Source organism: Anomaloglossus baeobatrachus, chromosome 3 (genome assembly GCF_048569485.1).
Source record: "Anomaloglossus baeobatrachus isolate aAnoBae1 chromosome 3, aAnoBae1.hap1, whole genome shotgun sequence".
NCBI classification, from domain to species: Eukaryota; Metazoa; Chordata; class Amphibia; order Anura; family Aromobatidae; genus Anomaloglossus; species Anomaloglossus baeobatrachus.
This window is the reverse complement of record NC_134355.1, coordinates 125669092-125741180: the sequence shown is the minus strand read 5'-3', so window position 1 is coordinate 125741180 and position 72089 is coordinate 125669092. Positions and strand designations below refer to the sequence as shown.

At 42.3% G+C, this 72089-nt stretch overlaps 1 protein-coding gene across 1 annotated transcript; it reads right to left on the bottom strand.

Annotated features, from left to right (window-relative positions):
* Window positions 1-15657: 15657 nt before the first annotated feature.
* Window positions 15658-48959, bottom strand: MALL (mal, T cell differentiation protein like). The gene is made up of 4 exons (XM_075339429.1): window positions 48766-48959; window positions 22129-22299; window positions 20218-20376; window positions 15658-16439 (listed from the first exon to the last, which is right to left on the bottom strand). The coding sequence occupies exons 1-4, from the start codon at window positions 48871-48873 to the stop codon at window positions 16377-16379; spliced, it is 501 nt and encodes a 166-aa protein (XP_075195544.1). The 5' UTR covers window positions 48874-48959; the 3' UTR covers window positions 15658-16376.
* Window positions 48960-72089: the final 23130 nt, after the last annotated feature.

Here is a 72089-nt window from a genome sequence, read left to right as displayed (position 1 = left end):
TTTCACCCGGCATTCTTTACTGCACACCCCAAAAAAGTCGCAATCACAGGAAGTGCTGAGATTTGTGACCAATTACCATGGACAATTTTCAGCTATGCGCTCCTGTTTACAAAAATTCTGGCCAGTCCTGCAGGCTGATCCTGTTTTGGCCCGCATAATTCCTAATAGACTCATGCTGAGTATCCGCAGGTCCAAAAATCTTCGTGACCACCTTGTCACTAGTCACTATGAATCTGTTGTCCAGCCCTCTCCTTTTGGATCTTTAAATCCGCGGGTTGGATGTACACCCTGCGGACATTGTGTGGCCTGTCCAAATGTGGATAGGGCCAATTCTTTCACAGATTCTGCAGCAACCCACATCTTCCATATCAACAAATTTATTACTTGTACCACAACAGCTGTCATTTACTATGCCACATGCCCCTGTCCCAAAATATACATTGGTTTGACAACAAGACAATTTAAGGTGCGTATTAGAGAGCATGTGAATGGGATAGTGGCTGCTGCTGATTGTCTTGACATCACATCTCTTAAGACCATTCCCCGCCATTTCAAGCAACATCATGGATCCAATGCAGCATTGTTAAGAGTCAGGGGCATTGATCACCTTGATTCTAATATCCGTGGTGGCAAGATTAGCCAGAAATTGGCGCGTATGGAAACAAAGTGGATTTGGACCCTGAAAACCCTTCACCCTATGGGCCTCAATGAAAATATATCATATGCCTCATTTTTGTGATGGCCGTGGTTTTGGGGTGCTTGGTAATTGTTTATTTTATTGCTATTGTTTTTAATTTTATATTTATATCTTATCTAGACATCAACCTCTCATCCGGTGCACTGCATTCTAACAATCGTTATTCTATTGCACGTCGAATTTTTTCTGGACATCCATAGAATCGATCTTTTTTTTTTTTTTAAATCAGATACTTTTTTATTAAAACAGAATACATACAACAGAATAACAAATCGGCATCCAAATTAAATTTATCACATCTATTACCCCTTTAACTCCCCCTCCCGCCCCCTCCCCCACCCCGGCAGCAACACTTCTCCCCGATACTACATCCCATTTAGTACACACTTATAATACCCTCCAACTGTAGTATAGCAACCATCCCGTTGTGCAGGAGGAACAACTAGTAACACAAATAAAACAAAACATACACGTCAGAGGTCTCAGACGGCTATCCCGGTCCCAGACAAGTTTATTGGTCCATCACTCGTCTTATTCGCATTGCAGCCAAGGAGACCATAGCTTCTTAAACATTTTAACATTCCCCCTTCTTTCATACACTCCCCGTTCCAGCTGAAGAATACATTTCACCCTTTTAATGTACTCTCCCCTGGTCGGGGGGTCTTTTTTAATCCAGGACCTGGCGATTAGCTTTCTTGCCGCATACAGCAGCCTAGCAATGACAATTTTCATAGTAATTTCCACCCCAAGCTCCTCAACATATCCCAATAGGCATATCACTGGTTCCCTGGGGAGGACACACCCATATGTTCTTCCTATCTTGTGGATAACCTTAGTCCAAAAGGAGACCAGTCTCGGACAAGACCACATCATGTGAAAAATACCTGCGTCAGATCCCTGACACCTTGGACACTCCGAATTCCTTTTCAACCCCATTTTAAACATCAGTAAAGGAGACCTATATACCCGGTGAATCACATATAGGTGAGACAGTCTGGCTGGTTCGCTCATGGAAAGTTTAGGGATATACTCTAAGATACTCTCCCACACCTCCTCCGTTATCGGCCCAACTTCCTCCTCCCATTTAGATTTAGTTTTAATTGGGTAGTCTAAAAGAAAGGTATGTAGTATATCTTTATACGTGCCAGAAATGATCCCTTTAGTGCTTCCTCCGCCCTTACACACATACTCCAGTACCAAGTCAGTCTGTATGGCCACACTTTGTTTAGCCGCTTGGGCTGCAATCGCATGTTTTAATTGACTGTAGTGGAGCCAGCCGGACGCCGGTAACTGAAACTCACTCTGTAACTGCGGGAACGATTTCACAATTCCTCCGTCCAATATCTGATGCATGTATATCACACCCTTGCGTCTCCACTCCTCAATATTCCCCATTTTCTGAATCTCCGGGAGATTACTGTTATCCCAGATAGGTGTAAACTTAGTTAACCGGGTCACCCCTCTCACCCTTTTCAGCCTATCCCAGGTCTTATTTATAAGTGCCATTGTAGGAGATGTTCTACCCAGGAGCCCCACCGCACCATCCTCTAGTCCCATTACCAATGGACTTCTACCCACTATGTATTCCAGTACTTCTTTAATGCCCCCATCTTTCTCTCGATCAGACCAACCCCTGAGGTGTTGACATTGCACCGCTATATAATACAATTCCGGATTTGGGATTGCTAGACCTCCCTCATCCTTCGGCCTTTGTAAAGTCTCTAATCGCACCCTAGGCTGCTTTTTACCCCACACCAGGTCCCTAAACAGCGAGTTTATCCCTTTAAATCTTTTCCTTGAAATACAAACAGGGGCATTGTGCAGTATGTATAGGAGTTTAGGCATTACTACCATCTTTAGCAAATTAACCCTTCCAACAACTGACAAATGTAGCTTGTTCCAGGCATCCACCTTGGCTCTCAATTTTTTAAGGAGAGGCCATAAGTTCACCTGTATGTATTTTTCTACTGGCAGAGATATCTGGATACCTAGATATTTAAATTCGTCCACATTCTTCAATTTGTTAGCCCCAGTATCCTCATTTGTCCAGGCTACTTCCCCATCCACTTTAAAGAGGCTCCATTTAGACCAATTAATGGTCAGTCCCGAAACTTCTCCAAATTTCTCTATTATCTGCATGGCATGATCCAATGAGGCTGATGGATCCCCCAAGAAAAGTAATAAATCGTCAGCATAAAGAGCTATTTTCTCCTCTAAATGCCCATACTTAAATCCATGGATCTCCTTTGTTTTCCTAATGGCCGCCGCCAGAGGCTCTATTGCAATAGCAAATAGGAGCGGCGATAGTGGGCAGCCCTGCCTCGTTCCCCGGTGCAACTCAAACGCTGAGGAGGTCATACCGTTAACTCTAACTTTAGCAGTAGGCCTATTATACAACAGCTGCACCCACTTTACAAACCGTGGGCCAAAACCCATATGCTGCAACACTTTCCACAGATACCCCCACTCAACACTATCGAACGCTTTCTGGGCATCTAGCGAAGCGATCACCCTCCGGCCAGGGTTGTCAGGCGGCAACTGTAGATTAAGGTACAATCTCCTGATATTAGCAGCTGTCGACCTATTGGCCATGAACCCTGATTGGTCCATATGGATTAGGTTAGATATAACTCCAGTCAGCCGGTTTGACAACACCTTAGCCAGAAGCTTCACGTCCGCTGTTAATAACGAGATGGGTCTATATGAGTCTGGAAGCCTCGGATTTTTATCCTCCTTAGGAATTACTACTATTATTGCTTCTCTCATAGATTCAGGCAATACACCTTCCCCCTCCGCCACCTCAAAGACTTTCAATAGTTTGGGTAATAGGATTTCTTCTAACTGTTTATAAATTTCAACTGGTAGCCCGTCTGCTCCCGGTGCCTTGTCATTGCTCATGCCATGCAGAGCGCCCTCCAGTTCATCAATAGTAATAGGTGACTCCAGTTTATCTCTATCCGCCACAGACAACACCGGAAGCTCACCTCGCTCAAGAAATGAGTCCACCTCTTCCACCCTCATCTCTCCGCTAGAAGAATATAGCGTGCGATAGAAATCTTTAAAGACCCCAAGGATCTCCTCAACCTCAGTGACCTGTGTCCCCTCCACCGTGTCCATACCATGCACAAATGAACTACTCCTTTGAGCTGCAGCTATGACCGATAATAGATGACCAACTTTTTCCCCCTCCTCATAAAAATGCAATTTTTGGAATGCCTGCTTCCTTACCGCCTTCTCCAAAAGCATCTTATTAACCTGTTCATGCGCCTGCCTAAGATTTTGCTTCGCGTCCGTAGTAGTACTCCGGATTGCTTCCAGCTCTGCCTTATCTAAGGCCTCCAGGCTATCTTTCTCATCCTGCCTCGTCTGTGTTTTACGTTTACAGATATCCCTGAACAGGAGCCCCCTGAGGTATGCCTTCATCGCATCCCATACCACCAGCGGACCAGTGCTACCCTCGTTGTGGATAAAGAAATCCCCAAGATCCCGTTCTATATTCCCCATATTAATATGACGGATCCATGCTGGATGAAGCTTCCACTCTCCCCTCCTTCCCCCTGTCAGGGTCCCCCGTCGTATGGACACTAGAATTGGGCTATGATCTGAAATCACTCTTGTCAGATATTGCACGTCGCTTATCATTGCATCCATCAGATCACTAGCTAGAGCCATGTCAATGCGGGACAGAGTGTTATGTGAAGCCGAATAACAAGAGAAGCAGGATACCCTCCCATTCCTCACTCGCCAGGCATCCACCATTCCAAGTTCCCCAATAAGAGTGCCAAACAAAGTCATACAACTATCCTGGATACCTGGAGGTCTACTACTCCTATCCCAGTACAGATCTATCACATTATTGAAGTCCCCCACCAGTAAAAAAGGGATTACTCCCCCCTTCTCAGAGAACTCCCTTATCTCCCTTAGTTTGGTGCACTTATATGGAGGTGGTATATATATTGCAGCTATACACATGAGTCTGCCAAATATTTTACACTTGACGGCCACACACTGTCCCTCTTTATCCACATACACTTCTATCTCTTCATATTGCACAGAGTTATGGATCAGCAGTGATACACCCCTTGCATAGTTGGAAAAGGTGGAGTGATAGGCCTTCTGCACCCATCTCCTATTTAAAACATGTGTTGTCTCCTTTGTTAGATGCGTTTCTAGTAGACATATTACTGACGGGTTCTGGTCTTGAACATATTTAATTATTGCCGCTCTCCTACACCTATCTGATAACCCTCTAATATTCCAACTCAACACCTTAATTCTATCCCCCATTATCCCACCCAGTAAAACCATCAAACCTTGTAGTATCTCCCCATGCTGCCTCTACCCTACCCCTTTCCCCCCTCCCCCCCTGCTCCCTTCCCCTCCTACTCCCCACCACTTCCTGTTTTCGAGTACTCCCGTGAAGCATCGGGTTTTCCAAACCTGGTCCATAATCCCTACTAAATTCCCCCCTATCTCCCTCGCCTTCCCCTCTTAGATGCATTTTAAAACTCGTCCCTTTTCCAACAATTCTCCACTCCCCCCTTTCTATGTATAATCATATTCCACTCAACCAATATAACAGTAAAATGGCGAACAGTAATTAAACTGGAATCTCAAATTGTAAATACCACCACCGCGCCTAATTAGGCAGTCCCCATGTCCTGCGAAGCTCACATCAAACCCTTCGCATTCCCCCTGCATACTACCTCAATCCCAAAGGGAAGGAGAAAAAAAAAGAAAAAACAAGAAGGGTCCCCTGTAAGCTCCTAAGGATGTCGTAGAGCCTCAGCCGGCCTTCTCCAACACACTGCAGATTCAGACAGTCAGCTCATTCCTTCAAACGGATCCGCTTTTCGTTTGCGTCCAACCACTGCATGGCTTCCGCCGGAGTTGTAAAAAAGTGCACCCGCTCCAACTCCATCACTCTTAGCTTTGCCGGGAACATCATTGAGTATTGCACCCCCATCTCTCGCAGGCGCCTCTTTACTCCTGTAAAAGTCATACGTAACTTTTGAACAGAAATGGAGTAGTCCGGGTATATGGAAATTCTCTGGCCGTCAATCATAAGATCCTCCATGTCTCTTGCCTTTCGCAGTATAGTGTCCCTGTCCCTGTAGTTGAGGAGCTTGGCTAGCATAGTGCGAGGGCCCCTGCCTGCTGGTTGTGGCTGCATCGGGACTCTGTGTGCACGTTCCACGGCATAGAGCTTGGATAAGACATTAGCACCCATTTTCCCCCTGAGCCAGTCTTCTACATATTCAGTGGGGTTTCTTCCTTCCGCTTTCTCAGGGATGCCAACAATTCGGATGTTATTTCTTCTAGAGCGGTTCTCTAAATCATCATTTTTTGCCATGATTTCAGCCATCTGCTGTGCAAATGTTTTTTCAGACTTTTGTAGTTTTGTAATATGATCCTCTGTTATCCCCACTCTCTCCTCTACAGCCGCTGTTCTCAGATCTGCTTTCTTGAGGTCTTTCTTAATGTCAGCAACCTCTGCCTGTAATCCCTTAACTTGCTTTGTCAGGGTAGTCAGAGCCTCTTTACAAAAAGACACCACTGCAAAAACGTCCTTTAAAGTGGGGTTTTCTGGAGCCTCCTGTGCACTATGTGCTTTCTCCACTTCTCCTGTCTTATCTTGCTGCTTTTCACCATCCCCCATCTCATCAGAGCTGGCATTATCGTCTCCCTCCTCTCCTATCTCACCTCTGTTATCTATATGCTGATGTGATTTCTCTGAAGTCCAGGCAAATTTCTCCAGCCTTGCAGCGATCTGCATCCTCTCCTGACAGGCTGTATTAACTTTCTCAGCTTCCTGCCTTATCATGGCACCATCTTGAGAGCTGGGGACTTTCCCGCCTCCATTATCTTTTTGCCTGTGAGGGACCATGGCACTCTGCATCCACCAGACTCACCCCAGATAAGTCCTCACCACCTTATCTTCCTGACAGCCCGCTGAGGCAGTGATAACAGCGGTATTCAGGGATTTATCAAGGGAGTTTGCAGGAGAGCTCCACAAACACGTCTCTTCACATTGCCGTCCAGGCCACGCCCCCCATAGAATCGATCTTTGCAAATGAGTGGATCCTTTTTCTCCAATCAATTTGATATCCGGATTTTGTGCATTTTCACATCTGTTATCATGCATGATTGTCTGCTATCACCTTCTTTATGGTCAATGAATCCCTGCTGCAATTTATTACTATTATTAATTCATATGATATATGCAGTTATTGCTCTTTTAATATCCATGATGTGAATGATGTATTATATCTTGGAGTATTGTATACATATATAGTTCTAGCTACACAAAAGACATCTTAAATGAATATTAGTGCTTACAATGTGCTGGTGACTATCATGTGCCTATGTTATTCCTGTCTTATAGTTATATAAATGCAGCGGTTATGTACCTAAATACTATTATTTTCCTGAAGAATATATTTATATATCTTGGTTACATAATCGCAGCAATTGTATACCTTTTCTATATTGGTATTACAATATGGGTTCAGTTTTTGATTATGGCACATGCCGTATATTATATTTGTACTGACTAAGCTATGGATCCTTTTCCTCCTCTTCTCTTGTTTGCAAAGTTGTCTCCGCTGGGTGAGTACGCATGCGTGCCGCCGGCACCGCGATGCCATCGCGCGGCTGTGTTGATATAACTCTGTGTGTGACGTCCGCTCATGTGACCGCCGTCTGGCTGTCATGTGACCGGAAGTGTCGGACACAGGGGCGACGCGGCCAGCGAGTGGCGTCTCCGGTTGCTGGGATATCGCATGCGTCACCATTTCGCCCACCGGACATGATTGGTTGATGCCTCCTTTTAAACGAGCACTTCCCCTCACATAACCACTCCCCCTGACGAAGGCTTTGACAGCCGAAACAGCCGTCGGGCAGACGCAGGTCCCTGTGTGTTCCAGGATGTTCCCTACCAGGTATGTTATTATCTCAATAATTTGGGCCCTATGGCTTCCTGCATTTACAAATTATGGCGGTTGGTGCGGTCTAAATTGTGTTAATTGTGGTTTCACAGATTCTATGAGCCCCTGACATTTCATAATCAATTATACTGCTCTCTTGGTTATTTGACCGCGTTCCATTCCCGATACATGCAGGACATTTAGTCTTCCCTGGTTGGGATGTTGTGCTGTCCCCTAGACCAACCATGGTTAAGGGTTGATACTATGGCTATGAGTTATATTTTTTTCAGCCTTCCATTGATACTCATTGTGTATTAATAGACCCTGGACTAACTCTGACCTGTTGTCTCACCTGTAATTGTGCCACTCTTCACCTACCCTGTGTTTAATAAAGTTCATCCCTTTCAACTACTGGCGTTGTCGCAATTTTCTTCTTTCTATAATTAAAGTAGTTGTCTCATGTTCTCAATCCGGAGCGCACTGCTCCCCAGCTCCCTGGCGTCCTGATTCATTGGGGACTTGATTAACAATTTGGACCAATAGTCAAAACAGTTTGCTCTCTGATGCTGCAAGCAGACACAGCTCTGCCTCCGCAGAATCAGAGAAGCGGAGGGGCTCTGAATCTACCTGTATCCAGTGCTCCTTCCAGATTCAGAACAGTGCTTACAAGCTCTATTGGAAAGAGTTTGTAAGCACTACTCTCCATTCCTAGGAAACCAGCCAACTGCTGACAGACTGCAGTGGTGGCCTGGAACCTACACAGCGAGCCGTAAACTGTAGAATTAAAAATCCCTTGGTTCTTGTAAATGGAAGAAGTAAATTTCGAATGTTGCCATTTTAGTTATTTATAATGATGAAACTAACCCTTTAAATATCCTAAATCATTTGGCTGAGGAAGATGTGCCAGCACTAGAGGCCCCAACATGGAGAGAATGTCAGCAAACGCGTCACAACACAAGTGAATCAAAGGGAGAGTGCAAAAGTGTAGCCTGCTGATGGCCAGGGAACCACAACCCCACCCATTCTTTCTGTTTTGCCAAAATATTATCGCTAACCTCTTTCATAGTCTGAACCTCCCACTTTTCTCTGCTATACCAGTTTTCTGGAATATACTAGTGTGACGCTCTGGACCCCAGGGGGTCACAGAATAACACCACATACACACACACCCCTCCCCTGGTCAGGAACACCAGTCAAACAAAACCCTTGTTGCCTCCCTCCAGGGTCTGATGTCCACACCAGGTGGGGCAAAGCCAGGCGGTTGGCCTCACCCACCGAGGAGTTCACAGGCCTGGAGGCGGGAAAAGTAGTTAGTTAGTGAGCGTTAGTGAGAGTGAGTAGAGTGGAGTAGAGGAGAGAGGAGTTGGAGTTGAGGAGTTGAAGTGCAGAGGTGGAAGTGAGAGGAGCAGTGACTGTGTGTGTCTGGGACGGAGCCCAGGCACTATCAGCAAGGTCGGCAGACGGTGGTGGCCGTCTGCAGGAGTTGGTGGAGGTCAGCGGAACCGTAGGACCGGGGTCGGGCGGTGGCCCGCCGGTACCGAACCGGGGAGCAGATTGAAGCCAAGCACCAAGGCAGGGTATTCAGACCCCGACCAGGCTCGGAAGCCTCCGTAACGGTCAAATTCCCTGATTGCGGTCTGTACCTCAGGGGTTCATTCCCAACCAAGTCCCGTCAGAAGGCAACAGCCCAACCCGTCCGGATAAGAGCCACCGCCAATGGCCAGAGATCCAAGGGCCAGCGCCTGCGGGCAAAACAGGCTCTCCCGACACATACAAGCCGGGGAGCGGACTACCCATGGGAATCCATAGGAGTCAAACACTTACACATAGGTGCAGGGAACGACAGCCACCATCAACCCGTCCGGGGAAAGTGAAGACGCCGCAGCCAACTGCGGGCCCCGTCCATCCAGCCATTTGGCTTACCAGAGACTCTGTTCTTGTCTACCTGAATGAGTACACCAGTGCCACCCGGCACCGTGCTGCACCGCAACGTTGCCCCCGCGTCCACGCTGCCTCCCCCGCATCGGCACCTGCACCTATCCCTCCTCCCTACTCCCCAACCAGGGCCCCAGGACCAACAGACCCTACCCACGGAGGGGTCAACACCTTAGCTGCTCTCCGACATCGCTCCCGGGATCCCCCGTCACCAGCAGCGGTCGTGCCCACAATCACCACGACCCGTGGGTGGCGTCACAACCGACATCCCACCACAAACCAACTTCCCTCCCTTTTCACTCATGGCCGAGGAGGCGCTGCTCGAGCCCCCAGGTCTGGCCCCGTGCTTGAGCCACCGAGGAGCAGAAGCACCGGACCCGAGCACTAGCGATACCCAGGCGAGCGGTGTTCCCGCCCCCTCCGCCCGCAACAACTTGGCGTCACGAACAGGATCCTACCCATCTACTTACCATATATACAAGAGAACCGAGAGTTTTTCATGTGCAAAAGATAAACAATTTTATTAGATACAGAGGGTGAGTTAACCATAAAATCACATAAAATCCACACTTTACAAAACCCAAGGCTGGGGTGTACACCATATCAGGGCATGGTCTTGGGTGACAGTGATATCACATAGTGATGCACCCAATCCGGTGCATATTATTAGTACAATTCAAATCAATGTCCACCTATCTAAACAGATGCCCCTCAGAACCCCATCACATTAAGGCAAATGTCATGCTGTTTTTGGTATATCTACCGATCAGTGGTGGGGTGGTATAGCCCAGCCTGGTCTCAGAAAGGCCTCACAGATGCGACGTACGTTTCGATAACGATGTGTTTAAAATCTTCATCAGGGTGGAGGTATTCAATGGAGGTATTCTTATAAATAATATATAAATATATAAATAAATAATTCTTATAAATTATAAAATTTGAAAGTCCGCCATCTTGGGTGCGAAAAGTTCACGAGTCGTCTTCCCTGAGCAGGGAAGGTGCGAAAGTGAAGCCCTGCCCCCGGGATAAGGGGGTGCAAGAGAGAACCAAGGGGGGGGGCGGGTGTAAGGCTGCCTGATGTAACCGAAGGGATAAAGGGCAGGGACGCCAGGACTTTGCCATTCATCCAGTTTCTGGAAGCACAAGCGCAAGATGTCTGTCCCGTCCGGCAACCCGGAGGCCGCGCCAGGAACAGCGGCGTGGGTGGAGGCCCGGACAGCGCAGATGTGATGCCGCCTGCAGGCCCAAGTTCGGTTCCTGATGGAGCGATGGGCGGCCGAAATGGAGGAGGTTGCGGCAGCCATGCGGAAACGCTTGGCGGAGGCAGAATTGGAGGAGCGGGTAAGCGACCCACGCCCCCGTGTCCCGGAGGAACCGGTAGCTGCGGCTGAGGGGTCCGGTCTGCGCCCGTTCACCCTGCTGCCTCCCCAGCTATCCGTATCGGTTGTCGCTGCCCTGCCAATTGGTCCAATGCCCCCAGCACCGGCAGCTGAATCCAACTCGCCCGCCCCAGAGGAAAAGGCTGTAGGCGCTGCCCGCGGACGACCCTACGAATCACCCACATCGATCCCGCTACCGTGGAAGGTCCCTAGGGAGATGTCCGTCCGTGAGAAGAAGCCGCCGGTCCCAGAAGTGACCGTGCCCAATAGAGTCCCGGCAACGGCAGTCCGCCCGGCCGCGGAAGTAGTGGAGGCCGCCAGCAGGAAGGCCCAGCAGGTGAGGCCTGCCATCCCTGAAACCCACGCCTCGGCTGAGGCAGCGCCGGGTCGCCGCTGCAAGGCAGCATCCCAGGCCGCGTCACCGCAGGACTTCCCAGCAGTGGTATCGGTCGTAGCCGGTACGGGGGAGATCCGGTGGAGCCCGACCCGTGCGCAGCGGGGGTGTGCAAGTGCCCCCTTTGGGATCGGCAGCCGAGCCAGCTGAGCCGTGAGATTGCCGCCAGGGAGCAGCAGAGATCCGAAGTGCTGGCCCGCACAATCCTGGAGAAAGATAATCTTCGGAACGCCACCTACCAGGTGCGGGGCCCGATCTACGAGGGTCAGGTCAGGCGGTTCGATCCCCAACGTGGGTATGGATTCATATACGAACTGGGCCTGGAGGCCAAAATCTTGGTAGCCCGCAGAGACGTAAATTCTCATCTCCCAACATGCCACCCTGGTCGTGACCTGCAACCGGGTGACCTGGTGACGTACACCCGACACTGCGGGGAGAAGGGCTGGTTCACCCTTGATGTGAAGGAGAGTGAAAGCCGCAGTGTCCCGAGGCGGCCCCAGTCCCCTCCCCACCGACCCGTCCGGATGTAGAGCTGGAGGCATATGAGGAAGGCGACCTCAAGTGATTGGCAGCGGACCCCCGTTGCAGAAGAACCGTTGTCCCCGTTGGGACCATCAGTATGTTGTTGTCCCCGTTTTGCCACGTTACCCCCCTGAAGAAACTTCTCATGAACACCGTCGAGAACTAGCAGGCCACCCACGAACATGTGGGCTTGTAAATAATCCCTGGCTGGAGTTCCGTTAACCGCCTCCGGAGAGGCAGGTTGGAAGAGGGACCTGCAGCAGAGCAGGCTGGGGTCCGGTCATCACCGGGACCGGTGACCATCCTCCGGGGTCAGGGGTCCCCCTAGACGTGGGGCCCCCTGAATGACAGCCGGGTGCGAGACACCATACCCGTTCCCACTTGGGCAACCTGAACCAGGTTCTGTTTCCCGGACTGGGGAAAAGGGGTGCTGCCCGCTTCTTAGGGGCAGCATCAAGGTTTAGGTTGTTTGGGTGGGAAAGCGGAAGAACTGGGACCCGTCAGTTGTTATTAAAAGTGTTTTTATTACCGTTAGTAACGTGTAAGCAACATGCCTCCCGTCAGGGAAGATTTGAAATATGCGTACAGTTGTTTATTTTTATATTTTTCGGAAAAATAAAACCGGTGATGGACGGGCAGCCCGCGGACGGTCTGCGTTTTACCAAGGGGGAGTGTGATGCCCTGGACATCTGATCGATGTGAGATACTTGTATGTAGGGCTCCAATCTTTATATTCATTGACATGATCTACCTAGGATCCTGCAGAGGTAATCATTATTTTGCCTTATATTTGTTGATATGCAAACTGTGAATAGGGTATAAAATGCTGTGTGTTTCTAAGAAATATTATGTATATATAAATATTCATCAGAACTGCACCACAAGTACTATATTATCTATTGAAGCTTCTGCTTGCCTTAGGTTGGTACTGTATAATTTTGTACTTTAGAGACAATATCACAAGTCTACATATAGAAATGCCACCCAGATTATTCCACTATTTCAATTATAGTTTAGAAAATCTTTTTGGAGGGTCTGGCTGGCCTCTGCTCTGTGCCAGTCATTACACTGGCTGCCCATATGTCACAGGATCCAATTCAAACTGCTTGTTCTTACCCACAAAGCTCTCCACAGTGCGGCACCCCCCTACATCTCCACCCTCCTCTCTGTCTATCATCCCACCCGTTCTCTACGCTCTGCAAATGACTTTCGACTAATATCCACACTAATTCGAACCTCCCACTCCCAAATCCAAGACTTCTTCCGAGCTGCACTAAACCTCTGGAACGCTCTACCCCAAGAAGTTAGGACAAATCACAACTTACTCAGCTTGAGACGCTCCCTAAAAACGCATCTTTTTAGGGCGGCCTATCACACTCCCTAGCCAAACTAATTTCACCTAATTCCTCTACAACTTCTCAGAACATAACCCCACGTCAAACTCCATGGCACCCAAATGCATCTCAAGGCTCTGGCCTATTGGTCCAGGAAGCCATTATCTATTCCCCATTTCCTTGAGATGGCCGGATTGTTATTGTAAATAAGCACTTGTACCATGCCCCTCCCCCATCTCATTGTAGATTGTAAGCTCTCACGAGCAGGGTTGCCTTTTTTCCCTTTAAATATTGTATCTTCTATAATTGTTACTTGTTTGTATATGTTTATGTATATGATATGTATATGAGCCTCCTGAATTGTAAAGCGCTGCGGAATATGTTGGCGCTATAGAAATAAAGATTACTATACTATAATATAACATAATTAAATCTATAAATCTCTTAAGCACTGAGCACGCCCTGAAGGAATTAAACTGTGTGTAATAAAAAATTACTCTAATTGCAACTTTATTATATAACCATATTCACTAGATAATTTACTCCTAGAAAATCAAGTGCAGTGCAGCTAAGGATAAGAACCCTGTGACTTAAACTGTAACTGCTTTATAATATTCATTCGATAAATCAATAGACTCGTGAAAAAAAGAAACTGTAATGTATCTTGGCTGAGAAAACTGCTTATTTCTCCTTCTTAACTGATCTTTCATTGTCAAAATTCTCAACTCATGTGTAAAATCTGTGTGAATACAGACTTTCCCATTACTGAAATTGGAGATGACAGGTTCTATAGAGATCTGTAACTGACATCTTAGGAGAACTTGCAGCAATATGTGTGTTTCTGCCTCTTGCTCCTCCCTCCTCCTCCCCCTTCCCTATCCATAAAATCTTCTAAACACCAACTGTCATCTCATATCTAACAAATAGTATTCTCTGGATACTGATTTTACAAATCTTACCCATGAATTGAGAGCGTAAAATCAATCCAGGAGGAGAAAGAAACACATTTCTATGATAAGATCTATTACAAAGTTGCTTATTTTAATGTGGTCTATTGATGTCATGGGTATGACACGGTAACCACGGGTAAGGGCACCTAGACTGACCCTTAGACTAGGGGCCCTAAACTGTGCCTTATTCCAGGGGTAAGCTCAATGGTAGCCAGGCCTGGACTGCCAACATGACCCTAACTCCTAAGCAGCCCTGGTCTAACACCCCCACTCCCACACCATCTGGGGAGGGCTGGGACCGGAGTAAACAAATCCCACAAATACTGACAGACAGGGGAAACCAAAGCTCAAACGCACTGCAAGCACACACAGGGGAAGAGACAATACGTTCTCAGGGAGAAATAAGGTACAGGGAGGAAATAAACAACAAGGATATTTCCACAGCACACCAAATAGAATACAACAGTTCACCAACAACTGGGCATCATGCACAAAGACCGATAACACAGGAGCAGAGCTAGAGCTATCTTCGGCATGTGGGTCTAGCTTCCACCATCTTTTAAATGGCGGAGGTGGCTGTGATTGGACGTCAGCAAGCTGTGACCCTAGCAGCCATTCACAAGACAGCAGGAATTAACTCCTGCTACACTGAAGAGCAGAGAGCACAAAACAGTCAATGCCCGACTCTCGATGAACAACTAAGAGGCATCAGGTTGCCTGCCAGACTCTGCAATGTGAATAGTGTCTGGAGTCAGCATGAGAATTGATTTATTAAATTAATTACACTAACAGTCAGGAGGCACCATGATACTATTTAGCCTCTCAGTACTCAAGGAAGTACTGGGGTAACAAACTTTCTTTACCTGCAGACTTCCAGTAGATTTTCTTCCATTACTTGGACAACTCATTGGACATCTCATTGCCCATGTTGGCTCACATTAAAATAAAAAGCTTATACTCACCTCTGGTACCACCGCTGTTCCAGTGGTGTCAGAACTTTACTGGGGCTCTTGTGAAGTTTTTACATAACGCGAGCCCCATGCCCAATCACCGCCGGCTTCACTACGCCCACTGTAGGGCGTATAAATAATCAACAGGAAGTGAGAGAGCAGCCGCAGTTCTGACTTCCTCTTGATTAGTTATTCATCCGAATGCAGGCACAGTGAAGCCGGCTGATAGGGTGCACGGCTCGTGTGACACAACAACTTTAGCCCCAGGAGAGTGAGTGCCGACACCGCTGGAACAGCAGCGGCACCAGGGGTAAGAATAAGATTTTTTATTTTAACGTCAGCAAACTTGGGGAATGAGAAGGGGTTGTCCAAGTACTGGACAAACCCTTTAATACTACTAAGAATTGTGCAGTGAAGATCATGGTATAATATCTATACTGAATTGTTAGCTGTTCTATTACATGTTCTCAAGGTGGCCATTGACATCATAGTAGTTGCCAGATGTGCTATCACATGAATAACTCAAATCAAATCTTCTAAAATTCACATTACACAGAAACAAAAGAAAACTACAGGCTAAAAATCCTTTTATTGTGTTCATAACCCATCAACAATGTCACACTTCCAATATACCTTCATGTTGCCATGCTGTAACTAGTTACAATGCCATTCTTAGTCATGATTTCTCTATTGCCTGCATACTTGGGCATCATAGTATATGAGTGGAAACAGGGTAAAAAACACATGATAATAATTTGGAAGTCTTCAAAATATATTTCTGCTATTATTACATAAGCTGAAGAAGGAATAGTAAGAGCATTAAGTACGAAAAAAATAAATATAATTATTTCACACAGAGCATAATACAGCAAACAGTGCTCCAACTACAATCTTGTCATAGTAATACTTTTCATGTAATGGTAATGTAATATTATGCAGAATGGCGTTCTAATGGATCTATCATAGCCCGGTCTATGCTATGAATCAACCAAACTCATGGATTAGGAGGTATATACTTTGGCCTGCATGCCTTATAAAACAAAGGATACACCCCAGCTCTGTTAATACCAAAGAGAACAAACTCGTTCTAACGTAATATGAACAGAGATATAATAAAAAATACACATTTTGAATTCTAGACATTTACTCGTCCATGGCAATGTTAAGAATTATTATATATATATACTCTAACGATGATGGGGACGCTTCAAGTTGTCACAATGCGGAACTCTGTAATCCCGTCTAATCTGTACATTCACAAAATAATCTAGGAGTCTTCTTGTAGCCGTTTAGTGAACGTAGGACTGGAAGCTGTGTAGTACGTACATCAGTGTTGTCAGGAAAGCAAAGATCTGGGGAAAAAAACAGTGGAAAATTAGTTCTTATATACAAACTGAGAACATTTTGTTTAAATACTCTAAAAAGAAAGGGATCATATAGCAAGTAAGGGCAAGGAGCAGTACCCATTTCCTGGCAAAACTAGCAGGGTGCTAATTTTAGTAGGACAAATAAGGCCACCATTGATGTTATTGTCCTAACAATCTTAAGGCCCAGTCACACACAACGACTTACCAGCGATCCCGAAAACGGAAAACGATTCTACCTGATAAGGACCGCTAGTAAGTCGCTGGGAGGTCGCTGGTGAGATGTCAAACAGTCAGACCTTACCAATGACGCAGTAACGATACAGGTCGCAGTAGCGACCTGTATAACGATCTCGGCAGTCACTGGGATCCTGTCACACAGTGTCAAACACAGCGATGCATCCTGCCCAGCAGGACATCTACTTTGAAGAATATGATTTGGACCATTCGGCAACGACTAGCGATCTCACAGCAGGGGCCTAATCGCTGGTAGGTGTCACACATATCGAGATCGCTAACGGGATTGTTACTGCGTCACAGAAACTTTGACTCAGCAGCGATCTCGTTAGCGATCTCGTTGTGTGTGACGGGGCCTTAAGGGATAAATTTATCAGTTTCTTTACCCAAGTTTGCTTTAAATAGACACAATCTCCTAAACAGCACAGTCAGCTTTTGAGGCTATAATGATAGTATATTTACTTGGTCCCAGTCATGGAGACTTAAGGCCCAGTCACACTAAACAACTTACCAGCGATCCCAACCACGATACAACCTGATAGGGATCGCTGGTAAGTTGCTAGGAGGTCGCTGATGAGATGTCACACTAAGCGACGCTCCAGGGATCCCACCAGCAACCTGACCTGGCAGGGATCGCTGGAGCGTCGCTACACGTGGAAGCATGCTGCGCTTGGTAACTAAGGTAAATATCGGGTAACCAACCCAATATTTACCTTGGTTACCAGTGCACACCGCTTAGCGCTGGCTCCCTGCACACCTAGCCACAGTACACATCGGGTTAATTACTCGATGTGTACTCTGCTACGTGTGCAGGCAGCAGGGAGCCGGCTTCTGCGGACGCTGGTAACCACGGTAAACATGGGGTAACCAAGAAGCCCTTCCCTTGGTTACCTGATATTTACCTTCGTTACCAGCGTCCGCCGCTCTCACACTGCCACTGCCGGCTCCCTGTTCCCTGCACTCCTAGCCACAGCACACATCGGGTTAATTACCCGATGTGTACTCCGGCTACGTGTGCAGAGAGCAGGGAGCCGGCACTGGCAGCATGAGAGCGGCAGACGCTGGTAACAAAGGTAAATATCGGGTAACCAAAGGAAGGGCTTCTTGGTTACCTGATGTTTACCGTGGTTACCAGCGTCCGCAGAAGCCGGCTTCCTGCTCAGTCGCTGTCACACACAGCAATGTGCGCTTCACAGCGGAAGAGCAACAACTAAAAAATGGTCCAGGACATTCAGCAACAACCAACAACCTCACAGCAGGGGCCAGGTTGTTGCTGGATGTCACACACAGCAACATCCCTATCAAGTTGTGCCTCAGCAGCGATGTTGATAGCGATGTTGCTAGCGATGTTGCTTTGTGTGACGGTACCTTTAATGGTGGTGCTGGCACAGTACAAACTATTGAGACAATATGTCCGAAAGAGGACAATTCACATTAGAATACTAACAGGAGCATTTAGGTGGTGGGTAATATTCTAACTGCTCAAGGGCCTGATCAGATTATAGCCTCTATCCATTATAAATTAGCTTTAGTTAGCTAACAATGCATCCTTTTACTTTATATTTAAGTCCAAGCCAACCAGTGGGATATATGGATATATCCAGTTCCTCCCCAGTTGGTGGTATACATAAAACAGGCTGGTAATAATTAGGGTATGTGCCCACGATCATGGTTCACAGCATTTTGGTTACAGCATGTTCCAGCTCAGTCCAAAATGAGGTGTTGTACAGTACAAGCACATACAAGCACAGGAGATTTATAGAAATGTCCTGCCCAATGTGCGTGTACTGCCCAAAGCGTAAACTGACCTGCGGTGCAGCTTCCCGAGCAGCAGCATGTCAATTCTTTAATGAAGAAAGAAAAACATCCAGCGCAGTCCTCAGTTTGTAGAATAAAATCCAGAAATTTATTTAAAGTAATTCCATTAAAATATAGTAGTCAGCAGAATGAAAAGGTTCATTTAGTACCCCATCGAACTACGCGTTTCAACACATAGTCTTAGTCATGTCATGACTAAGACTATGTGTCGAAATGCGTAGTTCGATGGGGTACTAGATCAACCTTTTCATTATGCTGACTGCTATATTTTAATGGTATTACTTTAAATAAATTTCTGGATTTTATTCTACAAACTGAGGACTGTTCTGGACATTTTTCTTTCTTCATTTCTGAATATTTGCCAGCCAAGCCTTCCATGCGCTGGGTCCGAACACATGCGCTGGGTCCGAACAAAGAGCAGTGAACAGCAGGATCGGTGAGCTGAATTTTTCTTTCTTTTTCATGTCAATTCTTTGTTGCGGAGTCAGAAGCATTCTCCACAGGGAGAACAGAAGAGAGAGACTGCAACTGCCCAAGCCTGGATCATGAGCATGAACATCTGCAGTCTCCTGCGGAGGAGACTCGCGGCCCCGCAGGTCAGGTCCCGCCACGTCCAGGATGCAGCGGGTCCTGATCATGGGCACATACCCTTAGCATCACAAAAAGTGCGGTTGGAAAAAAAGGCACTTGGTCACCTCAAACTATGGGAGTAATTCCAGCCCTATATCCTGATTAGGACCATAGATCTATTTAACTTTAGCATAAAAATGCATTGCTCTTTGCCTTTAGCTGGGATAAACATTATCCTGTAAATTTAGGCTTTAATCTTTATATTGTTTTGAAGACTACATATATTCGCTATTGATTTTGATGGTCTAACAAAAGTTAATTATTAAATACTCTATGTTTTGTGATCCCTTGCTAGAAAAGAGCAGCTTGCAGTGTGCTGTAATACATGCAGGCTGAAGAAAAAAAAAGTTAAAAACTATGGACTCATAAACAACTGCAGAAATTATATATTTTTTAATTAATAATATTTACAAAACCTGTATATTTTATATTTGTCGTACACTCCTTTCTGACTGAGCACTCCTCCCATCAGCCTAGGACATTTTTAATTAGAGCTGGATCCTGCACTTAACAGTGTAGATTATAGGCTTACAGGCACATAAGGTTAGGGTCCCAACAAACGGGTATGCCTTGTTGCTGACTTTTGGGCTGTCTTGAATTGACCAATTTGTGCGCTGAGTACCTCATATTTTAACATAGTTTCTATAGCAGTAAAGCAGTTCCAATTACATATATTCAGTGTTTACATGTTATCACATTTCAGGGTGCAGCAGTGTTTTTTGTTACGTTGACTAGTTGTCTCAGCTTGCATCTGTTCACATTTGTCTTATTCGTGGAGGTGCTGGTCACTTTAATTGTATAATTATGATTAAAGAACATTATTGGAACATGTTCAATATATTTTCTATGTACAATCAATTTCCACAAAACAATAATTATTCCTTTTGTCGTTCTAGTCAAAGCAATTATTGTTTTTACTGCTGAATATCAGTACTGCTAATCATAAGTATCATTGCCTATTCTTGTACGGGTGTCATAAGAAACTGAAGGTGGACTAAAAAAAATTGTGCTTGAGCCATACCACTCTGAAATAGCTGTCTACAAGTAAGATATAGCTAAAGTCATCTTAAAGCATACTTACAGTAGCTGCAGCATTCAAGTGATAGTAGACAACAGTGCACCGTGGGAGTGGTGGAAAGGCTGCAGCTGGTATTGTTGCATCACAATATATTGTAGCATTAGCTTGTAGGACAGCAGCACTGAGATAGAAAATTGCAGTAATTCCATGATAGATAACATCCTATGAAGCAAACAAAAACTGTTTTATTACATGCATAAACTCTAGTAGCATTAGTAATTTAGTTACTTACCAAGCAGGATGTTTACATCCAAAAATACAAAAAAACCATAGTAACTTTTCTAAAGGAATATCGGAGCCCTAAGCAGAGCCATGGGTGCAGTGACCTATGACTCAGCTTTGGAGGACAAGCAGGAGTTAAAGGGAACCTGTAAGGTCCCTTATACATTTTAACCTACAAGCATGGTGATGTGTGGCCTAGTAACCCCTTCCTACCCATCCCTGTGTTGTAATATTGTGTAATATGATGTATAAAAAAAAAAAAAAGTTTTATTACATACATGTTCCCTACATAAATGATCAGAGGCTCTAGTCCCCTGGGCATCGCATCGCCCTGTGGGCGTTTGCATGCTTTCTGTGGTATCATGCCCCTGTGGGCGTGATACCATGGATTTACATAAGCGACGTCACCATCAGCTCCTTGAGATCCCACACGTGCGCGCTTGCTATTCCCGCAGCCTTGTTATCCGGGTGCTTCCTTGTCGGCTTCAAATGCGCACTGCGCATGCTCAGAAGACTCCTGCGGTTTTGCGTCTGAAGCCGAGAGGCAAGCACCCGGAATGGCAAGCGCGCATGCACGGGATCTCAAGGAGCTGACGGTGATGTCAATCAATGGTATCACACCCATGGGGAAATGCGACGCCCAGGGGGCTAGAGTCTTTGATCAATTACATAGGGAACATGTAAGTAATAAAACTTATTTTTGTATATTCATATTACACAATATTACAACACAGGGATGGGTAGGAAGGGGGTTCTAGGCCACACATCACCCTGCTGGTAGGTCAGAACACCTATGGGACCTGACAGGTTCCCTTTGAGTGTAGCAATAAGGGGTTGGTGTGTAGGGTCAAAAGTTTAATGGTTGGTGTTGGGTGGGGTGGTGGTCAGCAGTTAGCAAAGTGAGGTAAAAGGGGGGGGTTTGAATTTGAACATAGGCACCACTGAAGAAGGTCCCAGCCTGGTGAGCGTGGGTATATAAAAATAGAGAGAGATATAAAGTGGTCATCGGGTCATTTCAGCAAGTGGTGGAAAGGAGGTTCTTGGAATTGGTGGCAAAATTGTGATTGGTGGATGGGGGATGGTAACCTCCAATGTTGATTCAGATTTTGGTTAATTGCTTGGCGGATTTCAGGCTCTTCAGTGTGGGGTCCCTGGGAGTGGCTGTTAGTTGGTAATGCTTTTCCGGCAATAGTGATGCCCCCAAGCCTGTAGTTGCGGCTGGGGGTAATGCTTGATGGTTTAATTTATTCAGTAGTTTCCACCAGGTTTTGGAGCTCCAAGAACCTCCTCACCTTTGTGTTAATTTTATTGTATGTTGTGTTATGCTAAAGGTCAATTTGGCCAAATTAATCCAAAATTTGTGTCTTGTTCGTGGAAGGGGGATCTGTAAAAAGAGGAGAGGGTAGGCCTGAAGGGGATGTAGAGTTTTCAGTAAGGATATGTGTCTACAGTACTGCAGTCAAGGCTTATGAACCTAGCTGGACAATCTGTACATTGGATTTTTATGTTGAGCTCATATTGTACAATATATTGCATCAGTGCAGCACAAATCATGCAGAGCTTATACAATATATATTTACTAGTAACTAAGATTTCTGCTTTTTCCCAGGCACAGATTTCTAGAATTCATGAAGCATCACATCTGACTTTGCAACATTTTGTGTTATTACAAAATAGAGAAGACTTTCTTACCACTAATCTCCATGTACCACAGTTATTTCTGTGGAAGCCGAAGAGGTAGACCATCAGGAGCATCAAGGAGAAGAAGAATGAAGATACAGAGACGTACATGACCCATCCCTGGCTCATGTAATACCATACTCTAGTAGCAGCAACCAGGATCCAGACCCATGCTCCAAACATCTGCAAAAAAAAAATTGTACCAGTAAGCCCCTTAGAATATGGTCTACGGTTCATAAGATGGGAACCACCAAAAGAACACCATATTTTTTTCTTATTGAGTAGTGCTATGAAGGCAATCCATTTATGATTGTATTTTAGATCAACAAGTATAGTGTTCATTTCATGATCAGTGTAGTAAAACAGATAACACAGACCAGATAGAGGTGCAGAGCTATATCTAATGTGAGTGATATATGGGGCAAAACAACTGACATGCAGCAAAGAAAAGACAAGGATTGCACTATAGATATGCACACCTAAATATCATTCTATTGAACAATATCATATAAATACTACACCATATAAAAACTTTAAAAGCCTCATGCAACGTGCTGGCCACTGTTAATACTATAGGTATAATACCAATGAATCAAAGTATGTAATATATGATTCTGTAAAAAGAGCTGGTATCCCTGGCAGACTACAAACACCGAAAGGTGAGTGAAATTATGGACTCCAGTAGAGCAAAAGACGCTAAAAATATAATAATCGCAGTAATTGGCATAAAATATGCAGTAGTCACATATAATGCTAGAGATCTAGGAGCCCCTGGTGAAGCTGTAAACCTTACAGCGAAACGCGTGGGAAGGTCTCTCTATAAGACTGCACTGGTATTTTCTGCTATACTCTATTAGTAGGGCTTATTACTATACATGTAATTTATGCTTTATTTTCTTAGATAGCTGTATGTAGGCTTCAAGGCACTTTTTATGTTAACCCTAGGTCTCTAGCATTACATGTGGCTGGCAATTCCATCTGTAGTAAAACAGATGATGTAAGCATGAAAATTTATCACCATACAAGAACTGTCTGACTTTATGTGCGTACTTTAGGGTGTGAGAACTTGGTAAGGTGTGACTATAAATATTTCATTTAGGGTGTGCACCTGCTGAGTTACTAACCAGGGAGAGCAATCAACGCTAACTAGGGCTTATAACAGAATATTCAGCCGTATTGTGCTGCGCTATACGGGGCAAGGAACAAATGACAATTCAACTTACTTATAATACATCACAATACTGTACAAATCAAAATGTCTATCTATTGTCTCCAGAACCTCCAGATCATGGCCTGACGTCATTGGTGCAACATGGGCAGACTCATAGGGGCTGAAGAGGTTAGGGGGCCCATTTCTACCTCCAAAGCAGGTGTAATTGTGCATTATGTGGAGCTATTAGGCTGCAAATGGCCCATTTATTGTTGTTGCCCAGAGGCCCTCTTCTGCCTGTGTCGAATATAGTGCACCAGCTCCATCTAAGACCAGGACTAAGGCGGGCTTTGCACGTTGCGACATCGCAAGCCGATGCTGCGATGTCGAGTGTGATAGTCCCCGCCCCCGTCGCAGGTACAATATCTTGTGATAGCTGGCGTAGCGAAAATTATCGCTACGCCAGCTTCACATGCACTCACCTGCCCTGCGACCGTCACTCTGGCCGGTGACCCGCCTCCTTCCTAAGGGGGTGGGTCATGCGGCATCATAGCGACGTCACACGGCAGGCAGCCAATCAAAGCAGAGGGGCGGAGATGAGCAGGATGTAAACATCCCGCCCACCTCCTTCCTTCCGTATAGCCGCCGGCGGCAGGTAAGGTGATGTTCCTCGCTCCTGCGGCTTCAAACACAGCGATGTGTGCTGCCGCAGGAACGAGGAACAACATCGTACCTGTCACTGCACCGGCATTATGGAAATGTCGTAGCCTACACCGATGATACGATAACAAAGCTTTTGCGCTCGTTCATCGTATCATTTAGGATTTACACACTACGATGTCGAAAGTGACGCCGGATGTGCGTCACTTTCGATTTGACCCCACTGACATTGCACGTGCGATGTTGCAAAGTGCAAAGCCGCTCTAAGAGTATTTTGCTGATCTATTAACTCCATAAAATCTACCTGCCATTTAATGAAAAACTAGAACAAAAGCAAATTTTGCTGCCCTCATTTTCCACCAAAAGTATATGTACAGTTAGGTCCAGAAATATTTGGACAGTGACACAATTTTCGCGAGTTGGCCTCTGCATGCCACCACATTGGATTTGAAATGAAACCTCTACAACAGAATTCAAGTGCAGATTGTAACGTTTAATTTGAAGGTTTGAACAAAAATATCTGATAGAAATTGTAGGAATTGTACACATTTCTTTACAAACACTCCACATTTTAGGAGGTCAAAAGTAATTGGACAAATAAAGCAAACCCAAAAAAAATATTTGTATTTTCAATATTTTGTTGCGAATCCTTTGGAGGCAATCACTGCCTTAAGTCTGGAACCCATGGACATCACCAAACGCTGGGTTTCCTCCTTCTTAATGCTTTGCCAGGCCTTTACAGCCGCAGCCTTCAGGTCTTGCTTGTTTGTGGGTCTTTCCGTCTTAAGTCTGGATTTGAGCAAGTGAAATGCATGCTCAATTGGGTTAAGATCTGGTGATTGACTTGGCCATTGCAGAATGTTCCACTTTTTTGCACTCATGAACTCCTGGGTAGCTTTGGCTATATGCTTGGGGTCATTGTCCATCTGTACTATGAAGCGCCGTCCGAGCAACTTTGCGGCATTTGGCTGAATCTGGGCTGAAAGTATATCCCGGTACACTTCAGAATTCATCCGGCTACTCTTGTCTGCTGTTATGTCATCAATAAACACAAGTGACCCAGTGCCATTGAAAGCCATGCATGCCCATGCCATCACGTTGCCTCCACCATGTTTTACAGAGGATGTGGTGTGCCTTGGATCATGTGCCGTTCCCTTTCTTCTCCAAACTTTTTTCTTCCCATCATTCTGGTACAGGTTGATCTTGGTCTCATCTGTCCATAGAATACTTTTCCAGAACTGAGCTGGCTTCATGAGGTGTTTTTCAGCAAATTTAACTCTGGCCTGTCTATTTTTGGAATTGATTAATTGTTTGCATCTAGATGTGAACCCTTTGTATTTACTTTCATGGAGTCTTTTCTTTACTGTTGACTTAGAGACAGATACACCTACTTCACTGAGAGTGTTCTGGACTTCAGTTGATGTTGTGAACGGGTTCTTCTTCACCAAAGAAAGTATGCGGCGATCATCCACCACTGTTGTCATCCGTGGACGCCCAGGCCTTTTTGAGTTCCCAAGCTCACCAGTCAATTCCTTTTTTCTCAGAATGTACCCGACTGTTGATTTTGCTACTCCAAGCATGTCTGCTATCTCTCTGATGGATGTTTTCTTTTTTTTCAGCCTCAGGATGTTCTGCTTCACCTCAATTGAGAGTTCCTTAGACAGCATGTTGTCTGGTCACAGCAAGAGCTTCCAAATGCAAAACCACACACCTGTAATCAACCCCAGACCTTTTAACTACTTCATTGATTACAGGTTAACGAGGGAGATGCCTTCAGAGTTAATTGCAGCCCTTAGAGTCCCTTGTCCAATTACTTTTGGTCCCTTGAAAAAGAGGAGGCTATGCATTACAGAGCTATGATTCCTAAACCCTTTCTCCGATTTGGATGTGAAAACTCTCATATTGCAGCTGGGAGTGTGCACTTTCAGCCCATATTATATATATAATTGTATTTCTGAACATGTTTTTATAAACAGCTAAAATAACAAAACTTGTGTCACTGTCCAAATATTTCTGGACCTAACTGTATGTTCAGAATCTGACCTGATTCACTAAACTTGTGTGTGCATTTTCTTCCTTTCCATATTCTGCCAGCACTATAGGAGCTGGAATTTCCTTTCTTATACAGCATGTATCTGCCATTGTCAAATGGCTTGACTGCTCTGAACTAAAACCCTGTTTCTCTAAAGACAAATTACACTTTACAACACGCAGAGGACATCACGTTAGAAGGAAGACAAAGGCACTTTTGAGTAATTTTTCACTCATAACATAATTTTTGGTATATAAAGTACTTTGCAATTGTGTTAGTCTTTGCATTGGCAACGTTTATAAAATCACTATGAGCAATTAAAAACACAAAAACTAATAATTTTAGATATTAACAGGTAAATATGACGTCATCAGCTCGGCTGTCCTCTAACTCCCAGCTATGCAGCAATGCCCTTTTTAAATGGCAATTTCACATGTACAGTAGGTGTGTCTGGTATTTTTTACTTAATGGATCATCTATACTTCAGCGGAAAAAAAGAGAACAAACTAAATAAAATATTCTGCTACATACATGGGTAATGAGAGCGGCCGCTTATCTTTATGTGCTCCTTTGTTCCAGTGACATTAATGATATTTTATGGAGAAAAGCAGCACAAGGTGAAGCAGCTGAGAGTCCGCAGCATTCCTGTACTGTTTAGACATGAACACATTTCTCTGAATGTTTCTCCTCATCAAGGGAACATTTAATGCAGTAAGGCCAGGGGTAACACTAAATGCTGCAATCATACGCCATGTCTGAGAAAATCCAAATATAGAGCCTCAGGAACCCGCATAGAGCAGGACAAGAAAAGTAAAGGGACCAAATGCCAATATTAGACACATTCACTTGTGTACGTGCATCTCTAAGGGCTCATGCGCACGTAACTGCTGAACATTCTGCAGCGATTAGACAGCACATGTGTGCTTCAAATCGCTGCAGAAACACTGCATAATGGATGCAGTTTTTTTGTACAAAAAAAGCCGATTTCATGCGCTCGGGATGCTGTCTCTCCCATAGACAAAATTGGGGCTGCATCCAGAACGCACGGAAAAATTGACATGCTCATTTTATGAACGCACGGATTTGGGTCAAAATTTTAGCACATAAAACGCTGCGTTCATAAAAGCAACATGCGCATGTGTCATGCACAATCTTCATACATTGTGCAGGGGATGCAGGACGCATGCATTTATGCTGCAGTGCAATACGCAGCATAAATGCATGTAATTACGCAACGTGCGCATGAGCCCTAAATTGTACTGATCCGCTTCTGCTCTAGATGGCAATCCACCGGATCATCATTAACCCCTTCACAACTGATGACATACTGATGTGTCATAGGTCATGTCTGTCCCTTTAATGCAGGCTCGGGTGATGAGCCCATATGTATCCCCACACATTGGCTGGTCTGATCAGCCAACAGTGCAGCTAAGGCTGGTCACATTTGTGAGTGACTCACGTGGGTCTCGCATCACATCAATCGGCACGGCCGCACACTTTCCTGACAGGAGCACGTCGGCTGCATGTATTTCTCTCGTATCAGGAGAGTGTTCGGTTGCCCTGGGTGATGCGATGCGAGAGTCACTCGCAACTGTGACTCTAGCGTAACAGGCACGGTTAAATCTCCGATTCACCCGCGCCTGTTAACTTGGTAAATCCCGCTGTCAATCACATTTTTTTTTTCTTTTACAAATTTGTGACGTTTTGGTATCTACAAACTCACCTCAACCTCTATTAAAAATACACGTTTTATTAATAATTCATTAAAATCCAAAAAACACACAAACACAAAGTGCCAAGGTCAGGTGACCCCTAAATCAAAAAATGGGATTCGGCCACAGAAAAAAGGTGGATGGGGGTGGGGAAGGGAGACCCTAATGACCCTCGATAAACCAGGTGTCCCTACCTGTCAATGGAGGGTGTGACACCTTAAGTTTTCAGGCGCCCCCGTTCCACGACGGCTATCCCTTTTCCTCACCCTAAAATTAGGGACAATACTACAAGATAAGGTGGAATAAAGGGAAAGGAAGTTGCCGCACCCAAAGAACAATGTAATGGGGTACAGTACACCAATATGTATTTTAAGCCTGACTCTTGGTATTATAATATACAACCATTAATGATAATATAAGATATCTGCAACAATTAGCTCATATAATAATCCTTTGGATCAAAAATCATAAGTATGCCAAAGGGAGCTACCAGGGTCCCCTCTCAATCAGAACAAGACCAGGTATTTAATACCACACGTAACCAATGTCTTATTGGGGTGCAATGAACCTCAGGTAGATATTAAATATAAGACAGAGAAGGGAAATAATGATAGTTTACTTCCCTGAAAAAGCAGGTCCTCATCCCTGCCTTGCCTCTATGCGTTTCTCCTTTCCAATTGAAGCTTCCTCAGGAGGTTTTGGGAGACAGCAGATCCTGTATGTGGTAAATCATGGCTATAGGCCTATATAGGTTATGTGTGGTATTAAATACCTGGTCTTGTTCTGATTGAGAGGGGACCCTGGTAGCTCCCTTTGGCATACTTATGATTTTTGATCCAAAGGATTATTATATGAGCTAATTGTTGCAGATATCTTATATTATCATTAATGGTTGTATATTATAATACCAAGAGTCAGGCTTAAAATACATATTGGTGTACTGTACCCCATTACATTGTTCTTTGGGTGCGGCAACTTCCTTTCCCTTTATTCCACCTTATCTTGTAGTATTGTCCCTGATTTTCGGGTGAGGAAAAGGGATAGCCGTCGTGGAACGGGGGCGCCCGAAAACTTAAGGTGTCACACCCTCCGTTGACAGGTAGGGACACCTGATTTATTGAGGGTCATTAGGGTCTCCCTTCCCCGCCCCCATCCACCTTTTTTCTGTGGCCGAATCCCATTTTTTGATTTAGGGGTCACCTGACCTTGGCACTTTGTGTTTGTGTGTTTTTTGGATTTTAATGAATTATTAATAAAACGTGTATTTTTAATAGAGGTTGAGGTAAATTGTTAACCAGTTTGTAATCTGCCTTACCTAGATTTTAATTTTCTACTGTAAGTCCTAATATCTACGAACTCATACTGAGCTAGGGAATCATAACACCAGGTCAGTTTTACTATATAAGCGGACATGGTAAATAAAAAAACACCAAAACGATTGTTGAATTGTATTTTCTTTGGCAATTTCATCACACATTTAATTTTTTTCCAGTTCCCCAGTACAATATGGGGCAGAATAAATGATGATTTTCAAAGGTACAACTTGTCCCACACAAAACAAGCCCTCATAGGGCTATATTGACGTAAAAATGTATGGTTCTTGGAAGAAGGGGTGAAAAAACAAAAACGGAAAATCACCCGGGGGGGAAGGGGTTAAAAGACTATTGTAAAAGTAGATCTTTAATATTTGAATCCACAACTAGAGGAGAGAATCACATGTTATATGTCTTAGATCCAAAAGAATTCAGATAAGGCCTCAAGCACATTCGCTACCATCCTTCCTCACGCCATTTTACCGTTGCTTACATTGGTTTTGCAGTTTAACCAAGCAGCAGCCATGATAGCTGCGGCACCTTAAAAATTTGCAGTAAAACCTTGTGCAATTTTTTTTTACGTGATTTTTTTGGCCATTCAGCAAATAACTAGGTAAAACTGCACCATGTGAATAAACCAATACGCAGATTTAAACAGAACAAAGTTAAATCACAAGAGAATTATTTATTTCACTACAAATGTAATTTAAGACAAATTTACTTCAGCTTTAAAGAGTAACCGTCGTTATAGTTTTCGTATTATTATTATTATTTTTTTTTCCATAAATTATTAGTACACATTAAAATATATTTATTATCTGAGAAATCAGTTTCTCCTCCTTGACTGATCTTTTAAACTTCTCAGTTCGCAGGTAAAATCGGTCTTTAGTGAGTACAGATTTTCTCATTACTGAGATAGGAGATGATGGTTGGTGCTCATAAAGTTCTATGCAAAACTGTAAGTGTTTCAGGAGAGCTTGCAGAAGAAAGTCTGTATATGCCTCCATCTCTTCCCTTCTCCATAGAATTTTAATAGCACTAACTGTCATCTCTTGTCTTAGTAATGGGGAAAACTGTCTTCACTAAACACAGATTTTACCCTTGAATTGAGAGTGGAAGATCGATCTAGAAGGAGAAAGAATCAGATTTCTCTGATAAGATATATTGCAAAGTTGCCTCTTTTCATGTGCCCTATTGATTTATGAAATAAAAAGTAACATGACATTTACTTTTAAATTATATAATTGTCCTAATGAACTCACACATTATAGATCAAAATTTCTTGGACATTCTAGACAGCCAATGTTATTGCAAAGAGGAATTGCTTAGCTATATTTCTTAAGATTACAGATATCTTCATTTTATCAGCTGCAATACCATTGGTTAAAATAACATTTGGGTTAGCGTATCACTCACTACTGCCCCTGAGGACTGGTTTCACTTACAAAATACACACTGACTACTAAAAAATACAATAATTTGGTTCAAGACAAATAATTCTCAAGGATAAAGAGTCGATCTGTAAAGGAATCTGTCAGCAGGTTTCGGCTACCTCATTATAGAAGCGACTTGATGTAGGCAAAGAGGCCCTGACTCCAATGATGTATCACTTAGATTACTGGGTGCAGCAGTTCTGACAAAGTCAGAGTTTTTAGATTTAGCAATGCAGCAGAGCTGAGAAAGCTGTCCCCACCCACACCAGGCTCTGTACATACAATGTCAATAAACAGTGAACTGCTTATGAGAAGAGGGGGAGCATCAGAATACCAGGCATGAGGCAATGTAGTTTGATAAATGATAAGGGCCTGGTGCTAAAATCATTGCAAGAAAACAACAGCACACAGCTTGATACGAGATGGATCCTTGAATTCTGTGTTTTAACCCCTATAATATGTTGTCTTTAGATTACATAACAAAAACCTGCTGAAAGATTCCCTTTAAATGTATAAAATGTAGTCACAATTATAAACATCCATAATCTAGCAATGCTATGAAGTTAAAATCAATATAAGGCTACCATGTATTATCATGACACCCAGGGGTCAGCTGCAGACCCCTGTGTCTGTTATCACAGTACTTCTGTGAAAACCGGCCCGTGACTGACGTTCATAGGAAACTGATTTTGTCTAAATAAAGCAATGCAGTGGTATTGCTGTGTATAGATCAAGTGATCAGACTATTGCAGTTTTTCGGCCTCCGCAACAACAGAAAAAAATGTAATAACAGGCGATCAAATCATAGTATATACCCCAAAATAATATAAATTAAAAATAATCAGCTCAGGGTACAAAAAACAAGCCCCCACATAGCTCTTTGACCCAAAAATTGAACACATTACAGCTCTCAGAAAGATTTTATTTTTCCAAAATTGCAGATGTTTTTTTCACAACTTAAATAATAAAACAAAAACTATATATGTTTGGCATCAACATAATCAACATAATCGTACTGACCTGGAGAATCACACTGCCAGGTTAGTCTTATAATAAAATGAACTTTGTAAATAAAAAAACTCAAATAACAATTTCACTTTTCCTGTTACTTTGCCATGCTTGGAATTTTTTTTCCCGCTTTCTATTACACCATATGATAAAATGTATTGTGTCATTCAAAAGTACTAGTTATTCACAAAAACAAGCGCTCACACAGCTATATTGATGGCAAAATAAAAGCGTTATACCTCTTAAGGCCCCGTTACACAGAGCGACATTGCTAACGAGATATCGCTGGGGTCACGGAATTAGTGACGCAGATACGGTCTCGTTAGCGACGTCGTTGCGTGTGTCACCTACGAGCGACCGCTAATGATCAAAAATACTCACCTAATCGTTGATCGTTGTTGACACGTCGTTCATTTTCAAAAAATCGTTGCTGGTGCTAGACGCAGGTTGTTCGTCGTTCCTGCAGCAGCACACATCGCTACGTGTGACAACCCGGGAACGACAAACAGCAGCGTTCCTGTGTCCTCCGGCAACGAGGTGGGCATGTCGTTAATGCGGCTGCTCTCCGCCCCTTCGCTTCTATTGGTAGCCCGCTTTGTAACGTCGCTGTGACGCCGCACGAACTGCTCCCTTAAAAATGAGGTTGTTCACCGCCCACAGCGACATTGCTAGGAAGGTAAGTACGTGTTACGTGTCCTAACAATATTGTTCGCCGCGGGTAGCGATTTGCCCGTGATGCACAAACGACGGGGGCGGGTGCTTTCACGAGCGACATCGCTAGCGATGTCGCTGCGTGTAAAGCAGCCTTTAGAATAAGGGGAGGAAAAACACGCATCTGATGAGGGACGTGTTTCTCCATGTCCCTTCCCACAAATCGTACCCCAGTTTGGAGTAAGATTTTTGGAGTAAGAAATGCAGAGGTCGTCATGAATTAGACAAGCCCGGATGTCCCACCCCAGCTCCACCTATTTTAATAAATCTGGTAGAAACCAGCCAAAAATATGCCAATAATTGCAAAGATCTTCCACAAATCCATGTTACGGAAAAAACTTTTTTACTTTTCAAAGCAAACTCTGGAGTAATCATTTTGCTGAATCAAGGCCTTTGACTCTGGATTAAGCACTTGAATAATTATTAGATCAAAAGTGTGTCGTGTTCTTGTTAAAAACTGAAATATCCTATAATGCTGTCTATTTAATCTCCTTTATTTTAAGGTCCAACTATGAGACCAATACACTCAAGACAAAGGGGAGGAGTTAGGAAGCACTCAGAGCAGAAAGACTGGAAAAGTCTCCAAGGTACAGGTGCAAATGTAGTGCCAAAGAGAATAGTGCTTTGCTTTTTTTATGACCCTTCTGGTCACATGGGTATGACATAAGCAAAGGTCCTTCTAGTCAGTTAGTAAAACGATTCTATAATAGATATAGCATAAATAACAGGGGAAGGGCGAACAGGCAGGGGGGCGGAAATCACTAAGAATACCCACCCCAGCTATAAGCTGCTGCAGCTGCTGTCATTCAAAAAGCTGCTCATTTTACATACTTTACTTGCTTGTGTTTCAAAACCTATACATCCGAGCTGACAACTAAAGATATGTATAGAGAATCAGCATGATAGTGCCAGTATAGCACTGGCTTTACGTTATATAGGAAAATACTAGTGTTTGGTGCACTTTAAGCCTTCACTGATCTAGTGCTTGGGGAAAAAACTGTTGACTGACACCTTTTAAATAATTACTCAGGGCATGAAGTAGCTATGAATAGTGTCTCTATTTACACCATCTAGCACAACAATGTTTTACATGGAAAAATTCATTATTTTCTATGGCACCAAAAAATCTGAATACAGATACACTAAATATGACAAGGGCATATTAACTCTGCTCAATGTATGAGACCTTCCAAGAAAATTAGGGCTTAAAAAAGAGAGCCAAAAACATAAGTATATTAAGCACAAATATAATTTATTGAAACATCAAAGAAATAAATATATTTGTTTAAATAAGTATATCTTAAAAGCATAGTGCGTGAGTTATCTTACAATTAAGGCTGGTACTCTGCGTGTTCCTGTCTCCCCAATGCACGTTTCGCCCTTTTCCATCAGGGGGTATCCCTGATTCATTTAGGATGGGCCTTTTTCTACTTTTGTGACACTTATGTAAACTATGGGACATTTCTCTTGAACAAGCGCACGGTGTTTATCATATGATACCTGCTGTTAGTGTATACAGAGGAGGGGTCTGGTATATTCTGCAGTGTTCTTTAAATTTAACCCATAGCACTATGCTTTTAACATATCCTTGTTTGAATTGATCAAATGTATCTATTTGATGTTTCAATAAATTATTATATACAAGCCACGGTGATTTAACTAGAACTGCATGTGCATCCCCCCTTCCTCTCGGGCCGGTCATTTCGGAACAGTTTAGCCACACAGGCAGTTCTAGTGAAATCACCAGCGGCCGCAGCCTGTGTTATGGATTGAGATGCAGCCGCCTGCCCTTACTGCATGTGTCAGCAAAATTGGCTTAGCATGTCACCTCTGAAACGCATGTCATATGTTAACCATCACTGGTCTAGGAGGTAAGTACCTTTTTTATTTCATTTATGGCAACATCTTTATTCTACTTCTTTTTGACAATATTTTATTCTGAACAAATAAGTTGGTATGTTCGCTTATGTCAATAACTGTAATAAATCCACTGAAACTGCAAATATGTGGCATAAAAAGAACAGAATTAGCTAATCAGATCAGTGCATTCCAGAAAAGAAGTGCTACACCCAAAGCATTACCGATCGGTGCTGGACACATTCCTTTTAATCAATTCATTTTTAAGATAACACGTGACTGAAAACAAACTATGTAGCATTTGGGATGACACGGAGATGTGCAAAAGGGTGGATAAGAAACTCCTAAGGCAAACACGAAATAAGAAGTGAGTCATTCGTATCACCACGGTGGAAGCAGTCTTATAATAACAGGTGCAGCATTACTTTAGCATTTAATTAACATGCAATTAATCAGTTAAAATTGCAAAATCCATGGCAGGGTTTGCTGACTGCTTCAATGTATTGTATTTATGTATTTATCATCTAACTTTATATTGGATCATTAGAGAATTTAGTTATTACAAAGCAAAAATTGTCTTAATATAATGATTTACAGTATTTATCTGGTCACGAGCCTGTAGTGACAGGAAAACAATGTAGATGGAAGAGTAAGATGCTACAATGTAGCCTGGGGAAAGAAAACAGTGGCTGCAATATTGTAGAGGGTGGGAGGATAAGTTATCAACATATGGAGCAATGTATAGAAATGATAAAATTATAGACATAACACCAGCGTATGTTAAAGAGGTTGTACACCCCGCACCTTCACTGATCTGCTGTTTTTGTTGCTGGAAATGCTCATTTGTGGAGCTGCCTCATCAACTGAAAGTGTCAATAGGAGGCGGGTGTTCAGTACCCAGCCATGGCTGCTATCAGAAGGTAGAGTAGCTCAAGAACTGAGCAATTCTGGCTGCCGGAATCGAGAGTAGCTGATCGGCCGGGGTGCTGGGTGTCGGACCATGGCCAATCAGACATTGGTGACCTAGTCTAAGGGCGGCTTTGCACGTTGCAACATCGCACGTGCGATGTCGGTGGGGTCAAATCGAAAGTGACGTACATCCGGCGTCACTTTCGACATCGTAGTGTGTAAATCCTAGATGATACGATTAACGAGCGCAAAAGCGTCGTTATCGTATCATCGGTGTATTCTCCGACATTTCCATAATGCCGGTGCAGAGACAGGTACAATGTAGTTCCTCATTCCTGCGGCAGCACACATCGCTGTGCGTGAAGCCGCAGGAGCGAGGAACATTTCCTACCTGCCTCCCGGTTGCAATGAGAAGGAAGGAGGTGTGCGGGATGTTTACATCCTGCTCATCTCCGCCCCTCCGCCGCTATTGGCCGCCTGCCATGTGACGTCGCTATGACGCCGCACGACCCGCCCCCTTACGAAGGAGGCGGGTCGCCGGCCAGAGCGACGGTCGCAGGGCAGGTGAGTGCATGTGAAGCTGGCGTAGCGATAATGTTCGCTACGCCAGCTATCACAAGATATTGTACCTGCGACGGGGTCGGGGACTATCGCGTGCGACATCGCAGCATCGGCTTGCGATATCGCAACGTGCAAAGCCTGCCTAAGGATAGGCCAGCAATGTAAAAGCAGTGGATAACCTCTTTAATTTCTTTAAAGGTAACCTGTCATGTCAAAAATCAATATTAACTTCCAGATATTGGGTTAATCTGAGGATTAATAGTGCTCTAAAGCTGACCACCTGCCACATTGAAAGCCCAGCTCCATAGAAGAAGTTAACTTTATTCCTCCTGACCGCCTCCGGTGTTTAGTCATGGCTTAGTATATAGAGAGCGGCAGCTGTAACCGCACCCTGCACTGACTGACAGCCGGCTCAGCACTGATATACTGCACTGGGAGCTGTCAGTCAGTGCTGGGAGTGGTCACAGCTGCACTAATTAATGAGCCGTGACTAAAGCGCCTGCGGCCACATCTTAATGACTGAAACTGAAAGGCTGACAAGAGGAATAAACTTTATTTCCTCCTGGTAGCCAGGCTTTTAGTGTGGCTGCTGCAAAGCTTTAGAACACTCGGTATAATTATTGAATTTCAGCAGTTCTGTGCTAAAGAAAAAAGGCCAACATATCGGTCTAGAGACAAATAAATATGTGTTGAAGAGGTCGTAAAAGTTAGTCTGCAGTTAAAAGAATTATTTACTGACCATAAAGCAGATCTGACTTCAGATTTTACAATACAAACTGCGTAAATTACAAACTAGATATGTTATAAATAATAAGACTGGTGTGTATACTTTGAAAACCCATGTCAGAATGTCTGTATAATCCTCATACTAAGATAGTCCACATACAGAATTAAAAGTTTCATGTGTCCAAATGTATTAAGTCTCTGTCCACCCAGCCTGACAGCTGCAGCTTGTACAGAGCACTGTGAGACCTCAGCAGTAGCAGCAGGGAGGAGGGACACTGAGGAGCTGTCAATTAAAATTTTGAGTTAAACTTCATAAAATATTAGGCTCTGTTCACATGTCCAGTTGTCATATATTTATAATGGATGCCATATTAAATAAAAACTGGATGCATTAGGCCCCTTTCACACGTCAGTGATTCTGGTACGTTTGTGCTTTTTTTTTTATACATACCAGAATCACTGACATACGCAGACACATTCTAATCAATGGGTCTGCTCACACATCAGTGATTTTTCACTGAATGTGTCTCCGTGCAGCGTACACCCGTGGCCGTGATTCTGCACGGAGACAAGTCAGTTTTTTTCTGGAATCACTGATGACCCACGGATCACACTATGGTGTGATCCATGTGTGATCAGTGAAACACTAACCAGAAAATCAGGGACATATAAAATAATAAACAATTTTCAACTCACCTTGCCTGCGATTCGCTGTGCAGCTTCTGCTGCTAGGTTGATTTACTGGTCCTGAAGAAGAGGTCTTAGACCTTGAAACGCATAGACCCATGGAATAAAAGATTGTTTAATTTATCAACATCTCCTTCTGGATTACTGGCGGATTGCGCGGGTTTAACCCCTTCTCCCTCTCCACTTTGAAGTCAGCTTCTGCTCTCGGCAGCCCCTGCCTGGCTCATGAATATTCATGAGAGCAGGAACAGCCATCCAGGAAGTAGCTGCTGAGAGCGATGGACGGACGCTGCAGAGCCGAGGAGTTCAGCACCATGGGCAACAGGAGCGAAGGCAGGTGAGTAATGTCCATATGCAATCACGGATCACGGATTGCACATGGACAACCCACGTGTGCTGTGAATCACGGAACATGGAGGGACATGTGCGTGTTTTACACGTCAGTGAAGAACGTCAGTGTTTTTCACTGACGTGTGAAACTGGCCTTACAAACAGCGTAAAAATGGTTGCACACTTTAGTTTAATTTTTGCAACTGTTTTTGATGCATTCATAAAAGATTTATAATTACGTAATGTGTCTCTGAACGCTCCTAGTGTTCTGGTCATGCGCAGTGCTTAAAAAAAAAGGTCCAATAAAGGATGACATAATAGTTGACTATCCATTGTGATTTACTTCACATAGGCTTCGGTTTCAGAAAAAAAATGATCCCGTTGCAATCTGTTTTTTGGGACAGGACAAAAAGGTTGTGCACGCTAAATTTGATGATTGAGATTAAGAAAAAAACAGAATGTATCTTCATTGGAGTAAGTGGAAAACATTTCAAGACATTTCTATCATTCAGATGAATGGATTCTGTACAGGATTATTTTATTTCCTGGATCCAAAAGTAAAAAAAACTACTAGACATAGTACATAGTTTATATAGCCATTACAGATGGTGAACAGTTTTATACAGGCATTATGACATGGATTTTCAAAGTGCATACACCAGCTTCACCAGGGCTGAAAGATCTATTTACTAAAGGCCGCTTTACACGCAACGACATCGCTAACGAGATGTCGCTGGGGGTCACGGAATTCGTGACGCACATCCGGCCTCGTTAGCGACGTCGTTGTGTATGACACGTACGAGCGACCGCTAACGATTCAAAATACTCACCACATTGTTGATCGCTGACACGTCGTTTATTTTCAAAAAATCCTTGATCTTCTGGGACGCAGGTTGTTCGTCGTTCCTGAGGCAGCACACATCGCTACGTGTGACACCCCGGGAACGACGAACAACAGCGTTCCTGCGTCCTCCTGAAACGAGGTGGGAGTGACCTTAATGCGGCTGCTCTCCGCCCCTCCGCTTCTATTGGTTGCCTGCTGTGTGACGTCGCTGTGACGCCGCACGAACTGCCCCCCTAGAAAAGAGGTTGTTCGCTGCCCACAGCAACGTCATTAGAAAGGTAAGTATGTGTGACGCGTACCTCCGATATTGTTCACCACAGGCAGCGATTTGCCCATGACGCACAAACAACGGGGGCGCGTGCGATCGCTAGCGATGTCGCAGTGTGTAAAGTGGCCTTAACATTTGTCGTATGCATTGTAAAATCTGATGTCGCTGTAAATAGCTAGTGGATTTGTCCTATTGAAAGAAAACATGGTGCCAATAAGAGAGTTGTTCATTGAAACAAATGTAAAGGTTTGTCAAACTCCAGAAAGAAATCCAACAAGTAATGTGGCAAACAATGTTTTTTGTTTATATTAAGGTCAGTTTAATTTGGTGCAAGTATAAACAAATGTTATGATAGAAGAACATCAAGACTAAGGAAGATGTCAAAATGTCAAAATAGAAAACTCAAAGAAATAAGCCCATAGAAAAGAACAAACCAAAAGAAACACAAAAAGATAGAAAGCAGTCAAAGTTTGGGTCAAAACTGTAGAATTTGGCTAAATTAAGTGGAATTTCCATAGAGAAAAGCCAAATGAAAACCAGGACTGAGGATGCATTTACATCATCCGATTATGTGACGTTAAACGATGGCGATTGGTAAATATTGACTGATCGGTGGTCATCTAATAGTCTTTTTACACTAGCAGACCGCTCTTCAGAACGCTCAGTGGTTAGTGTTGCAGTCTTGAAGTGCTGGGGTCCTGGGTTCAAATCCCACATCCCACCAAGGACAACATCTGCAAGTCATTTGTATGTTCTCCCTGTCTTTGCGTAGATTTCTTCTGGGTTCTCCAGTTTCCACCCACACTCCAAAACTGATAGGGAGTTTAGATTGTGAGCCCCAATGGGGACAGTGTTGCTGATGTATGTAAAGTGCTGTTGAATATGTTAGCATTATATAAAAATAAAGATTATTATTATTAATGAACTATAATAGATTTCTCAGTGCCATTGTTCTCGGCAGAGCAAGTCCCGTTTATACAATGATATCATCATCATATCATCTGACAAATGCTGGATGATGGGCAACCTATTTGCACTGCACAGCTTTTGTGAAAAGAGCATTGTTAGCAGGGCTGGCAGTGGGGGGAGGAAGATTTCGCGATTTTCCAGTGCCACCATTAAATAAGGCCCCTTAAGCTGGGGTCACACTAAACGACAGCAACAACGACGTCGCTGTTACGTCACCATTTTCTGTGACGTAGTAGCGACCTTGTAAGTCGCTGTTATGATCGCTGCTTAGCTGTCAAACACAGTAGCCGAAGCAGCGATTATAACGACACGCGTCGCTGTGCTGCAACATGTGCAGAGAGCAGGGAGCCGCGCACACTGAGCGCTGGCTCCTTGCTCTCCTAGCTACAGTACACATGGGGTTAATAAACCCGATGTGTACTGCAGCTACATGTCACAGTGCAGAGAGCAGGGAGCCGCGCACACTGCTTAGCGCTGGCTCCTTGCTCTCCTAGCTACAGTACACATCGGGTTAATTACACGATGTGTACTGCAGCTACATGTGCAGAGAGCAGGAGCCGGCGCTGGCAGCGTGAGAGCGGCGGAGGCTGGTAACGAAGGTAAATTTCGGGTAACCACCTTGGTTACCCGATGTTTACCTTGGTTACAGCTTACCGCAGCTGCCAGATGCCGGCTCCTGCTCCCTGCTCGCTTCATTTCGTCGCTCTCTCGCTGTCACACACAGCGATCTGTATGTCACAGCGGGAGAGCGACGACCAAAAAATGAAGCTGGACATTCAGCAACGAGCGGCATCCTCACAGCAGGGGCCAGCTCGTTGCTGGATGTCACACACAACGACAGCGACGGGACGTCGCTGCAACGTCACAGAAAATGGTGGCGTAGCAGCGATGTCGTTGTCGCTGTGTGCGACACCACCTTTAGCGATTACAAGCAGGAACTGCACTGATAATACTAATCCTGCATTATCAGTTAGATTTGCAATGTTAAAAGTGCCACAGGATCTTTGGTGACTTCATAGTCATGTGTCCATCATGTGACCAAAAGACCTGTTCCCTGCAGGAGTCTAGAAGAACTAAACAGGAGACAGGCTGTTGAGCTCTATATGTATTTGTATATGTTCTATGTGAATATACATTTATGTGTATGTGCTATGTGTATATACGTGTGTATGTATGTTCTCTGTGTATATACATATGTGTATCTGTGATTTGTACCGTATATTTACAATGAAGTGAAACACTGTGTGAACATTCTTTCAGTGTGATCATTCCAAAATGTTGTATTATTTATTTAGTCTCCCCATGTCCCAGGTGAATAACACTTCTGCGCTCATGTGATATCCTGTTGTTAAAGATAATCTATTACTTCCTGAGAAAATTCATGAGATAAAGAGAAACCAAGATATTACCCTTCTCAAATGTTTATAATTAGAAAAAGTATTAAAAAAACTACAATAATTCAGTAATAAAAGCTCTGACCCTGAAAGATAGATAGGCAGAAGTCGTGCTCTCTAATATCTCACAATATAGATAGCGGTGTGCAGCATCGGAGTGGCTACCGGAGGAATCTCTAGTAATGCCAGGCCTGGATTCAGGTACCTGCAGTGCACTCCGGAGCTCTCACCTGTGCTCCGGCGTGCAGCCGAGACTGTACCGCAAGCGCAGAGTGATTGATTCCCCCGGCGCTTGCGGTTCAGTTCATGTCAGCTGCAGACAGGCCAGGGTGATCTCCGGTGCTCTCACCTGAATTCCGGAGATCAGCCCGGCCTGTCTGCACCTGTCATGAACTGAACCGCAATCGTCAGGGAATCAATCACTCGGCGCTCGCAGTACAGTCTAGGCTGCACTCTGGAGATCAGGTGAGAGCTCCGGAGTGCACTGCAGGTACCTGAATCCAGGCATGGCATTACTGGAGATTCCTCAGGTAGCTAGTTCGACGCTGGTGCTGTGAACCTTCCCGCCTCTGAGTTGGGAGATACCATATGAATTCCTTCATTATATTCTGTATAACTGCATCACTACTAAATGGAAAAACAGGTCAAATTTTTTAAGTTCAGATGATGTATAGAGTCCACTCACATTCACCTCTTCTTACCCCTCAAAGTTGGTATCTCCCAGACAAGAGAAGTTCACCAGCTTTTGCGCTGATGCTGGAAAAAATTAAGGAAAAACCTTTGCCTGTATGACTGAGGAAGATCATCTGATTTGTCAAGGATGTGTGTTTGAGAAAAGTCTTCTAATCTAACTTTTTGTCACTTTGTGTTTTACTCAGAAGCGATAAGTCTTTAGAAGGTTTTAGAAGATATTCTTAAATAAAATGTTAAAAGTACGGTAGTTCAGATATTTTTTTACTTATTGATATATTATGCACTGTTCACACAAGCCTGCCAAAAATTACACCCGAAATTACAGTAACACACCCATTATTGTAATGTGTCTTGTTCGCGCTCCTGTTCTTGAAAAACTGGCTGAGAATATATGAAAATAATTATAGAGCAAGAAAGAAAAATTACAGGAAACGAGCAATTCAACACAATGGGTAAGTTCCTTAAAGTGTAACCGTTGTTTTAATTTTTATTTCATAAAATAATAGTGAACATGAAAATAAACAACTTTGTAATATATCTTATCAGAAAGAAATCCTTTTGTCTCTGCCAATATTAATTAGGTGATTCTATGTAGATAGAGGAGGGAGGAGGGGGCAGAGCTATGACTCTAGCTCCTCCCTCTGACTCTAGCTCCTCCCTCCTCCTGTAGTCATGGAATCTCCTCAGTACCAACTGCCATCTTCTATCTCAGTAATGTGAAAGTCCAGATTTTAGCTCAGAATTGAGATTTTTGATAATCACTGATCAATTCTGGCAGAGAAAAAAGCAGATTTGTTTGATAAGATATATTACAGAGTTGCTTATTTTCATGTCTATTATCGATTTATGAAATAAAAAAATTAACTCTAAGTACAATGTCTAGTAAATGAGGATTTTTCACTTTTAGATCATCAAGTACCTACAGTAGTGGATTGTACCACCCGCCTAATTTCTTCAGTTCAGTGTTATTTTCACCACTTCTATCCACCTAATGTTAAAAAGGTAAAAATGTGATTGGAAGGGCATGTAATATACAAAGCCCTTCATAGGCTAATGGGTTCCCAAAGCAAGAGGACCACATAGCAGATCATCACTGGGGCCTACTGCTGTCTAGATGAAAAACTAGATCTAAAAAAGCATTGCTTGATGGACCTAGATAATATTTGGCGCTATGCACACTTTTTGTTGGTGGTTTTTAGATGCATGCTCTAGCAGACCGTTTTTATTATATAGAAAAGTCTAACATAATTTGGTTTTCTACATATAGAAATATGGTAAAAAAAATAGATAATTGGTAAATACATTTTTTAAAGTACATTACATGTATCAGAGGTAAATTTTTTGGGGGAACAGAGCATGGTCTGAACAGAGACCGTCATCAGTAATATGAGGTATACATATTAGACTTCCTGTGTAATCTAGGCACTTAATCAACCTAATATATATATGAGAACTGCCAGGGCTACCATTTTTGGAAAACCTACAAAGTTTTTAGACTTTCAATGTAGAAACCAGAAGTTATAAAAGTTTCTTACTGTTGCCACTATGTATACCATTAAAAGTTCAAGGCAGATCAGTAATAACACAGGTAAGGAAAATTTGGGTTTCTGAAAATTGTTTTAAATCCAATGACTAATTTTTATGTTTTCTTATGCCCTGATTTATAAAAGACAAAAACAAAAACACTTCTATTTCTATCCATCACGAATGAATTTTGAACAGAATGTGCCTAAAATTACGTACAAGTGAGATTCTTGCGCCTCTTCCCTTTCTCTTCAAAGCTTCTCTTGATACCTTTTTTCTTATAGAAAGCCTGTAGACCTTCTCTATGAAGCATCCAGCAGTTGTCCCCCATCACATAAACGTTCTTTGTATTGTTGTTCATCTATCTTTGTATTGTTGTTCCATCTCCTTGATATCCTGATGAAATCTCTCTCCTTGCTCATCGCTAACAACACCAAGGTTTTCGGGAAAGTAGTCCAAATGGGAATGTAAAAAATGTAATCTTAAATTTATCAGATAACCCAAGGCTTTGAAATGTTTCAGAATGTTCTCCCCAAATGGACTTAAATTTTGGATCTTTGTTGTTACCTGGAAATTTCTTCTCAACTTTATTAAAAGAATCTAAAGCCCTTTTCTCAACAGCTTTCATTTATGTCTCAACCATGAGTTTCTGAATATCTAGACCCACAAAAATGCTTTCCTTCAGTTTTGCTTCAGAATGTATCTGACATTTGATACACAGGTACTTAAAAGTCATTCTTTCTTTCGGGAGAGCTTTCACAAACTGCTTCATCAGTCCAAGCTTAATATGGAGTGGTGCAGGAGAACTTTAGGGGGATCAACTAAACTTTCTGCAACTATGTTCTTGAGTTCGGGTTGCAAAGATGTTCTCGTTGGCCAACTTTGTTGGCTTCAGTGATGAATCCTTTCCCAGCTGTCTCATTCACACAAAAAGCATGGATATTTTGTGTATCCTCCTTGCTAACCAAGGAGCAAAGAGAGATATTTCAGATCATCACATATTGACCATCCTTAATCATCTTAATTAAGTTTCATGAGAATAAACTCTAAATTCTCATAGTTTTCCGTCAAGGGTACTGAATAGTCTACAGGCACTGAGGCTCATGCAGTCGCACAGATGTCGGACTTTTTTGGGGATGAATCAATAAAGAGTCTCCACCCGCTCACATTGTACTAAATGTTAATTTTTTTCTATCAGCCCTGGAACATCACTGCAATGCACCTAAGCAACATCTGGAGAAAAGTATGCAAGTAGTTCCTTTCGGAACTCTATGGAATTCTATTCTTTTGAAAGCCTATGTGAAAAAACTCTACGTGATGAATTTTTTTGTGATATTTTTATGAGCTCAGCCATCAAGAGTATATAAAATTCACCTCTTACTTTTCAAACAATTTTACCCTTGCAGACCTGTTTAATAGCATTTCATAAATAAAGCTATTTCTGGATCAGTGTCCTTTCCCTAGGGTGTGAGACACAGGGTGTGTCACCAAATGTCTCAACTAAGGTGTGCTCATCTTACTAGGGAGCACAAGGTGCGGGCAAGCCTTAAAATATGAATACAGATAAATGTCAGCAGATCAATCATTTATTTATTTCGTAGCTTATAATGTGATGTAGTGTGACAGTAAAACACCCTTACGTTTCCAAGGTGTTATTTAACACGTAAAGAAGCTATCTTTTTATGTTGCTTTTGCTGTATATATAGGTATTTCATTAAAACATTTAAGTAACACTGTGCTAAAAAAAAGTGCTAAACATTGTGCAAAACAAAAAAGTTCCATCCAGTATTTGTAGAGTTATTATCTTGTACTACAAGAAAAGGGCAAATACATTTGGAAACAGTAGAAGTATTGGGGATGGCATCTCTAATTAACCTTCTCTGGTTTTTGTGTGGCCATCCATAGCTAGTGAGATCAGCAGGATCTTAACGGTAACCGGATACAAACTATAACCGCCCCCCCCCCACTCTTTCAAATCATATATATGACTACGTAGCCCTTTTTAAGATAAGCTATCTGATCCTATTATGACCCAAAAGATCTCCTCTAGCAAGAAGAAAACAGATTTTGATATCAAATCTGTAAGTGCACTGGGGCATAAGGATGCACTTACAGCTCCTCAGCCTCCGCTGTATTTCCTACCTAGCAGTACCCTCCTCTGGCTGATTTATAGGTGATGGCTGTTTGCCAAAGCAAAGACATGTCAATCAGTTGGGGATCAACTGTAATATCCTTAAAAGAGCAACATAATCATATCTCTACTTCTATTGTCAATTTTATTAGAAAAGCTTTTCAAAAACCTTCAACCTGATAGATAAATGAGGGAGGGGCATAGACAAACAAAAATGTGAACAGATTAAGGAGCATGAAGGTGCGGGGTAGGTAAGGTATGCAGGATCCCAGAAGGTCTAGGTGACAAATAGTTGTTCTCCAGCTCCTTTCACAAACATTTCCTTTCTGATGTCATTTTCTTTATATGCATCATCACTTTTGTAGACCAGATCTTGCACCACCTAAAACATGCTAACAATTACCTTTCATAGTTCAACAGATTAAAAAAAACATCTCTAAAGCCAAAGATCATATCTCTATTCAGTATTTAGCAATCTAGTCTTTCATTGCTGGGGTCATGGCTTCCCGTCTTCGGTCTTTATCCAGCCCTATCATAAGCACCCATGCGAAGCCAAGATAACTAAACAACCTTGTTGGCATCACCTATTACATTGACAACACTGAATTACCAGGAGGATCAGAAAGACATGTTGTCATTGGAAACCAATAATAGCAAAGTTACAAGATGCCTAAGCTTTATAGAGGTTATTAGTTTAAGAATGAGGAGTAGGAGTTATATTGCAATGGGATATTATAGTAATTTTTGGTATCTTTTATTTAAGTGACCATTCTAATATCATGGGTTATCCAAAATGGACCACCCTTTTTAAGGACTGCATGCCACTTACCAACAAATATAGCCATGATTTGCCTAACAGACCAAATGTCTTCTATATCAGGGATCCCCAACCTCTGGCTCGAGAGACACTTGTAGGTTATGGGCCTGTGATATGTGGCTGGCTGCCGTCTGCCATCTTGGTGCATTAGCACCAAAACTAACAAATAGCTATTAAGAACAGGTCTCCATGTAAGAATACCAAAAGAAGGTAAGGTCAGAAGCCATGGATGCAAGTATAGGGGATGTGATTATACAGAAAATGGGAACCCTGGGTGTCACTACTCTGGGAGGCAGGAGCTGGATGTCACTACTGGGGGGAGGGAGGGCATCTTATTGGGGCTCGCAACCATCTTTCAGAGGTGAACGTGGTTCTCAAGCTAAGAAAGGTTGGGGATCACTGGTCTATATGGTATGGATGCTTGCCTTTGGAGTCGGTTATAGTGAAAACGTTAGCGTGTAAAATGGATTCTTTATTTTCTAGTCAGCCTAACAGAGTTTGTGGTATATGCCCACAATTTCTCAGATCCAATAAGATTTTTAAGTAATTTGCCAAAGAAAAAAACTAAAGTCATATAATGACAAATATGAATGTGTTGATGTCACAGTAGATGACATGACGGGACAGAGTAGAAGAAGTATAGTAGCTTAATCATACTGCCTAACAATCCATGAATGAAGGCTTAATATGCTCAATTATCATGCAATTTTCTATAATTAAATACCAACAATTCTTATTAGCACAAGGAAGTACAAGAAGCAATTGGATGAAACTAAAAGGAAGGAGATTCAGATTAGAGATTAGGAAAAACTTTCTGACAGTGAGGGCAGTCAGGGAGTGGAACAGGCGACCATGGGAGGCGATGAGCTCTCCATCAATGGAAATCATCAAGCGGAAGCTGGATAAACATATAGTTGGGATGATTTAGGAAAACCTGCACTCACAGGGGATTGGACCTGATGGCCTTTGATGTCCCTTCCAACTCTACTATTCTATGATTCTAAATTTTAGGACTTTTTCTTAGATATAGACAGTGCTAAGATGATATTATGATATCCCATTGCATGGTAAAAGTACTGCTGGCCAAAGCATGGTTAACAATTCAAGCATATAACTATTGCTAGTATATTGCCCTACCCTAAATTTTGAGATTTTCCTAAGAATTTCCACCTAAGATTTTTCACCTGGGTTGACAAATGCTGATGGCAATGTCAACTTTCTCACTGAAGAAGAAAACATGGCTCATATGGAAAGATGAGGATGTGACAGGGACTTTCCATTGGGAAATGAGTTGAATGTACAGGATTAATAAGCATTACAGACAAGAGGGGCACTTAAAAAGTTAATATGTTTATTTCCTTTGTAATATGAATAATAGCTAAATGCCTCCGAGTGGTAAATTTCAAAAACATATAAAAATGTTAAATCAAGACAGCTAAATACACAATATGCAGATACCAAGCTGTTTGCTTGATGCATTTAATAACAGGTGAGTAATTTCTGTTTAGTGGGTGGCACCTGCGACACCAAAAAATAAATAATGACAGAGAAAAAAATGGACCTTGTACTGACTGTATTCAGCCTGCGAGAGCCATAGTGGCAGACATAACCCAATGATCCGAAGAACTGGTGCATATTATTAGACAATCCTAGTTCCCTTTTTGGACCAATAGGTATGTCTTGATCCTCATTTGATGGGCACTCATATCATCGCATCCTACCTTATTCAATCAAGAACACATTGCTGACTCAAACAGATTGCTATTTTGCCCTTCTACTCCTCCATCCCCACACTGTTGGCCAAATGCCTCCTGTACTTTAAGAGGGTTTCCCACAAACAAAGTTCATTTTAATCAATAGATCTTGAAATAATAATAATTTCCACAGTTAGATGTGTTAAAAAAAGTTCCTGTGCCGAGATAATCTTATGTATGTGTCCCTGCTATGCACTGTGTAATGGCCGTGTCTGACCGTACAGGAACATGGTCTGATCATAACACATCTCCTGGGCAGGGCAGGAAAGCAAAAGCATATACAGACATTACAGCAAGGGATCAAAGCTGATTCTTTCTGTGAGGTAAAACATTTCCTTTATAGATTTTAAAAAATGTTTTACTTCAAAGAAAAACATATTTGCTGTCCCGTGCTACAATGTCTGTATATTTTTTTTCTTTCCTTCCCAGACTAGGAGCTGTGGTATAATCAGACTATGTTTCTGTATGGTCAGACACGGCCATTACACAGTACATAGCAGAGGCACATATATAAGATTATGTCAGCACAGGAACTTTTTTTTTTTAACACATCCAATTGTGGAAATTATTATTCCAAGATCTATTGATTAAAGTGAACTGTGTTTGTGGGTAAATCCTTTTAATATTCTCCATACATTGTCAATTATCCAACATCACAATGGTAAGACCAGGCTAAATATTCAATCAGTATATTAGTTATAGAATCGCTGTAAACGCTGTTTTCTTAATTCTTAATTTTTCTATTTGTTCTTTACTCTTATTATTCTACTATTAGTACCGGATCATGCTGTGTACGGACATTTAACTTTTGTGAATTCGAGATACAAATCCTAATGTAAACGTCTTACTATATATTGCCCAAATTTCTTCAATCATTTTTTTAAAATACACTACTGAAAAAATTACAAAGGATATTTTAACTATTTAGTATCCAATAACAATACTTTTTCTGATCCAGTAAGTATTGTAGATTTACGGTATATAGACAGGTGACAGGCAGCCACATCAGCACCTGTAAAGTATCAGCAAAACTTCTTCACTATGGAATACTGAGCTATAAAAGGAAACTTTGAGTTGAGACTTGTTAAGACTTGCTGAGTATTTAGTTCTTCCTAAGAATTTAGAAGAAAACTCAAGACACAGTAAAACTAGAATGCGTAACTTACCAGTTCAGGAATCATAAATGCGTATGGAAGTGTTCTGAAAACCCCAAGTCCATAGGGAATATCCGGCACTTCAAGGCCGGATGGCATTTGAATTCCTTGTGTTGCCATGTTACCCCGTAGTTGACAGTGCTATGTCAGAGGTGTCTGCTGTGTCGCTCCCCTGGCTATCTGTGCACCGAACATATCAATCAGTTAGGTTTAAGATGTTATACTGCCGAGGGACACACCTACTGTACACCGACGTACTAGATTGAAAAACCTGTTTTGTACCTCTCAGGCCCATCGAGATAACAAGGGCATGGTGATCTGTGGTTAATCCGTCAGGCAGCGAATGATTATGAAATATGCAATTAATTTATGACTTTAACAAGTGGCATTTCTATAGAGTAAATATTAAAGGAATTAATCCTGAGCAGAAAAATGTTTAAGGAATTATTCTGAGGATTTAGTAATAGAATGGTAGAAAACAAATTGATGAATAATGATAAAATCTTCATATATATATTTATTGTAATAACCAAATATGTAGGCAAATAAACTACAAAAATGGAAAGTTTTTTTTTAAATAAAAAGGGAAATTTTCATATTTCATATACTGTCAAATAGTGATGAGCGAGTACTACCATGCTCGAGTGCGCAGTACTCGTAACGAGGAGTTGGATGCTCGGATGGGTGTGACTCGTGTACCAAGTATAATGGAAGTCAATGAGGGACTCAAACATTTTTCCTGAAGGGCTTCAGGAAAAATGTTTGAGTTCCCCATTGACTTCCATTATTCTCAGGTACATCCAACTCCTCGTTACGAGTACCAACCACTCAAGCATAGTAGTGCTCACTCATCACTAATAATATTGTAAGGGCTCAATCTCTGTTGATCCAGATAACAACAGAGCAGAGATCCTTTGAGCATTTCTCCTGCACAGCAACGTACCCAGTCATGTTCTATGCAGGGAAGCGCGATACAGTTTAGTTCATGTAAATAGGGCTATGTTCAGGGTTGCCAACAATTTTTATAGCATTCTTTTACTTATAGGCTTTCCAGGAATTTACCGTCAGTTGGCATCCCTTACTGTGATGTATTTCCCAGCATTACAATCAAATGAGCATAGAGGTACAATATAGATCCACAACAGCTATTCATTTTATGATGGGTTTGTTTGTTTTTTTAAAGTGACTGTGTCATCAGCAAATTACCTATTGTTTAAGGGTATGTACACACTTTGCTTTTTGACGTTTTTCTTGCATTTTTCCCGCAATGTCTCATGCACATATTACCTTTTCCTTGCAAATTTGCAGCTGATTTAAATCTGTAGCAAGTCATTTTTGCAAGGTTTTTGCTGCAGATTTCACCCAAACTAATCACTGGGGAAAAATTCACAACAAAAAACTCATACAAATACTTAAAAAAAAAAACAAAAAACCTTTTTCCTGTCAACACATCAGCATTTGCAGCAGAATTATTTAACATACCTGATATCAGATTTTTTTTTTTTGCATATTAAATGTACAGTAGTGTGCAAAAGTTTTAGGCAGGCATGGAAATATGCTGCAAATAAGAATGCTTTACAAAATGAAAGTGTTAGGGGTACTTTGCACACTACGACATCGCAAGCCGATGGTAGCGATGCTGAGCGCGATAGTCCCCGCCCCCGTCGCAGCTGCGATATCTTGTGATAGCTGCCGTAGCAAAAATTATCGCTACGGCAGCTTCACATGCACTTACCTGCCCTGCAACGTTGCTCTGGCCGGCGAACCGCCTCCTTCCTAAGGGGGCGGGTCGTGCGGCGTCACAACGACATCACACGGCAGGCGGCCAATAGAAACAGGAGGGCGGAGATGAGCGGGACGTAAACATCCTGCCCACCTCCTTCCTTCCTCATTGCAGCCGGGACGCAGGTAAGGAGATGTTCCTCGCTCCTGCGGCTTCACACACAGCGATGTGTGCTGCCGCAGGAACGAGGAACAACATTGTAACATCGGTCCTTCCGAAATTATGGAAATGACCGACGCTACACCGATCATACGATTTCGACGTTTTTGCGCTCGTTAATCGTAGTAAAAAGGATTCACATACTCCGATGTAGACCGCGAGGCGCCATTTTTGATTTGACCCTACAAAGTACCTGCAAAGTACCCCTTAGCGTTTTTTTTATTGATACACAGACTATTAAATTAATAACTAGAGAAATAGAAATCAAATCAATATTTAGTGTAACTGCCTTTTTTCTTAAAGACAACATCAGTTCTTCTAGGTACACTTGTACAAAGGTTTTTAAGGCACTCAGGAGGGAGATTGTTCTAAACATCTTGGAGAACAAACCAACAATCTTTTGTGGATGTAGACTTGTGGAAATCATTCTGATTTTTCATGCACTGACAGACAGACTGAAAGTTGAGATCAAGACTGTAGGGTCCATATAATCACTTCTAGGCTTTCTTGTTCTTCCTTACACTGCAGATAATTCTTTATAATACTATCTAAATGTTTGGAGTCGTTGCCCTGCTGATGAATAAACACCACCTACCAAACATTTTTACTCATATTCTTGGTGCCAAAGTTGTGAGTCAGCTGAAAGTTACCTTAGAGTGACATCAAACAGAGTCTTCTAGCCTTGGTGAATACATGATTCACATTTCTCAGAAGGTTTTTGGACTATGGACTTTTGCACATACCTTTAATGCTTGACTATTGAATAATATTGTCTTTACCTCGGTTATTGCAATCTAAAGAAGCCAAAAGTATAATACAAAAGTATCAACCATCTTTCCCATAAAATGAAAACATTGTATGATTAAATAGTACAACCTACCATCACTCCCACCTTAACTTGAAAACCTGTTAACACTGTAAAATATGTAAGTAAGACTGAACATTATCTTTTTGCCTATGAAACAGAACCATTAGTGTCTCATATTTAAATCTACCTTATTGTTGTTGTTTATTGTACATTATGTAGATGTAATGTATGTACATTATGTTGTATTGTTAGGCAATTTTGTTCTTTAGAACATCGGTGAAAGTTACCTGGCTAAGAGCTAACAGGAGTAGGTGCCATCATCAGCGAAGGCTTGGGAAAATCCTGATATTAACATACAGTGCCTTGCAAAATAATTCACCCCCTATACATTACAACATGTGTTTAAATATTTTTTTAATCTGATTTGTGTGTGACGCATCAATACTAAATAGTCTAAATTGGGGAAGTGAAGTGAGAAAAATATAAGCAAAAATTAAATTGATGGGAAACAAATAAATAACAATTGCCATGTGCATACAGTGGTGTGAAAAAGTGTTTGTCCCCTTCCTGATTTCTTATTCTTTTCCATGTTTATCACATTTAAATATTTCAGATCACCAAACAAATTTAAATATTAGACAAAGATATCACAAGTAAAGATGAAATGTGGCTTATAAATTAAGGTGTTTATTATTAAGGGAAAAAGAAATCCAAACCTACAGGGACCTGTGTGAAAAAGTGATTGCCCCTTAAACTTAATAACTGGTTGGGCCTGCAATTAAGCAGTTGCAATAACTAGCAATGAATCTTTAACAGCTCTCTTGAGGAAGTTTGGCCCACTCATTTCTGCAGAATTGTTATATTTCAGCCATATTGGAGGGTTACCAAGCATGAACCCCTTTTTTAAGATCATACCACAGCATCTCAATCAGATTAAGGCCAGAAGTTTGACTAAGCCACTCTAAAGTCTTAATTTTGTTTTTCTTAAGCCATTTAGAGGTGGACTTGGTGTGTTTTGGATAATTGTCCTGCTGCATAACCCAAGTGCACTTCAGCTTTCAGGTCACGAACAGATGGCCGGACATTCTCCTTCAGGATCTCTTGGTAGACAGCAGAATTCATGGCTCCACTTACTGTGGCAAGTCTTCCAGGTCCTGAAGCAGCACAACAGCCCAAGACCATCACAGTACAGGGGGCTTTACACGCAACGACATCGCTAATGAGATGTCGTTGGGGGTCACGGAATTCGTGACACACAATCTGGCCTAGTTAGCGACGTCGTTGCGTGTGACACGTACGAGCGACTGCTAACGATCAAAAATACTCACCTAATCGTTGCTCGCTGACACGTCGTTCCAATCCCAAATATCGTTGATGGTGCAGGACACAGGTTGTTCGTCGTTCCTGAGGCAGCACACATCGCCACATGTGACACCCCAGGAACGACGAACAACACCGTACCTGCGTCCTCCGGCAACGAGATGGGCATGACTTTCATTCGGCTGCTCTCCACCCCTCCGCTTCTATTGGACGCCTGCCATGTGACGTCGCTGAGACGCCGCATGAACCGCCCCCTTAGAAAAGAGGCAGTTCACTGGCCAAGGCGACGTCGTTAGACAGGTAAGTTCGTGTGACGGTACTAGCGATATTGTGCGCCACGGGCAGCGATTTGCCTGTGACGTACAAACGATGGGGGCGGGTGCTTTCATGAGCGACATCACTAGCGATGTCGCTGCGTGTAAAGCAGCCTTACCACCACCATATTGTACTGTTGGTATGATGTTCCTTTCCGAGCCTTTATGTTCTTTTTACTTAGCAGTGTTTTCTTTCTGGTACTATGCCATGCAGGCCATTTTTGCTCCTCAGTCTCTGTCTTATGGTGGAGTCATGAACACTGACCTTAACTGAGACAAGTGAGGTCTGCAGTTCTTTGTATGTTTTGGGACTTCTTTGATGAGTTGTCACTGCACTAAGGTGGAAATTTTGGTAAGCCGGTCACTCCTGAGAAGATTTACCTCTGTTCCATGTTTTCGCCATCTGTGAATAATGGCTCTCAATGTGGTCCGCTGGAATCCAAAAGCTTTAGAAATGGCTTTATAACCTTTTCCAGACTGACTCATCTCAATTACTTTGTTTATCATTTGTTCCTGAATTTCTTTGGATCACGGCATGATGCCTAGCTTTTGAGGATCTTTTGGTCTACTTTATTTTGTCGGCAGGTCCTATTTAAGTGATTTCTTGATTGAAAGAAGGTGTGGCAGTAATCAGGCCTAGGTGTGGATAGGGAAATTGAACTGAGCTTCCCAAAGGTGATAAACTACAGTTAATTCATGTTTTAAGGGGTTGTGGCATTAACCTTTTTACACAGGACTCTGTAGGTTTGGATTTCTTTTTACCTTAACCCCTTACTGACATATGACATACTGGGTACGTCATGGTTGTCTGGGCATTAACAACACATAAACTACCCAAATGTACGATGTGTGAGGTGAAGTGTAAGTGCTCCAAGTGTAGCACTGACAGATCTTATTCACTACAGTGACCAAGCATTTAATTAACAACCTCATGTCCTAATGGTTAACTTCTGACACTCCAAAATGACATAATTTGTACACATTTATTGGGCATCAATGGATGACCAAATCAAAGGAGTGACGCCATTTTCCAATAAAAAACAATCTTTATTTAAACATATATTTTAAAATATTTTGGCATAAAGGTACCGTATAAAAGAGAGACACTAGCAGGAAAAGTAATTAGATCCCTATAATAGTAAATGGGATATTCACACCAAAAACCAGGTGAGTATCTATATTGTTGCAGCCAAATATCATATATTAAATGGACCAAATGCAGACTCTGCGATTCCAACTGCGTTATTATCAATAGTGCAAAAATTCTTCAATGCAAGGTTCCCCCATAAATGATTTATACTCATGAGAATAAATAAATAAATAAAAGAGTATATAGGGTCCCCAGTGCAGAGAAGCAGTTCAAAAAATGCAGTGTAGGTTACACATAAACGCCCATAGCAGTAACCACAGAGCCCACATACGTCCATAAACACATAAGAGCCATTAAAGTTCAAAAGTGCAGTATAAGTTTACAAATAAACACCCGTAGCAGTAACCACAGAGCCCACATACGTCCATAGACAGATACAAACCATTAAAGATAGGCTAACATCAAGCATATTAGTATCACAAAATTACATCACCTGGATGGAAGTGTCCTGCCGTGACCCTCACACTCCGACACGTGTTTCGCAAATGGCTTTCTCGAGGAGCGTGAAAAGCCATTTGCGAAAGCCATTTGCAAAAAAGAAAAGAAAAAGAAAGCCATTTGCGAAACACGTGTCGGAGTGTGAGGGTCACGGCAGGACACTTCCATCCAGGTGATGTAATTTTGTGATACTAATATGCTTGATGTTAGCCTATCTTTAATGGTCTGTATCTGTCTATGGACATATGTGGGCTCTGTGGTTACTGCTACGGGTGTTTATTTGTAAACTTATACTGCACTTTTGAACTTTAATGGCTCTTATGTGTTTATGGACGTATGTGGGCTCTGTGGTTTCTGCTATGGGCGTTTATGTGTAACCTACACTGCATTTTTTGAACTGCTTCTCTGCACTGGGGACCCTATATACTCTTTTATTTATTTATTTATTCTCATGAGTATAAATCATTTATGGGGGAACCTTGCATTGAAGAATTTTTGCACTATTGATAATAACGCAGTTGGAATCGCAGTGTCTGCATTTGGTCCATTTAATATATGATGTTTGGCTGCAAAAATCATTTATGGGGGAATCTTGCATTGAAGAATCTTTGCATTATTGATAATAACGCAGTTGGAATCGCAGAGTCTGCATTTGGTCCATTTAATATATGATATTTGGCTGCAACAATATAGATACTCACCTGGTTTTTGGTGTGAATATCCCAGTTACTATTATAGGGATCTAATTACTTTTCCTGCTAGTGTCTCTCTTTTATACGGTACCTTTATGCCAAAATATTTTAAAATATATGTTTAAATAAAGATTGTTTTTTATTGGAAAATGGCATCACTCCTTTGATTTGGTCATCCATTGATGCCCAATAAATGTGTACAAAGTGACCAAGCATTGCAGTGGATCATTGGATCAGACAAGTGAAAGTTAGTGTCCCATAAAAGGTAAAAAGGAAAAAAAAGTTTAAAAAATTGGTAAAAATATTTAAAAAAAATCTGAGAATAAAGAAGAAAAAAAATCCCAATAAATAAGTAAATTTATGTTAAAAAAATAAAAAAAAGTACACACATTTGGTATTGCCAAGTCCGAAACAACCCAAGCTATAAAATCTTCTGTGTACTCAAAAGAAAAAAGAAAAAAAAAGTAGCTTAAATTATGTCTTTTTGTCATACAGCTGACAAAAAAAGTGGAATAAAACGAGCTAAAAATATCACATGTAAATAAAAGTGTCATCTTGTCCCGCAAAAAAACAAGCCACCATACATCTCCATCAGCAAAAAAAAAATTATAGCTTTCAGAATACAGCAATGCAAAAACTGTTTTTTTTTTCTATAAAATTGTTTTTCTGGTGTAAAAGCAGCAAAACATAAAAAAAACTAATATATATATATTCCTGAATTGCTGTATCTTCATGTTTCTGCCTCACAAAAAAACAGAATAGAAAGTGATAAAAAAAATATGTGGCACAAAATGATACCCATAAAATCTCCAACTCATCCCACAAAAAAAACAAATCCTCACATAATTCTGTAGGTAGAAAAATTAAAAAAAAAATACAGCCTTCAAAGTTCAGTGATGCAAAAAACCTTTATTTTGTAAAAAATCGTTTTTTAGTGTGATAACAGCCAATCCTAAAAAAATCTATATAAATCTGGTATTGCTACAATCGTATTGACCTTAGGAATAAAGACACTTAATCATTTATACCGCATGTTGAAAGGCATAGAAAATAAATAAAGCCGATTCTTCAATTGCTGTTGATTTGTTCAGTCTCCCAAAGATCACAGTACGGCACAGCTCATATTTATCCTGCACTCTATGCTGAGAAGTTCCACCAGGGATTACACTTAAATGTAGACACAGGTCGGTCCCGATCTGTTTCTATTTTTTAATTTTTCTTTGTAGTCAAATAAAATGTAGATTTTATGAAAGTTTGAGGAGCTGGTATTTCTATTTGGATTACTGTGACCAGGAGTCGGCCTGTTTTCCATGCACCTCTTTTCCTTGGAACATCCCAGATGGCTGAATTGTTGAGCTGATGTAAGTTTTCTTCACTTTGTAGTATTACATGTAAATCTCTGAAATACGTGATTCATACATAATTCAAAATAGAGAATTCACTGTAATGAGGCAGAGGGGGTCACTTTGAATTATGTCTGGCCTGTGGTCCGGCAGTGTCCCTCTGTTTATGCATCTTTTTAGGCGTGCACAAAAGCACGGTCAACAACAGTTTTGTTAATCTTTGAAAAGACGGACTCGGCGGAACAGAGGCCGAATGAAGTCAGAAGCAACTCTGCTGCCTCATTAGTGAATGGATCCATGCTGGGGTTTCAGAATGAATCATGTATTTTGGAGATGTACATGGAAACCTCAATGTAAGTGCTCAACATTAAGCACAGGATATGTGTGAACTGATCCAAAATGTTCTGTACTCAAATTACCACCAAGTAGCATACAACTCAACCCAAAAAAACACCCCACTCAGGTCCATCATCTGTTAATGGAAATATAGGGGGCTTTCACATTACTGGTAACACAAAATCTCTGGAAAAATGCTATGACTCCCCCCAAAAAAGAAATCCAGCAAAATCTGCGCTCCCAAATCCATATGCCCCCCCCCTCCATTCTGTGCCCCACAGTGTGCCTAAGGCCCCCTTCACACGTCCGTGTCTCCGGTACGTGTTTGGTCTGTTTCCTCACGTGCCGGAGACACGGGCACACGTAGACCCATTAAAATCAATGGGTCTGCGCACACGTGCGTGTTTTGCCATGGACCGTGTGTACGTGTGGAGCATACGTGTGTCCGTGTGCTCCACACGTAGACATGTCCGTTTTTCTCCGGCATTACGGGTGTCACACGGACCGGATAAAACACACGTGTCTGTGAAAAAAAATAATTTCTATAGTTACCTTCTCCAGCACTGCTGTCTCTGCCACTGCTGTCACTTGCTTCCGACCCCCGCTCATTATGCTCATTGCATATTCACTCCACTGAGGGCCGGAAGCAGCAGCAGTTGGGAGTCGTCAGGACCGGAGACCGAAGATCAGCACCACGGACAGCGGTGCCAGGGACAGGTGAGTACAAAGTTCCCGTTCTCCGTGTGTTATCACAGATAACACACGGAGAACACACGTGTGCCATAAACACGGCACACGGAGGACAATAAGCACCTTTGACACATCCGTGAAAAATGTGCGTGATTTTCACTGATGTGTAAAGGGGGCCTAAACCACAGTTAACATCAACATTTTTGGCTTTTTTTGTAGTGAGGAAAGCTGGCTTAATTTACAGTGTGCAGGCTTCCAGAGGCACAAGCTAGGCACAATATACAGCCATTACAATGTACTGGGCATGACAAGGGATTATTTGCAATTTTTAATTCTGCAACATGTCACTCAGCTGAATGATGTCACCTGAAGTCAGGTTACCTGCGATCACAGCTGGAGGACCGTGGGAATCTCCAGTTGTGGAAATAACCTGAGTGACGTCACTTCTCATCGCTGCGGCTCAGTCTCTGCCTGAAGCTCACAGTGGGTGGTCATATTCTATACCCACGCACTGTCACTTCAGATTTAGCAGAAACAGAATCGTCATGGGACCTCGTGTGGATTACATTGGACTGTGTGTTTCAGGGGTTAAAAAAGGGGGTGAAAGAGGGTGTGTTTTTTGTTATTTTTTTTTAAATAAATGATTTTTTGTTGTTTGTGTTTATTTCTTTTTACTTACAAATTAATAATGGGGGGGGGTCTCATAGATGCATCCCATTACTAATCTAGTGCTTAGTGGCAGCTGTGAGTTGTTATTAAACCTTACTACCCTCGATGGTCACTGCACCAGGGCAATTGGGATGAGCCAGGTAAAGTTACAGGATTGTCGCATCTAATGGATGCAACAATCCTGGGTGGCTAAAGGCTGCTATTTTTAGGCTTGGGGTGCCCAATAAGCATGGGTCTTCCCCAGCCTGAGAATACCAGCCCCCAGCTGTTGGCATTATCATGGCTGAGTATCAAAATTGAGGGGGACCACCAGCTAGTTTATTTAATTATTTATTTAAATTAAAATCAAAGTCACAAGCGGTCCCTCTTATTGTGACACAGCCAAGATAAACATATGGTGGGGGCCACAACCAGTAGCCATATGCTTTATCTGTGCTGGGTATCATAATATGGGGGGACCCGACACTAATTTTTTTAATTTATTTTTACACAAATATACATACATAATGTGTGCGATTGCAAAAAATCAGATGCGCTGTCACACAGGGTAGGGGCGCATCTGACTGCAACAAATCAGAAATTGAGGACTTCCAGTGGGCGAGGGAAGCAGTTAAATTGTATGAAGGATAATGAGCAGCCCCAGTAGTAGCAGTATAGCCGCACGGAGACTCGGTAATATACGTGCTTGCTCCAATCCCCCTAACCCTTCCACCACCATTTCTAAGCACCAGCTTTGGGTCCCCATACACTTATATGGGGACTTGCATCTGTAAACATGTCTGTGATCAATTACAGGCCCAAACGGGGGGGGGGTTAAACCCGGTTGGATCCGTAGTTCCCTGGTATCTGCGAGCCCGCCCGTCACTGGTCATGAAAAAACAATCTCAGAATCACTGAGTTGAAGTTGTCCCTCCAGTGAAGAAGAAGACAAACTCTAGAGCCATCTATTGGAAGTAGCAATCCTAAAAGTCAAAAGTGGCTTTTTAAAAAAGCCGTTTCATAAGATTCATTAAGATTTTATGCCAGATCAGAATCCCAATTTGCAGACACGGTGTTTCGGGGTGATTGCCCCTCGTCAGTGAAAAGTGTGGGTATCTGATCTGGCTTATGAGAAGCTATGTGGGGACCACGGGGAAGACTATTCTCCTTATGGAGACCTGACAAACCAGTCCGGCTGCCAGTGAGGTGACTTATAGCTGCAATGTCCCTCTGGGAATTATTAAAATTATCCCTCCAGTGAGGAAGGAGACAAACTCTAGCGCCACCTATTGGAAGTAGCAATCCTAAAAGTCAAAAGTGGCTTTTTAAACAAGCCTTTTCATAAAACTTAGGATTTAATGCCAGATCAGAATCCCAATTTGCAGACACAATGTTTCGGGGTGATTGTCCCTCATGAGTGCAAAGTGTGGGTATCTGAACTGGCGGGATCTGTTAAAGCATTCCACAATTATAACCTCTCAAAGTGACACTGGTCAGAATTGAAAAATAATTGCATAGTCAGGAAGATGAAAACCATGCTTAGGGGTAAAGGAGTTAGTAATATAAACTGCATTTTGTGTTTACTTGTGACATGTTTGTCTAATATTTACATTTGTTTGGTGATCTGGAACATTTAAGTGTGCCAAACATGCAAAAGAATAAGAAATCAGAAAGGGAGCAAACACTTTTTCACGTCACTGTATGTATTCACCCCTTTTTCTATAAAGCCCCTAAAAATGTCTAGTGCAAGCAATTACCTTCATAAGTTACATACCTAGTGAAAGCAAGTCCACTTGTGTGCAATCTAAGTGTCCCATGGTTTGTCAGTATATACACACCTTTTCTGAAAGGCACAGAGGCTGCAACACCATTAAGCAAGAGGCATCACTAACCAAACAGCACCATGAAGACCAAGTCAAACAAGTCAGACATAAAGTTGTTGAGCATCATCAAATCAGTTAACATCAAATGGAAAGAATATGGTACCACAACAAACCTGCCAAGAGAGGGCCGCCCACCAACATTCTCAGTCCGGGCAAGAAGGGCATTAATCAGAGAAGTAGCACAGAGACCTAAGGTAACCCAGAAAGGACCTGCAGAGTTCTCAGGCAGAGACTGGAGTTCTGTCCATACATCCATAATAACCTGTACACTGCATAGAGCTGGCCTTTATGGAAGAGTGGCTAGAAAAAAAGCCTTTACTTACAGCCAAAAATTGGAAGGCTCATTTTAATTTTGCCAAAAGACATGTGGGAGGCTCCCAAAATGTATAGAGGAATATGGTGTGGTCAATTGAGACCAAAATCTAACTTTTTGGCCAGCAAGTGAAACGTTATGTCTGACACCAAATCAACACAGCTCATCATTCCAAGAACACCATCCCCACAGAGAAATATGGTCGTGACAGCATCATGCTGTGGGGATGTTATTTGGCAGCAGGGACAAAGAAAATGGTCCAAGTTGAGGGAAAATGGATGGTGTGAAAAAGAAGGATATTCTTGAGCAAAACCTGTTTCAGTCTGTCAGTAATCTGAGACTGGGAAGGAGGTTCACCTTCCAAGAAGACAATGACCCAAAGCAAACTGCTAAAGCAACTCTCGAGTGGTTTAAGCGGAAACATGTAAATGTATTGGAGTGGCATAGTTAAAGCCAAGACCTTAATGTAATTAAGAATCTGTGGTCAGATTTGAAGATTGATGTTCACCAGAGGTGACCATCTAAGTTAACACTAGAAGTCCCAGAGAGGGGTCATTTAACATTTCTACCTTTGGAACCCAGAAACGGGTCGAATGACCTGAAGGATTTTACCTAAAATCCTATAATCACCGTCTTTTGTTCTGTAATTAAGGTCATTTGACCCTCTTTCGGGACTTTAGGGGGGAGCTCGAAATTTCTGGGACTTCTAGTGTTAAAGGAACTGGAGCAGTTTTGCCTTGAGGAATGGGCAAAAATCCCAGTGGCAAGATGTGGAAAGCACATAGAGACTTATCCAGAATGACTTGCGAATGTAATAGCTGCAAAAAGAGGCTCTACAAAAGAACTGACTTTAGCGAGGTGAATGCACATTGAAGTTTTCAATTATTTTGTCCTATTTGTTGTTTGCTTCACAATAAAAGTGAGAGAAACATGCAGCTGTGTCTTTTTAGATAGTGTATGCAAACTTCTTATTTCAACTATATTTAGCAATCTGGAGTCCTCCGCTGGAAGTTCCCTGGTTATAAATCTTGGAGTAGTCTCTAGTTCTGCCACAGTTGTGCCTCCAGGTCCATCAATACATGATCATTCTGACCAATTCCCAGGATATGATTTGCACAGAGAAAATCAGTGCCCATCCTATAGTGCCTTGTGCTATAACCCAGGACAGAGGAAGCCACACTGCTTAGAACAGGTTTTTCTCTTGGCTTCTTTATTCATTTTGTTTATTCACTTTTTCTTTATGTTTTTTTATTGAATATAAAATGAGTTGCTAACTTTTTTGCAGTTGCTAGGATGAGAGTGCTCAAGGAGATGGAGTTGGGAAACATGGCCAGTTGTTTTGACATTTTGTTTTTCTCAGATTTGCAGAACTTACCCCAGTTTTTGTTGCTCAACAAGATGCAGAAAATTATTGGTTGATTTGTCATCATTCCCACCCTAAGGGAAGTTCAGTATTAATGGGATTGACAAAGAACTGTCATTCTTTTCCTATAAGTCCTTTGACAGGTTTGTGTCACTGGTTTGTGCAATATTACCAGTGCTCTAATGACAAAATCAGATATTGAGTCAGACATTTTTGTTGTTTTCTATACATTCTGTTAATGGCTCTAATTTGTATGATGTGCTTGCCTATTTTTGTTCAATTTCCTCAAATTTTTCACAATGTTCTTAAAATGGGTTGTTCGTTTTGAGCTGGGTTGTTTTTCCCTTCTCTACTATCTAGACAATTTTCTTTAGTCAATCCCATTAGTATCCCACAATAATTCATTTTTGTGCTTACGTAAATATTTTTTTGTTTTCATTTTGGCTAACAAAACCACAGATCTGGTTATAATCTTTTCTTTCTTGAGCATCAAAATTGACACAAAACCATAAATAATTGTTTAAAAGAACTGAAGTCCTCAGTGGTAGATACCTTTTAATGGCTAACTGCAAATATGGTAATAATAGCAAGCTTTCGAGACTACTCAGGTCTTTTCTTCAGGCTCAATATAACACAAAATCTGAAGACTCACATATTTATACACAACAGGACATAGAATGGGGCAGTAAATAAAACAAGTTATGTGAAGCAGAACTATCACTATGGCAAGAGGACAAACTGTTGTGGCCATAAATATTGCAGCAGTTCATAGATAAGCAGTGTGAAAGTTTTATTGTCCTCTGATTAGGGTCTGGTCCAGGGCTGTGATGCCCCCGGATGGTCTGAGGAGCACATCTCTTAATTGATGTACAAAGACATGAATCCATGTGACACATTCATTCCTGGTCTGAATGTGTCAAAGGTCATCATAAGTTTGTACTCCCATAGTCTCCTATCTCTCTGGGACTTGAAATTTCCTTTCAATACCAGCAATTTCATGTCCATGATGCTGTGGTCTGGGTTACAAAAATGTTTGGCCACAGGTAGATCTATCCTTTTTTTCTTTTTTCTCTAATTGTGTGGCGGTGAGAATTCATCCTTGTCCTGAGCTGTCGTCCTGTCTCCCCTACATACAGACCCCCAGTTGGACATTTGGTACATATAATTAAGTACACTACATTAGTTGTGGTGCAGCTTTAGGTACCTGGGATCTTGTAGTCCTGATGTGATCTGGGAATCTTTATCTTGTCTGTTGCCAATATAAATGGACAGGTCTTACATTTTTTCTGGTTGCAGGGAAGTGTTCCTGTTGTTGGAGAGGACAGGGAGCTTCTGTTAATGAAGCTTCTTAGATTCGGGGGCTGTCTAAAACACAGAACTCGGGGATCTGGAAAAATAGATTTTAACCGGGCATCTTTTTGTAGTAATGATATTTCCTTAGTTAATAAACTGTTCCTAAGGTAATTTTTTATTAGTTCCAATATCTTAGTAGGAGAGATGAGTGAAACTGTTCGGTTCACATTTGCCAACTTCAGATTCAGCACAAGCCTTGGCTGGTTCATTCGGGCTTGGCTTTCCAAACACATTACTCAAAAATCAGCAATGTTCGGTAAGTGTTCATTTTCAAAAAACCCAATCATGTCAAGTATTGGCATGGCTGTGATAGAGCAGAGATTATCACTGTAAGACATGAAGCAAAATGGTTAAAACATGACATACTTACAGAGTCTCCCTGTGGCTATAACTGCTCCAATGGCTGTACTTCCGAGGCTCCTGATTATCCCTCATCCATATTCACTGCTTTCCCTATGCACCGGTGTCTCTGATTGGCTGCAGTCAGACACCGGGCCCAGACAGTGTCTGTGATTGTTTGGAATCACAGACCCCGCCTGCAGGTCTATCGTGGTATAAAATAAATAAATTGGCATAGGGTCCCCCCATCTGTTGATACCAGCACAGATAAACCCTACGGCTACAGGCTTCAGCCCCCAGCCGTGTGCTTATTTTGGTTGTGTATCAAAATAGGAGTAACCACATGTGGTTTTTTGTTTGTTTCTTTACTTATTTAAATAAATAATTTAAAAAATAACGTACAGCCCCCCCCCCCCCAATTTTGAAACCCAGCCAAGATAAAGCCCGATAGCTGCGGACTGGTATTCTCTGGCTGGGGAGACCCATGCTTATTGTGCCACCCCCCCACCCAATTTTCTTCTAGGAGGTGTGTTGTGAATACATTTGAATTAGATTCTAGTTTGGGGCTCCCTCTTGTGGTCAGTGCTGGTAGTGAAGTTGGCTTGCAGAATAGAAACCAGACAGCTGGGGAGGATTGGCAATCAGGGTGTTCTGACTGGGCCTATATAACTGAGTAATGTTCTCTTGTTCCTTGCCGGTGCTCAATGTATCTCCTGTGTGCTAAAGGCATTCTGAAACCAGCCCTTGGTCTTTGTACCTCTGCTTATGGTTTCCACTTTCTTGTTATTTTGCCTGTGTGGAGTTCTTGGTGTTGTTGGATCATTCCCTGCTGGGAATGTCTGTGTACCTTGCTCAATTTTCTGTGCTATGTATTGTGTTTTTTCAGGCTTGGTACAAAATTCAGTCCCTTTTCTATATCAATGTTTTTCTTGGATCCCAGTAACACCAGAGTATTGATATAGTGGGGGAGAGCCTGTGTAGGCTCAGTATTTTTCCATATCAGGCGTGCTGGTATTTACTAGGGTTTTTACAGCTGCAGTCAGTGCTCTTTCCTATCCTTTCCTATGCAGATAGTTTGGGCCTCATCTTTGCTGAATCTGTTCTCTAGCTACGTATTGTGTTTTCTTATATCACCGTAGTCTTTACATGTGGGGGGCTAGCTATATCTTTGGGAGCTACTCCGAGGCAGATTAGCTTTTCTAATATTTCTCTCTGTAAGAATATTTAGTTCTTCGGCTGTGTCGAGGCAACCAGGTCATCGTAGGCACGTCTCACGGCTACTTCTAGTTGTGTGTCAGTATTAGGTCTGCAGTCCATTAAGGTTCCAGCCACTATGGTTATTTTTTGAGTTTTCGTCCTTTTTCTGATCCTCCTCGGTCACTAAATCATAACAGAGGTGAACATTTGGTGCTGAAATGTCTGCACCGGATTTCAGCAACAAATTTGCACCTTCTGGAAGAAACCTGCACCGGAGCAGCATCAAAACTTTTTTGTGTATTTTTTTGCCAAGAGATGCAGGTTTGGTGCTGAAATTTTTACACCACATTCCTGCACCCAATCTACACCCCCTGGGAAAAAACTGCATCATTACCACGTCATAGCGTATGCGGTAGTGATGCGGGGGTTTTTTTGCCAGGTGGTGTAGATTGGGTGCAGGAATATGATGTCGAAATTTCAACACCAATTCTGCATCTCTTGAGAGTCTTGACAAAAAAAGAACACAGTTTTCTGCCAGGAGATGCAGGTCTGTGAACTAACAGAGTTCATTGAGATCCCCTGAGGTCAAGTTACATGAAGCCACAGGTGGAAGGAAATGGAAACCTTCAGTTGTGGCCGCAGCTAACCTGAGTGATGTCACCAGTGATTGATTCAGCTCAGTCTCTGCCTGAAGTTATAGCAAGGGGTCAAGTTCTATAGCCGCTCGCTGTCAGTTCAGATGTAGCAGAGCTGTAATCGTCGTGGGACCTTGTGTGGATTATGTCAGACCTGGGTCTTTTGGGGGTTAATAAAGTGATGAAAGAGGGTGCTTTTCTTTTATTTCAAATAAAGGATTTTTGGGAGGTTTGTGTTTATTTCTTTTCACTTACAGATTAGTAATGGGGTGTCTCATAGATGCTTCCCATTACTAATATAGGGCTTAGTGGTAGCTGTGAGCTGTGATTAACCCCTTATTACCCTGATTGTTACTGCACCAGAGCAATCAGGAAGAGCAGGGTAAAGTTCCGGGATTGTTGCATCTAATGGATGCAACAATTCTGAGCGGCTGCAGGCTATTTTTAGGCTGGGGGGCCAATAACCATGGGTATCCCCAGCCTGAGAATACCAGCCCCCAGCTGTTTGACTTTATCTTGGCTGCATGTCAAAATTAGGGGGGCCATACACCATTTTTTAAAATTATTTGTTTAAATATTTTTTTTTAAAAGCCACATGCTGTCCCTCTTATTTTAATACACAGCCAAGATAAGCTGTGAGCTGCAGCCTGTAGCCATGGGCTTTATCTGTGCTGGTAACAATAGATGGGGGGACCCTACACCCATTTTATTAGTTTGTTTTATACCACGATAGACCCGCAAACAGGGTCTGTGATTCCAACCAATCACAGACGCTGTGTGGGATTGAGGTCTGGCTGCAGCCGTTGGGCAGGGAGCAGTGAATATGGATGAGGGATAATCAGTGGCCCCGGAAGTACAGGTGTGGGAGCAGTTACAGCCACAACGGAGACTCGGTAAGTATGTTCTGCTTCATTTTTTTCTTTTACAGCTCCTCTACACCATTTTACAACACATAAGTTTGGCCTTCCAAGGAATTGAATGGGCCCGGCATGTTCGTCAAACTGTTCGGCAAACACCAGGAGGTTTGATAGAGATCGGCGAAACGATCTTTGAAAGGTTCACACTCATCTCTACTTAGTAGTCTGTTTGTGTTCACCCATGGGTAATGCCTACAGGCTTCATTCAAAGTTTGTTAGTAACCGTGTATGTAGACTTTTTATTATTCAATTTTCTCCTCCTTTAGGATTATTTAGATTATTAATTTATTAATAATAAAGACCCACAGACCTATAGGAATAGTTTTCACTGCACAGGTATCTTAGACTACTGTTGGGGTTAACCACTTAATCTTTTTGATCTGTTTGTGTCCAAACATCTCAAAAAATGTTTGGAGGGTTTGGCAATCTTTAATTTCATGTATATATCTGCTTAGCAGAGCTAAGGCATCATTCTCTCTTGGTTTAAAAGCATTAGTTTCAGCAACATATACCACACATGGATATAGTCATCTTCAGCGACTATTTGTGAACAAGACCACACTGGTCGAAAAGTTAAAAATTCTATTTGTCGCTTATCCATTTTATATCTGCATCCATTAAAAGACTTAATTTTGCATCAGAAACAGAGTGTGGTAAAATTTGAACTGTCATAAGGGGTAAACTACAACCTGTGCACGAGCACCTTAGATTCATTCCCGTGTGCTCGCCGAATTCTGCTCTATAGATCTGTTTTATGTCAGAGATCAGCAATGCCTACTGGTTCCTGTTTAATGATGCAACTGAGTCCAAAGATTTTACTGTGATGTATGAATCTTCATAGGGTTCTGGAAAGTGAAATCCAAAAAACTGACCAGTACATCCAAACAGACAAATGTGAATAGGTGAAAACTGAAAATCCAAAGTACTACAAAAAAGGGTTTTTAGGACTCTGGAAAGAACCCTGGTTACTAAATTCCCCATGGTTGGTGCAAGAACCACACTCTTAAGTTATTTCTCATGATGTTACAATGGAGTTGTGGCCTGTATGTATAAATGGAGTACTTATCTTTTGGTCCAATAATATTGGGGTTCTTCATACTATTTACCAAGTAACATTATCTCCTGCACTTGTAGATTTATGGCAGAGCATCTAATGACACAATTATATCATCTGCATAAGTAAGAGGTAAATAAAATGAAAAGTAAAACAATGAGTTTGTTTCCTTTTGCCTCTATTGTGGTGAAAATGTTTGTTAGAACATGTCTTATACATGTGCCCTCGTTTTAAGTCATTCCTTCCGCTCTACTTAATATAGTTCCCACTTATAGAAGGGGTTTTGTAAAACTGTAGCCTAAACAAATTCAGTTAATTTTATTACATCATTGTTCCTTAAAGTGGAAACCTCAAATTTTTTTAAAGGGAAACTGTCACCAGATTTGGCGACTATAAGCTGCAGCCACCACCAGTGAGCTCTTATGTACAGCAACCTCCTCTCTGTGACGATCACCATCCTCCTTTTTCTGAGGCCCGTGTGCATGACGCGTCCTACGTCATTCACACTGGCTGGCATTGAGGTCCACTTTGATCTTCCAGGGGAGATCAAAGTATTGTAGTGCGTATGAGCAGGCGGTCTTTAACTTTTCCTTTTGACTGCGCATTACAGTACTTTGATCTGCCATCAGCAGGGCAAATGAAAGTGCACCTGCGTAGGGCTGCAATGCCGGCCAGTGTGGATGACGTAGGACACGTCATCCATACTGGGCTGGGTAGAAGGAGGACAGAGATAGCAGCAGAGAGGAGGTGCTGGACCAGAGAGCAGCGATGCCTATCGGGAGAGGATTGCCCCCTAGGTGAGTATAGTAGTAGTGTTTTTATTTTATACAGAGCGGCCTGGGCTCTTATATACAGTATTCTGGAATGCGGTATATAAGAGCTCCGTGCTGGTGGCCACAGCTTATAGTCGCCAAATCTGGTGACAGGTTCCTTTTAATACTCCAGTTTCTGGACACAATAAAAGAGTTTTCTGAAACTCCCTGGAGCAATTCCAAAAAAGTTGAATAATAAAGTGCACAAAACATCTAAATTTAAAATTCTTCTCTATTGTCCATCTTAAAACTTTATAGATTCCCTTTTCATATCAGCTACATATTCTGCATTTATATTGCCTAAAAGCTAAAAAAAAAAAGAGAACCCTGTAGAGATAAGTTGTTCACGTTATTGAGGTAAGTTCTTCACATGCATTGTTCATATCTGCGCTATGGCATACATCAGAAATGAAAGACATCAAGGTGGATACATTTATTTATTTTACGCATTTATATAGCACATTATCAACACTTCCCATTGTGGATCAAAATCTAAATTGCCTACGATATGTCTTTTAAGTGTGGGAGAAACCCATGCAAACACGGGGAGACCATATTAACTCCTAGCAGATGTTGTCCTTGGACGGATTTGAACCCAGGATCCCAGCAGGGACCACTGAGTCACAATGCTGCCCACATGGTGGATTTAAGTTGTGCTCCATGGAGCACACTGTTTTATTATTGAATTTCTTTGTTTTCTGTCAATGTTGACTCACTTTTTGGGCAATGATACTGCTGTAGCCACCACTTTTAGGCTATGTGCGCACGTTGCGTAAATACATGCAGTTACGCTGCGCTTTGTAGCGCAGCGTAACTGCATGCGTCCTGCGTCCCCTGCACAGTCTATGGAGATTGTGCAGGAGCCGTGCGCACGTGGCATTTTAGAGCGCAGTCACTTCTTCCGTGCGCTTTGCCGGCAGCTACTGCTCTGTCTATGGCAGGAGCTGCAGGCAGAGCGCATGGAATCGGCTTTTTTTTTTTTTCACTACGGACATTTCTGCAGCGATTTAAAGCGCACATGTGCTCTTCAGATCGCTGCAGAAATTTCTGCAGTGACTGTACGCAACGTGCGCACATAGCCTTATTGTTAACAAACATAATGGAAACCCCTTTGGGGCTATCAAACACAGAAACCTAATTGTTTTTCATTTTCTTCTCTCAGATCTTATGAAGTACAATACATTTTTTTTATTGTGGTACCATGTTAGCTACATAACTCTTTGTAAATACTTTTTTGTCCAAAAAAAAACAAAAGTATATTAGGAGTGATACTTCTACTTGCTAACCAGGACACTTAGGAGAGCTGACAGGTTCCACTTATACACTATATAATGCTCCTTCCTACTTCCAGGGATGATATTTATGAAGCAACCTCTTATTACAGTATCATCTGGACACAACTTCACACGCTACACTATCAGGACAATGTTTTTGGCATAACTAGTCATCCATTCTTGCCTCTAAGCTCATTTGTATTTCTGTCACTAATACATTGTGCTACACATTTCGAACCTACAAGAGATCGAAGAGGAAACACCCAGAAACTTGTTTGCTGTCCAAAATATAGAAAACATGACGATCAGGCAGGACACACCTCCACTTATAATCAAGTCCTCCTGCACGTCAAACATTCCATTCACCTGACGGCGGTAGCACATGGAACACCCATTCTATTTTTTACCTCGTGTGACATGAGATTACAATGGCAACAGTCGTAACCATGAGACAAGTGATTTCTAATTAATTACTGTATATCACAGATAGTCATGTTTCTGGTAAAAAAAAGAAAGAGAAACATTCCTGAGAGATGGCATTGACCAGTCATTACATCAATGGCTATCCACCTGAAAGACATACAGCAATAGGTAGCGAACAAGGCAAAATGTTGCGGACCATTACTCATCCACTAGAGATATGTTTGCCAACCTTTTCTGCCTTAGGGGAAAATTAACTTAGGTCACACCAACCAAATAGTATTTTACAAATGACCAAAGTCACTTAGAAACACAAAGACATAACTATAAATCACTATTGTTATCAAAATATTTCATCAGACAAAAAGAGGCATACCTTTTCAGTGTGACTCCTGAGCTTGCTACTTTTATGCACAAGACTTGAATTTGCCCCTGAGCCCCCCCACTATATACAATTTATATATCCTGCTCCATTATTAGACTCCTACCGTGTTTTTCTGAAAATAAACCCTACCCCCCAAAAAAAAAACCCTAGCAGGCTTAAATATAAGACATATCCCAAAAATAGTAGCAGTTCAATAATGAAGTGTCTATACAGCTAAAAAAAAGTTAAAGAATACTGCAGGCGACTTCATTATAGAAAGCAGAGACCCCAAAAAGAAAGAGGAAAGAAGACCCTGCGATCATACTCATCAGACGCCAACCGTCTAACTCATCAAGGACCTGCAACAGAATGCACACGCACACACATCAGATCGCACACACAAACACACACACACAACATCCAGCGATATTAATTCCTTCTGGCAGGAATAAAGACCTGGGACTCTGTGCAGTGGAGCGCCAGGACCTGCGGATGGAACACATTGAGGACCCAGCAGTGGAACCCATCATAGACTCAAGAGAGCAGAGAGTTCCCTGCTGGCTCAAAGCAAGTGGTATCATCGGATGCGGTGAGTGTGTGGGCGTATGATTGTATGTGCGATCTCATGAGTGTGTGTGTGTGTGTGTGTGTGTGTGTGTGTGTATGAAATGTGATGTGTGAGTGTCAACCAGAAGTAGGGGAGGACGGCGTGCAACATACCAGCTGGAAGTACCCACCGAGGATTGCAGGAGGACCTGGGAGGAGCCAAGCAGACACCCGGAGTCTGGTATGACAATCCTGCGTTGAGGATCTGTATTTTTGGGAGGTGGGGGTAAACTTTCACCCAACCAATTTTTCCTGAGAATAAGCCCTACCCTGAAAATAAGCCCTGGCACTTTTTCAGGGCAAAATAAATATAAGACAATATCTTATTTTTGGGGAAACACGGTAACTAAGTAATAATTAATATACTCTGCGCCTTCAATCTGAAATGAATAATCTGTTCCTTCCGAAATTTAGTAATCTACAGTAGATACAGAGCCCTATTAATAATATCTATATAGATATATAAAGTGTTTAGCGCAAATGAGTATTCCCCTTTGAAAAGTAAGATTTTAATTATTATCTCACTTAAACACAAGAACAATTTCCAAAATGTAGCCAAGACTGAGTTTCATAGAACATTTTTTAGCCCATAACATGAAAGAAAGGTTAATAATATAACTTTCATTACAAATGAAAATGAGTTGATGCAAAGATGAATACACCCCACATCAAAAACTACTACATCTGGTACTTTGTATGAACTCCATGATTTTTAAGGACAGCACGAAGTCTGCTAGGCCCGGATTAAAAAAAGTTGGTGACATATTGCAACATCTATCTTTTTATATTCTTCCAGAATGACTACTGATGGTCAACTTGTTTCTTTAGAATTCCCCATAGGTGTTCGTTTGGGTTCAGATCAGGAGATACTTGGTCATTTTCACCCGGTTCTTTTTCAGAAATGCAACAGATGTGGGTTTTGGATAATTGTCATGTTGAAAAAGTACACATACACCAACGGCATAGAGTGATGATAGCATTTCCTCTTTCAATATAGAGCAATAAGTTTATGAATTCATGACAACATCAATAAAATGTAGATCCCGGATACAGCACCACTCATGCAGCCCTACATAAGGACTCTCACAGTCACCATGTTTCATTCATCACGCATTTAGAAAAAAG

What these genes read in the sequence shown, in the direction of transcription:
- MALL (XM_075339429.1), bottom strand. Translation starts at nt 48,873, where the DNA reads ATGGCAACACAAGGAATTCAAATGCCATCCGGCCTTGAAGTGCCGGAT. An exon ending in CATTTATGATTCCTGAACTG is followed by an intron (nt 22,300 to 48,765) that starts GTAAGTTACGCA and finishes TTTTTTTTGCAG; the next exon opens with ATGTTTGGAGCATGGGTCTG. An exon ending in GTGGTACATGGAGATTAGTG is followed by an intron (nt 20,377 to 22,128) that starts GTAAGAAAGTCT and finishes TTTGCTTCATAG; the next exon opens with GATGTTATCTATCATGGAAT.